Source organism: Pelecanus crispus, chromosome 2, assembly GCF_030463565.1.
Source record: "Pelecanus crispus isolate bPelCri1 chromosome 2, bPelCri1.pri, whole genome shotgun sequence".
Classification (NCBI taxonomy): Eukaryota; Metazoa; Chordata; class Aves; order Pelecaniformes; family Pelecanidae; genus Pelecanus; species Pelecanus crispus.
In genome coordinates this window covers 16,942,924-17,015,012 of record NC_134644.1, presented here as the reverse complement: position 1 = coordinate 17,015,012, position 72,089 = coordinate 16,942,924, and the positions used below count along the sequence as shown (strand labels likewise).

General features: G+C 40.0%; 1 protein-coding gene across 3 annotated transcripts; it reads right to left on the bottom strand.

Moving 5' to 3' along the window:
* Positions 1 to 13,645: 13,645 nt before the first annotated feature.
* Positions 13,646 to 52,230, bottom strand: KIF5B (kinesin family member 5B). Of its 3 annotated transcripts, XM_075704721.1 has the most exons (26): positions 52,075 to 52,230; positions 43,341 to 43,428; positions 41,580 to 41,653; positions 41,009 to 41,113; positions 40,554 to 40,602; positions 40,158 to 40,213; positions 39,961 to 40,048; positions 37,952 to 38,076; positions 36,156 to 36,260; positions 35,579 to 35,724; positions 33,706 to 33,854; positions 32,417 to 32,610; positions 31,547 to 31,615; positions 28,370 to 28,576; positions 26,312 to 26,455; positions 25,489 to 25,677; positions 24,516 to 24,633; positions 24,107 to 24,168; positions 23,909 to 24,018; positions 23,624 to 23,725; positions 21,343 to 21,403; positions 21,120 to 21,191; positions 20,839 to 20,943; positions 20,098 to 20,314; positions 18,156 to 18,288; positions 13,646 to 15,588 (listed from the first exon to the last, which is right to left on the bottom strand). In XM_075704721.1, exons 1-26 carry the CDS (start codon positions 52,198 to 52,200, stop codon positions 15,582 to 15,584), a joined length of 2,901 nt encoding a protein of 966 aa, XP_075560836.1. In that variant the 5' UTR covers positions 52,201 to 52,230; the 3' UTR covers positions 13,646 to 15,581. The 3 variants fall into 3 exon arrangements, with proteins under 3 accessions (XP_075560836.1, XP_075560837.1, XP_075560838.1); XM_075704722.1 differs by lacking the exons at positions 41,580 to 41,653; positions 52,075 to 52,230 and having other exon boundaries at positions 43,341 to 43,414; XM_075704723.1 differs by lacking the exons at positions 13,646 to 15,588; positions 18,156 to 18,288; positions 20,098 to 20,314; positions 20,839 to 20,943 and having other exon boundaries at positions 21,185 to 21,218.
* Positions 52,231 to 72,089: the final 19,859 nt, after the last annotated feature.

Sequence of the window (72,089 nt, the reverse complement as noted above, 5' to 3'; positions counted from 1 at the left end):
CAACAGCCTTTCCTGGGGTTTGGAGGCTGGGGTTTTTTTTCTTTTAAATTCCCTTTCCCGTGGGCAAAGGCCTGTCCTCCTTTGCAAGGGAAGGTAAGGAGGGCTGGTTCACAGCTCAGCTAGCACAGCTGAATCATACAGGCGGAGGCAAGACGCTGTGTAAATCTGTTTCAGAGCAGTTTAAGAAGCAGACTAAGAGCAAGGTGCTTTAGTCTGAACACAGCCCCACCCCCTCCATCAGCAACTTAGTTATTAACATTAATTATTTAATGCCTAATTAATAACAGATATTCTACCTCTGCTACTAACATACTATGAGACTTTCAGAAAATCATTCTGTACCCCCATGTGCAACCTTTACACCAAAAAGAAGTCTGACCTCTGTGAAGTGTTTCATAAACTAAGAGCAACAAAAACGGTTTTCCCCCAGCAGCTGTTTTCCCTGTCTGAAGCAAGACTTTCCCAATATTTGTTTGTCTGCTTTTCATTTTTCAAGATAGTTTAAAATGTTTAGCATTAAGAAGTGTCATTACAGAAACAAACTACAGAGTCTCCAATGTGTGACACTCTGGGGTAATCTCAGTGACAGTATTGCACATGCCTTAGCACACACATCAAATGAAAACAACCTTTTAGAGGGCAACATATTCCACATCACTCCCCCACAAGAATATTTTAGAGGGTAAGAGAGACCTGCAGCTGTTTGGAAAGTATTAGTCTTGTTGCAGAGTGAGTCAATATTTAGTGACATATCTTTTTCCAAGTAAATCAGAGTACAGGACAACATCTTCCACTTTACTGATGCTCTGGGGATGCGTGTGCAGAAAGAGAGGTGGCAGCAAGCAGCTTCCTACCACCATCGCCCCCGGTGCAGAGGTGGCAGCAGCCACCCGATGCTCCCCGATGGCGAGGTGCCTGAATTGCCGGCTGCCCTCTCGGCCTGCCCCAGCACGAGCAGCCGGTGCGTTGCTGCCACCAGCAATGGCGGCACGACCAGCCACGGCGTTAGGATGACACGCTGCATTTTCAGGGCACTGTGTGCTCCTTAGCGAACACTCACTGCGCTCCGTGGAGCGGGCAGCGAGTTTGCAGCAGGCAGCCCACAACACAGGACTGTTGCCAACTCAGGCTCTGCCTTGGAAGTGGCCATATTAAATAAAACGCAAGCGTTGCTGGTACTTGGCACCAGGCCCAATTTGCACTGAGTTGATTTATGCACCTCATGCCCTCCGGGGGTGAGGGATGCACTGCCACAACTGCTCTGCTCCCTGGAGTGGGGGGAGCTCCAGCCGCAGCCTCCCCGGGCACTGGTGTGGCTGCGGGTGACTTCAGGCTGCGTGGGCTGGGGCTGCATGCACAGCGGGGGACGGCCCTGCCTAACCCCACACTCACAGCATAAACTGAATTAGGTCATTTCAACCAGAGAGCATCTGCAAGGCTGTCTCTGTATCAAAGGATCAGCAGAACAGAACTGTCTTGAGGAATAAGAAATCCAAACATACATATGCATGCATGCATTCACACACATGTATGTGCACTTACATATGTATTTTTTTATATATATATATATACCTGAATAAATACCGCATACATTGTGTAATGCTGTGAGTAGCTTGAGGTATTTGGTATATTAGACAGCAGTCAGCTTCTATCTAACTTCAATGAATATTTGTTAATGCATGTGTATTAAATGAACACTGACAGAGTCAAATACAAATTATCATATCAGTAACATACGTAGAAGATAAACCCAACTCCTCTGCTAAATGCATTGCCCTGCTCTCCTTCTCTATCTGACATTTTCAGGCTCCAAGCCTAGAAAACAATCTGCTACAATCATCACACACAACTAGCTACAAACACAGACTCGAGTCACAGGGATGATTTAGGCTGCAGTAGCACCCTGTCATATTTAAATTTTTGGCTAGCATTCATAACATCCCAATTACACAGTGGACATGGAAGAGGCAGGTACCTACCCGCAAGATGAAAAGCCAGTGCAGGGAGCACAGCGTGTCCCAGGCAGCAGCTGGAATAGCTGCCGGGGAGGGTAGAGCCCAGCCCGACTCCCCATAAGGGCTTAAACAGTTCTTTCCAAATATTCTTTCTAATTCCATCTTTAAAAAAAAGGAAGGGGAGGTTTTTCAGCTCTTTGAACTTATATAGGAAGTGGGAGTAGGGAATCCTCTCTGTAGAACCATACATGAATCATGACTTTCTGTTTTGGTTCATTTAGGTGCTGGGTTTGGTTTGCATTGCTGCTACTTTCACTCACTGGTTTAGTGGTTAAAACAGTCGGCCAAGATGTGGGAAACCCTGGTCCAGCCCCTCCCTCCAAGGGCAGTTGCAGGCTCTTGCTGCCCTCTCAGCTCCACCTGCTGAAGCTCTCCCTTTTTTTTACGGAGTCCAGAGATATTTATTGGGTCAAGTCAGCGTGAGTCTCACTGGTCTAGAGGTCACCACTCATCAGCAGAGGTGGAAAAGCCCTTTCCTGTCCTCGCTGCTATAATTACTGAATACCAAATACTGAAATGTTCCCTGCAGCACGTTCCCTGCCACCAAGATTTCCCAATCTGTGTGTATGAGGGGTCAGCACCTTCCTTTGCCCCAGCTGTGAGGCAACCTGTCAGATCTGCCCCTGCACCGCAACATCCATCAGGGCACAGGCTGCGGGGAGGCACCAGGCTTTGCCCGTGAGTGCTGGGGAGCTATGCACTTCTACAGCGACAGACAAGTAGGGACTTTGATGACTTTGGGTGTAGAAAAGCATGAGGTAACAGAACTAGATCTTTACATGATTAGGGCAGGTTGCTGTGAGTACACCTAAATGTTGGGTTATGAAGTTGTCTCAGGCTCGTCTTAGCTGTGTGCAGTGATGTGTAATCTGCACTGCTGTCGAGAGACAACAGGAATTAAAATAAAAGGTGGTCTCATTCATCTTTTCTAAAATATCCGAGGTCTGTACGAGTCCAAAACTTCCCTGTGGACACTGGATTTTGTGTTGATCCTGCCAGTGACGCTGCGCATTGCTAGTAACAGCAGCAGGCAAACTCTTGCAGCTCTGCTCTGTTAAAGGCCCTAAGCTATGCTAATACAATAAAATATTTGCTTAACATGAAAGGCTTTTCCTGGGATAGCATTCAGGAAATGTGGGGACAGGAAAAGAAATTAAATTGAGGAAAGAAAAGCTCTATAAACCTTTATTCATTTCCAGCCCAACACAACACCCACTTCTCTGAAGTCCCCTTGACCTTCCCCCAACCACATGAGCCATTTTGTTTTTGAACTTCTCTCCAGCCACATTGGTTTTGTCTACTCCTATGGACATACTTTACTCTTCCATTTCTGCTCTCACCATATAAAACTGCAAACCTCTCACATCGACACACTCAACTGGCTGAACTTGAAGGAGGGCATCACAAAACCCATCCTTAACCCTGCGGCAGGCTGGTCCTTCCCGCTGACATTGTACCCACCACCTCGCCACACCAAATTTCTAAGCATTAAAGCAGCGAGGGACCTGCCCTGGCAGGGAGGTGCGCTTCAACCAGCAGAAACCGATAAGGGCAGAAGTATTTTGCTGCGTCAAATCCCTGGCAGCGCCGCAGCTACATATTTTCCTGATTGTTATCTCCTTCCCCAGGGTGCTCTGTGGGTGCAGCACAGGGGAAACATGTTTCACCAAGTCAGCACCAACACGCGCCAACACACCCTTTTATACAGCAGCAACAAGGTCTTAGCATCTCTTCCGGCACCTCTTCCAGCGATCAGCCCTTGGTATTACCCAGAACAAAACGGAGATACAATTCACCCTCTGCCACTGTCTGGGATGGGGTGGTGTGTCTTTCCTCTCCCCTCCCTGTGCCTTGCGTTCCGACTTTCCCCCAGGCTCTGGAGGAACAATCCTCGCCTTGTTCCCGCTCAGTGACCTGGTGCTGAGATTAACACACATGAGCGGCTGCACCATCTGCACAGGGAAAAAAATGCTGGGGCTGCGGTTGGGCATAAGTAGCCAGGGCAAAGGCAGATGCCAGGCTACTCATGCCTGGCCACAGCCATCCGCTGGGATGGATGGAGATTTAACATAACCCAGGAAAGACACTGGGGAAAAAAACCCCAAACCCAACCCACCCTGGTTTTTGAGCAGAATGAAAAGAAGAGGCTGATCCATGGGGTTTCTTGGGTGGAAAGCATATCTGCAGGGAAAGCCTTGTGCTGCATTGCTGGTGGGGCTGCGGGGAGGAGGACTGCACAGGAAGTGGGGGTCAAACAGGTGACATTTAGAGAGGCAGAGCCCCCGGATGACTTGCGAGCTTGATTTCAATAATAATAATAAATATCAGCCCTTTGTGGGATGCTGCCAAGAACCTCAGCCCTGCCCCAGGCTGTGCACCTCAGGGAGATCTCCCACACTAGGAGTGGGACTTGGGGAATGCAAGCACCAACTGGGGGAACACGTCAAGGCCACTGAAGTGTTTTGCACTGATCACCAACCGGGGGGGAGCTGATGGGAACAGTTTCCAGCACCTACCTGGGGAGTGGTGGGGACACCCTGGGAAGGAGCCTGCCCTTTGCCCTCTGCAATTTTCTCAGGGCTGTGCTCTCCAGCACTTCCAATGTGCTATTTTTTTCAGCTGCTGAAAAGATGATGTCAAGGGTTGAATCTCTAGAAATTTTTTAGAAATACCATTTATACCCATATGTAGTTTATTACAGACCTGAAAAAGGCAGGCAGCTGCAGCTGGTTCTGACTTTCTGCTCTGGCTGGAAGCTGAGGGCAGTTCTCCGCTTGCCTTGCTGGAAAGCCCTAAGGGAAAGCAAGGGAGGCAACAGCATCCACCCACTGCTTCATTTGACTGTCACAGCATCACCATTTTCAAGTGCTAGCAGGATGCCGCTATTAGGCAGGATGAAGAAACACGGCTCCAAATGCTCTCAGAGCCAAACATCGGAGCTGGAAGCTGAGAGAAGAGCCATCCTGCACCACAGGCCAGGTTACCTGCAGGTCCTCTGGTTCAGAGGTGACTTGTGCCTGAGTAGACATGCCTGAGAAAATCTCTGGTAAGAACAACTTGGTGGTGCCGACCTCACAGGGGTCTTTAGGCATCAGAGTGCACTTACAGAAAGTTATAATTTCAGTCTATATCATTTCACCTTAACCCTTAGGCATATTTTGGGAGCGCCTCTCGCCCCTGAGAGCTGGAGCAAGCCCTGCTGCTGTGGGCAGTGTTTGAGACCCCTGCCTGGCTGGGTAGCGGAGGGAGGGCTGCGAATACGTGCTCCGTGGTGCTGCTTCTCCAGGGTCCATGCCCTCAGCCTGCCTGTGACGCCTGCAGCCCAGCGGAGGACGGCAGCAACACACGACCAGCAAAAAGGACTCTTGAGACACCATGTGCATCCATGTTATTCTCTTTCATGAGCTTCGACAGCAGATGCAGCTGTCAAAAGATTTTGTTCCTATCCATTATTTACTGTAGAAAACTCAGAATTGGTTACAGAAAAAAGAGTTATTAGCTGCTCAGTAATTTAAATGATCTGCTCCCCCTTATTCTGCTTTTTGTGGAGTTATGTTGACGTTTGAAAAAAAAAGTTGTTGCTATAGCTACCAAGATGAGCTTCCAGCCATGAGATTATGATCAATAAAACATGCCAGATGTGGCTCCAAGAGCTTTCATTAATAAAAAAAACAAGCATGATGAGAATCTGTAGAATAATTCTAGGGGACACGAATGAGATGTTTTTAAATAACTAACCTCATGAAAAGAAAAAAGCAACTAGCACCCATAAGATTTTATCCCAAGCACTAACTGAAGCATTGCTCTCACTGAGAATACATGCATCAAAATAGCCTTTCAGAAACACACAGCACGTACAGCTGAGCGCAAGTGAAAGGGGAACCCTCTGTTCTAAGAGGCTGCCACCGGTCCTTCCCCTCCTGCAGAACTGCTGATGTGCAGAAGAAAACCCTGGGGCAAGTCATAATAATGAAGGCTGAATTCCCTGTCCTTGCAAAATCTCTCCTTCTTTGCAAGTTGTCTCAAGATCTCAGTATCTTGTTCCCTTTAGAGTATCTACCCATATGCATTATAAATTCAAAAGAAAAATGCATTCACTGTTGGGCCTAATGAAGGCCCACCAGCTATGCATCCAGTGGGAGAAGACAAAAGCAGCAGAGGAGAAGCAGCGAGAGGAGCCTCAGCTCCTCTGAGGGCCTGCAGCTCCCTTCCCAGCAGCGTGGCAGGGTGCTGAAGGGCTTGGGTCACCCTTCAGGCTTCAACAGCCCTTAGAGTCGCTCTCCTGTGGATACCTGCTCTTGTCTGTTGGAGCTCCTTCATGCAACAGTTTCCAAACACCTCTGGGTCTGGTTCTCTACAGCCTTGCCTTACCCTAGGTTGCCAAACTCTGATCAAAGAACATGATAGAGCCAAACTCCACCGTTCGCCAGGCTGGCAGCCCGATCTCTACCAGCTTCATCAACCAAGCATATGAACCAAGGATCCTCCTCTTCATCTCCACGCATATTTACGCTCCTGCACTCGGATGTGGACACAGTTTTCCTCTCCTGACAGCTCCTGCACAGGTGCTGGTTAGAGCTGGATGAAAAGTAGAAGGAAAATGGGTATTAAAACTGACCATGTTTAATACCTATTTTTATGCGCTTTGGCTCTTTTTTTATGCACATTCTCTCATTTCCTGGTTCCCAGCTCATTTTCACCAGTGTGTCTCCAGGTTAATAAACTCACTCCAAGCTACGCGGATGCTTTGAGTCCAATTTGAACACTCTGCATCTCTGATTAGCCCATAACAGGAGAGGTACTTGTTTGCTGCCATATTGTCATTGAATTACCCTTTGCTGGAACTGGATGCCACTGTTTGTCACCATGGGAATGAAACATTAATTTAATGCTATCTGCATTTATTAGAGAGCAAGCCCATTGTACGGGCTGCCAAGGGAAACTGACAGTCCTCTACAATAATGAGCGTGGGGGGGAAAAAAATCCATTTCTCATCAGGAATGACTCTTCCCGCCTCTCCCGTGCTGCTCATGTGTCTGTGGATCAATGGAGACAAGTCAGCTGGAAATGAGAGAAAAATACAAAAATGTCTCAAAGCTTCACCTATGAGTGGATTTGATAATGATTCACTCACTGCACAGGTCTGACTTTCTGCATCTTATATCGCTGTTTTGCAGTTCAAATAAAGATACCAAATTCTGTGACATTTCCAAGTTATCTTCCTGCAAAAAAAATTGTTTACATAAAGAGTGGAAAACGCCTAGGAGAATATTCTGGTACTTATACAGAAACATGATATGCAGCTTTTCACAATATTTTAATGTCAAGATTCAATTGTATGCAGCTCTGTGGAAGAGTTTTACAGTCACTGCTTTACATATCGTGATATAGAAAGACACACAGAGGATCTGCTCCCACTGCATTTCTTTGTGACAAATGGCCCTTGTTCTGCATGACAGCAGTAAAGATGGTTGGGTATTTAGCATAAGTACGAATTCTGCAGGTTTTAGGTAAGTGACTTCCCAACGGTCATGCATCAGAGGAGTCCGCAGCAATACTGCACCTGAAAAAAGTCCATAGGGTTTATCCTCGCAGGTAGGTGGGTGCGTTGGGAAGGGCTGCGAACCAAGTGGCTGAGCAGCAGCCCCGCGGCAAAGGCTGTCGGGGTTCTGGGGGAGACGAGGCCCTGTGTGAGCCAACAACGCGCGGAAAAGGCACACGGCCCGCTGGGCTACATCGCGAAAGCCGGGGCCCGCAGACAGGAGGAGTTCGCCTTCTTGTGTACTCAGCGCCGAGGAGGCCAAAGACAGATTTTCTGTTACCTGGCGAGGTGCCCCCTCTGAAATCAGAGATGGGGAAGAGGTTTGTGGGATGGGAGGGACCCGCACAAAATATAAAGGCGTTTAAAGGAAGGAGAACACCCGGCAGCTTGGAGAAAGCCAGCGAAGCTTCGGCCCTCTGGCAGGACAGCCGCACTGCAAGCCTGTGCGAGAGAACGCAGCTTTCTGGGGGGGGGGAGGGAGGGGGGGCGCGGAAAGGCAGGCGGGCAGGCAGGGGCGCGCGAGAAGGCACGCGGCGCGAGCGGCCGTTGGCGGTCACCAACGGCCGGCGGCAGAACCCAACGGCTGCCGCCGCGCGCCGCGCCCCCCAGCGGCGGAGGGACGCTGCGCCCGGCGCCCCGCGGCAGCCTCGGCTTCCAGCGGGCCGAGGGGCCCGGCTGCCCGCCGCGGCCGCGGGTGGAGGGCGCGGGGGAGGCCCAGGACCGGGGGGAGAGCAGGGATTTGCTACCCCCCAGCTCCAGCAGCCCCATCCCGGCACCAGCGGTTCCCAGTGCGCAAGAGCCCTCTCCCCCCAGCGCAGCCCTCGCCTTTCTCACATCCGCGCCGTCTCGGGTTAATGAGGTACCCGCGGAAGGGGTTCACAAGGGGTAGGTTAGTTTGTGGTTGTTAATGTCTAGCTACGCGTAGCTGAAATTTTCACCCTAGCTGGGCAATTCTGTTTTTACTACCCCAAGCAGTGGCATGCCAAGCGTGGCTCACCCTTCCTCATCATCTTGCAGGCTCATTGACAAACTAGTCCTTTCCTGAGCGGCTAGAAAGACATCAGCAATGGCAGAGGAAAAACTCTTTGCTTTTTATCGTAAGCTGAATTTCAGACCTAGAAAGTGCCACACACCAGACTTGAATCTTTTATTACTCCACAGCCCGGTCTGCATCACTTCCATGTGCGGAACGGCGTTTCAGCTCCTCTCCTGCCACATTGGCCCTGTGGGCACGTGGCCTCACAGAGAAGAAAACAGAGACCTGTAGGAGCAGGAATACAAATTTCTTCCAGGACAAGCAGGCAGCTCCTTCCTTCCTGCAGCACAGTGACAAGTCGCTCGTGCGACTTGCCTTACCCTAGGTTGCCAAACTCTGATCAAAGAACATGACAAAGCCAAACTCCACCGTTCGCCAGGCTGGCAGCCTGATCTCTACCAGCTTCATCAACCAAGCATATGAACCAAGGATCCTCCTCTCCCAAGGTGGGCGGGGGAAGCCCTCCAGTCTCAAGGGGAAAGGCGGTGGGGGCCAAGGCTGGCGGCGGAAGCCCTCCAGTCTCAAGGGGAAAGGCGGTGGGGGCCAAGGCTGGCGGCGGCAGGACCAGGACTCCTGTCTGACCACTTGCGAGCAAAGGGAGCCACGCTGCCTCTACAAAATAACCCACCAGTATGTGGAAACCCGACAAGGCACAGCTCTGAGCCCGTATGAGAGGGTACCCTCTCCCAGAGGGGCTTCCCTCTTCCATCAGCAGCGGGAAGGGGGTCAGTCTGCGGCAGCCCCCACTGCAGCCGGGCCCCGGAGAGCACGGACGGTCACCAGGCTGCTGCACGTGGCTGGCACTAAAACCAGAAAGGCCTTGCAGTAAGCGGTGCTTGAAATGAGCTTTCTTGGGCAGCAGACTAAGATCTGTCATGGCTTCTGATGAAGGATATTTCTTGCAGTAAAAGCTTTTAAAGAATCATTTACACCCTCTGGATAGGGGTGATAAGCAGATCGGATAACACCGACATTTACACTTTGCTAAGCTAATTTACTTTTTAACACACTTCTTAATGGTGCTGCTGACAAAAGCCAAATCAAACATCCACTGGAGCAGCAAGTGGCTTCACAGGTATCTCCAGTACGGTGGTATCAGCTGTGAAGTGTATTCATCTCCAGTGGCAGGAGACAATTTGAGCTGAATTTTGGAACAGGACACAGGCTCGCAGGTATTGTTACTCACAACAGTCGCTGTGGAAGTAGCTCTCTGAAACATACACCTGAGGGCACCTCCGAGCCATTTCCACACCTAGTTTTGTGGGTTTAGGAATGTGTAGAACATGGCTTATGCTGCTCTCCTTGCTTGCTGGAGGTACGTATCAAAACTTCCCTTGGTGCCTTAGGTGGAGGAGACAGACAGTTGATGAATCCATCAGCAATGCTGGTATGCCCACGCTGTGTAGAGCACAACAGACCCCGTAGTGAGTATTCTGCTGAAACGCACACCTGCAGGGCATCCGGGTGCAGATATGCCACACCATGCTATGCAACACGCTTTTCTTTCCCCTTTATAGTCATTAGCCTCTTATTTTCCTTTTCAAAGGTAAATAGGCCAAACATGCTCTATTACAATAGTCTCATTTGCATGTATTTTTCTTCTTTTCTTTTGCATTATATTTTTCTTCTTCAGGTAACTCTCTCCCCATTACACTGGATAGCCTAGCTAACTGATACCTCTGCACCTTCAACTTTCATAATGAAACACTAAAAGTAGTTAGCAGCTCAAATTACTCTCCCTGCCCAGTCCCACTTCACTTGTCATTCCCACCAGCAAGCACTAGATAAAGATAAAATGATGAACAGTCCTGTAGGGAGTTCAGGAAGATTCATCAGCTCAAAACTTTACAGGCAAAAATTCTGATGTACCCATCAGTCTTCAGTAATCATCTTCCAGATGTGTTTTCTGTGTCATTTAGCGATGTTATGTACTTAAGTGACTTGAGACAGTTCTGCACATAGTGCATGTTAAATATAGTGATGCATTTTGACACTTCCTAAATGGGTGTTACAACTTCATGGTCCATTCAAGAAGGAAGCCGCCCCAAGCCAGCCAACAGAACAAACTTGTTCTGTCAGTGAATTCCTTAGCAGTTCGTGGGCTATGAGTGCAGGTAACTGCAGTTGTTCCTTGTCAGAGATGTAGTATTTTTTTCTTAATTTCAGAAGTAATTTCAGGTCACGCCATTGCTTGTAAGAAACTTCAGAGTGAAAGGATGTTTACTTTCCTTTTTGAGCATCCCTTAGTCCTTGTCTGTAATTAACAGGGTTTGAGTTGGTCATCCCCTAATAGAGGCAGGGATCTATTCAAATGCAAGCACTTTCACTGGTATGGCTGAGCCATCTTCTATTAACAGGATTCACTATGAAATATTTTATAGTATCAGATTAGCTCATTATTGAGCAGTTTTACAGAAGCAATTTCTTCCTCCCGAGATCTTTTCTTTTACATAACTGTACTGGCAGACCTCCTTTATGCTTTTTATATATATATTTATATATCAAAGCTCTATAAATTTAGCTAAATCTTTTTCTGAGAAAATTATCCAGATGATTGCAACCTCACATAACTAGATTGCTCTATAAAAAACATCAGTTCGATAGCACTCACAAAAAGCAGAATCAACTGTTACAGATTACTGGGAAAGGAAAGTGCAGGAGGGGGAAAGAGAGACAGGAGGTCTACAAAAGTGCAGGGAGCACAGAAATGTTGGAAAGGGATTAATCTCTCTGAAACAAGAACAAAGAGTCACCAAATCAGCAGAAGCCACATTCAAAAAACAAGAGAGGTTCATGAAGCAAGTGGTAACTCATGGGAATTCCTTTCCAACTGAAACTAAGACAAGTCTACAGAGATTCCAAAGACCGTCCAAGCCTGCGGATAAAAGGAGAACTTTGAGCATCACCATACAACCAACTCACACCATGCCCAGGAAAGCCCCTGAGGTGACTTATCTAAAGACTATGGAGAGGAATCTTTACATTTGACTGATTTTCTGGGCAACCCGTAGATCCGGCACGTCTGGAGACAGATTTAGGTAGGTGAGCTTTTGGTCTGAACCAAACCATCCATTTATTTGTTCTGTCAGACTGGCAGAACAGATCTCCATTTCACTTCCCTCCTTCAATGGCTAGCCAGGAGTACATAAAGCACAAGCAGCTACAGCTCAAGCTGAAAATACAGAAGGCATCAGGTGCTACAGATGAATTGGCAGTTTTCAGAATTTGTAATCTGCAGGCTGAACCGCTGCAAGCAGGCACCCATTGCTTTGTGCCTCCCAAAACAATTAAAACGCATTGTCATCTTAAAAAGTCTTTAAAATAGGACTCTAAGTTGCTCAGGAACTAAATCAACGCACATCATGTGCCCAAACCCTTGATTAGCTTCTATGCTGCTTCATTTCAAAGTTTCATTTTAAAGAATAAGTGTGGAATATAAGTGCTTCCTTCTATGGTTCCTTGATTGCCAGTAGGCCTGAATTAAGGCAATCTCCTCTAGTTCTTAAATTTCCTTCTGCTCCTGGAAAGAAGAAAGTATAGTAACCTGGCTTCAACTTACTCTAGAAAGCAACCATTTAAAAAAAAAAAAAATCCCTTGATGAATAGGATGTAGCAATAATCTTACATAGCTAACTCCCGATTACAGCTAAGAAATAACTACATGTAGACACAGCTTAAGGAGAGGAGAGTTGGGTTTGTTGGTGAGGGTTTGGTGGTTTGTTTTTCAGGTCTGCTTTTGAAAAGCAGCTGAATACTAAGACAGGCATTGGAAACAAAACAGCTGCTTTGAGCAAAAGAGGAAATCTCTCCTTTGAGAGAAAGAATGCCCACATCTATGCCCTATGCTAAGGGAGAATTCTTTCAAGTGTGTCACTGTATCCAAGATAGATAGGATGGAAGTTGATTTTTTTAAAAAAACAAAAAAAACCCCAAACAACCCAAACACACAAAACCCAAAAAACCAACCACCAAAACCCATACAGAACCCAGAGAAGCCATTAAAATAGATATTAAGTTGGCATGTTTATGAACTACGTAGTGTGTGCCTTTGGGAGAGATCAAAGTAATCCCAGATTGAAGGGGTTCAAATCCTGATATACTGTGGCTGTAATCAATTTCTGAACATTTCCACAAGCAACAACTGTTGCAGGGTTTTTTTTCTTCTTTGGTTTAGTTTGGGGTTTTTTTGTTTGTGTGTTTTTTCTATCATGAACAGTCTTTTGAAGACTAAGACTTAAATATTCATATTGGTGTGGGAGAAAGCTTACTTGTATTAACAAACACTGGAATAAGAGGTTAGAGATATCACATGATCGTGATTTACATAGAGACAAGTGGTCATGAAATCTATCAAGTGAAAAATATTATTTGGAGACAATTTAACACACATGTGTAGAGACTGAATAAATGCACAGAATTCAAAGATTTTTCTTCTCTTTATTTAAACACAAATACATTTACAGCATGCAAGTAAGTTAGAACTATATGGCGTCTTCCCCAAACCAATCATTTTAATGCATCTTAAGTGTACTGAAGTTAAATCATATTCCACAGGTAGACTTGTCCTCTCATGTCAAATTTAGAGTTACACACAGTAGTGAGTCAACATTTAAGTTATGTAAATAATTTAGTTGTTCACCAGAAATAAATATTATTTCACCAAGTTCCTACCCTAAACCATCTTTTAAAAAAATATGATCTAGAGGAACATAAAAATAAGAACCATTCAAATACTGCAAGCTGAAACAGCAGTGTTGAACATTCCCCATATAGACTGAATATTTTAATTTACAAAAAACAGTAATTGTCTTGTCTGGCTGACCTATGACAGCCAAACCAGAAAAAGTTTTTTTTTTTCTTTTCTTTTTTTCTTTTTTTTTTTTACATTTTTAAGAGGCAGTTCTTGGTAAACTTCATAAGAGGTTTAAAATAAAAAAAAAGTTTAAATATAAAAAGGTGATGTACACTGAGCTACAGGCTAGTAACTTTTTTCTTTTTTTTTTCCTTTTTTTTCTTCTTTTTTTTTTTTTTTTTTAAAACACAGCAATTTTCAGCACCAAAACCCATGATAATTACCTACAGGAATGAAACCCCCATTCACAGGCATGAGAAAAAATCCTGCTTCATTTGAATGTACTTAAAGAAAGTGGGTTTTTTTGTTTTTATGATTGCATATTAACAAATGAAGGTCTGAAAACCTGTAGATAACATTAAGATAACGGATAGTGCTGTTTCCATTATGAGAAATTTCATTCAAAATAGCTTTCTGTTCCTTTATTTTTCTGTCCTCAGCGTGCTGTCTTTAATCGTGCTCTAAAACTGCAAATTTGGAGTGTTTAGCAGCCTTAATGAACAAAACAGTCTTAAAAGCTGAAAACTCCAAAATGGTGAGATTTCCGACTGATACACTCAACCTTTAAAAATCAAACTATTAAAAATTCAGACTACTGCAGATATAGAAAAAAGTGGTTCAAGGTCTAAAATCTGACTACACTCCATCCTAATATAAATATTTTATCTATTTATAATATAAAAGTTGAAAATTATTTGCTGTCTGAACAGTCATAGAGTCTCTACTGATTCCACAATAACTGATGAATACCCAGCAAAAAATTCAAGCCAGCACACAAAGTGGTACCAACTGGGCCTGGAAAGCTAAACCAATTCTTTCAGTAATGTGAAGTTCCTTCTTTCTCAAAGACCTGGTAACTAGTTTCTATCCAGAAGAAGGCTGTTCTAAAAATTATAGTGGCTAAACCCTATGAATAAGTTAGGAAAATTATACTATAAAATTTTAAAACCCAGATTCAGCTCAGTGGGAGTATTGGAACTCAAAAACAACAACAACAAAAAAACCATTTCATTTTGTTAGCCGCTTTACAGGACTTTATTGCAAAGAGAAGGAAAATATTCAAGAACTACTACTTCGGACATTTCATATACCTACTTACAAATGGATTACAAATACAATTCAGGGTAGCACTTTAGTATTTTTTTTAACCACGCCTCTGGGATTTCCAGATACATCAGTTTTAAAAAGTTGCCTCCTTTATTAGCATATATGAATTCATTGGCCAGTTGCTGAATTTTTAGCCAAAAATTCCAGTACTATGTATGTAGTGGAATATCAAGTTAAATTTTAGATGGTGCTCATTTCACTATTGTAAAAGAGCAAAAGTGAACCGTCACAGATACAGACAAATGGATAGACAGGCTCATCAGAATGAAGCAGAATGTTTTCACTCCACCAGACTGTACTGTGTGTAGAATCAAGAACAGGACAGATGGGATAATCCATTGCCAAAGTCTTTTTTGTAAACTGAGGTTTACTCTTATTACTGTACAATATTTAATTCTAAATTACCCGATAAACGGGCATTTAATCAGATAACAGTTAAAACAGCCTTGTTCATATTGAACTCTTTAGCTCTGTGGTGCAGCAATCGCAGTGCCTTATGGCAGTTGTCGTAAGCACACTTCAGTATTCTTACACTGTACAAATAAATTTAGTTCCAATGCTCTATGTAGCATTCCAAAAGAAAACTGTAATGTAGAGTGCCGCTCTAAATCAGTGGGACACATAGTGTTATGTGAAGTGATAAAAATGAAAGCATACTTAAACACTGTTGCACATTCCCTAAGACGATAAGATGTACACAAATTAGGCTAGAAAATTTGAACTAAGATTTTCTCAATGTACATTCAGCTTGGCACAGTGCAGACTAAATTTAAGACATGAAAGACAAACTGTGTAATGAGCAGAGCTACACTTTAAGTAACATGTCATTTTTCAAGATGCCAAAATTGCACTCTAGTTTTTTTTTGGGAATCAGTTAGCAGAATTGGTAGAAGGGGGAAGAGCTGTACAGACCAGGTATAATTTATACATTTTCAAAAAATAATCCTACAGTCCCCAAAGGGAGAGATTATTGTCATGGAATGACTCCCTCTACACGATATCCAATCCTCCTCATGCTGCACTTACTTTTCAGCAACTGTAAATGAGAAAAGTAACAGAGTTAAGTGCTTGTACCTCATAAGACAAAAAAGCTAAGTTATTTACACTTACAGTAGACCATACTCACTATTTACGTAGCCTTTAAGAGCCCAATTCTTAGACCACTCAGGTAAGTGCTAATAAAACATCTGCTTTAGAATAAGAAATGACTCAATGCAAAGCATTTAAGCAATGCTGTCTGTTACCAACAAATTTACAGCATGATGAACTGACTGGGTATCCAATCTTGATTGCCTTAACGGAGTAAACATTACAACACAAACCAATTATAACCCAGCTCCATTTCCCATGACTGTTGCTACTTTTCCAGGCCAGTAAGAACTGTCTGGATACCACCAACCAGCTGCTGCAATGTTTTGACTTTGCTGTTTTGGGAAGATGAAATGGGAATGAAGAGATCATTTGGCATTAATCATCCTAAATAAGTTTGATTTGCACAGGGAAATAACAGTTTACCATCTCTGTATTTCTTTAATGTTTCCAGAATAGTTTGTTAAACGGTGGTGTCCAAATGTAAAACAGTACATTATGTTCCTACTGTACCAAAAGTTCTTCTCTAACCATAAGTTCGGGTGCTTAGTATCGGTATTAATCCTCAGAAAAAGTGTAACAGACATTTTTCTCTGTAGTAATGATACTGGCTACCTGAGTATTCACAAGCTCAGAACAAATTTGTATTTAATAGTAAAATAAAATTCAAGAAAAAGTTTTCTTCCTTTACTACCATAAGGGACAGGTTCTTCCAAGAACAAGATAGGAAAGTTGGAACAGATTACAACCGCTCTCCTGCCTTTAAAGTGCTAAACTCTGCTTGGTTCTACAGCAATAGGTAACATGCTGACATTAGAAATATATATATGAAAGCTTTACAACTGCTTAAGGGATTCTGTAAGCATATTATGTGGGAGTTTTGTGGTTTGTTTGTTAAATAGGGGTTCTAGCCAATACTTAACAATTTTCTACTCCTTCATGATTTATCTACAAACAGTCCAAAAGTCAAAGTGCTAAGTCCCCTATTTAGATTCCCCAGGACCAACAGCTCTTCTCCAAAGCAAGATGCAGGCTCAGAATTTAGTTATTTATTGCTGATTATATCAACTATTATAAGTACTCTTAAAGAAGTATAAGACTAAACAGGCTCTCCTCTGTTTGAATTCTAGGCAACATCAGAACATGTGCAAATTCATGCTAAAGTAGGCATCTAAAGTAAATTGGGTCAATCATACTTTGAAATGTCTCTACATTGGACAGCTGAGATAGATTGCCTTTGTAGTCCAAGTAGCTATCTGAAGATTAATTTCACCATATCAACATAATTAAGACTCCATGAATTGCCAGCTCCTTGGTCATTCAAGGTAAACGTTATTCAAGGTTAAAGTACATATCACTTCAACCTGTTATATATTAAGACACTCTACTGAACATAACCAGGTACCCTAACTAGTACTACAGTCTGATTTTCTCTAAATTGGAAAGAAAGCTTTGAAAAGTCAGTCAGCTAATAAAAAGAAATAAATGGAAACGAGATTAACATAAGCTGCTCTGGAGCCCTTCAAAAGAAGCACCCAGGATTCAAGCACCACACAATCATTTTCGGAGTATTTTCAAACTGAATATGCAGATAACCTTAACTAAGGGAAAGCCTAGAAGGCATTTATACGAACACTCAAAAGTGAAGATGATGACAGAGAATGCAGCAAAGCATTACTGTTAGGTGACCAACAGGCCAACTATAATGCAGACATTAATTAAAAAGAGATGTGATTCGGTGAGCAGCTTAAGCATATTAAGTACCAGGCTACGTATAATTACTTAGGAGGTTAGAGACATTTTTCAAATAAGTGCACATATTAATTTCAATTACTCTAACTGTATCGTAACTAGGCTAACATTTTAAATTTACCAGATGAAGACATTAATTTTTCTGTTAAATACTGCCAAATTACTTACACATGTAACAGTGTGCAATTGTAGTAAGAACAGCAAATAAAAAATGACCTTATTCTTACATGCTGTTTATTTCATAGCTGAATGTTTTCTGAAGAAAACCATATTTAAAAAGATACTAGCAAGCCAAAAGAATTTAAACTGTCCACCCCCTTCCCAAACAGTAGCTATTGGCTATGACTGGTAACTATCTCCAATTGACTGTTTTCACATTTTGTTCTACTCCAGCAGAACAACTGCAGATCTACCGTTTTACAACAAACACCAGTTTTATAACAAAAGCAGCGGCAGCATTACTCAGATGTACATAGAATCATAGAATGCTTTAGGTTGGAAGGGACCTTGAGAGATCATCGAGCCCGACCCCCCTGCAGTAAGCAGGGATTGAACCTGTGAACTTGGCGTTATTAGCACCATGCTCTAACCAACTGAGCTAACCCAGCTGGTCAATGTATACTGTTCCTCCAACTATGAAATTCTGTAAAAAAAGAAGTTAATCTGATTATTCAAGTTATTTTATGCCACAGAATGAACTGTAATAAAGTTAATATGAAGTGGTTTAATCATACATTTAAAAATCCTACAAGACAAACTTACACTTTGTCTTGCCGTCCTCCACCTCCACGCAGTGCAACTGGCTGGCTGTTTTGAGTGAACGCACCTCCACCACGAATTGCACTTGGATGAGTTGGAGAAGCTGCTGGATGCTGACCAGGACGGATAGGCTTAGCTGCATGAAAAGAAACATGACTTAAAAACATATACATGACAATTTTACCTTTGATTATTCAAATTTACTAATGCTTTATTTTACAGTATCCCAAATGTAATAATCAAAATTGAACACACTTTGAATAAGAAAGCATGCTTAGGAGATGGTGTTCTGAGAACCTAACAGACTAGTATCAACTATAACAAGCCTTGAAAAATAGACAAGGTTTTGCTTTTATTGTCCCTAATAGAATTAAAGCTAGCAAAGCTTTTGATAATTATCTTCACATGTATTATCTGCCCCACTTAATGCATTTCCATGTAACAGTCCTATTTCTTGGCAATAAGAACTCAAATAAGACACATCGCTAGGCAAAGTTTCATGAGGGTTATGTTCCTGTAAGGAATCATTATACCTTGCTGTATTTCCCACATCTACTTGATCGATAAGCCACTAGCTACTCTGCTCTGCAAGTGGTCCTGTGTACCGATTACTCCACAGGTAACATTGCTTCATCAACTCCTTGCCACCATATAAAAATAAAACTTCCTGTTACTGAATTCAAAAACAGTAGTTTTGACAGGTAATTCACAAGCTGCATACACTTTGATAAACAAACTATATTTTCAATGAATTTTGCGCTAGCTCTTAACAGGACATGCACAACAGTATGACTTTACAAAGTTCTGTAATATTGAACAGAAGCATTTAAAGTTGCAGCAGGTAGCAGTGGATATAAAGTACCTACAGGTAGCAACTGCATCAGAGAAAAACTTCTCAGTTTCTGCCTTATAGGAAGCTGATCTCCAGTAAGACATGCCTAGTCCAACTAGACATTTAAGAACAAGAGGCTTTATATTTGTGGTAAGCTCACTAGAGAATTCTGTTTGTCTTCTTGGAGATCACTCAAGAGAAAGATAAGACAGGAAAGCACCTGTCTTCAAGCCACCACTTGAAGTGACCAAGAAAAAAATTAAAGCTTTATTCTGCAACAGCTCTTTGCAGACCTACAGAATACGAGCAAAATTTAACTGCAATGCTCATTTCAGTTGCATTAACATTTAAGAGAAGTGTATTGATTACTGAAGTCCTGACACAGGACAACAAAAAGGCTAGAACACATAGTTACTTCTATGACAATAATGTAATAGGCACAGTTAAGGTCTCCACAGGTCACACGCTCTCGGCCCTCAGCACTTTACAGCATAATGGCACGTGGAGAACCAAGGGAATATGACTGCCTTTCCACCACACAGTAAGAAACACTACTAGCTGCTACAGATTTCTGCTTTTTCCATTCTCTTCCCCTAAGGAAGGCTATGGGATACTATGTGTTTTGGAACAAAGAACCCAAAAGGCAATTAGGGATCTTAGGATGTTAGTTGGGGGTTTCTGCCTGTCCCACTCCCACAAGATCAGGAGACCGGAAGAGTGTTTTGTTGTTGTTGTTTAAGGCGACGGCTTAATCTCTCTCCTTACTTTGGAATACCTACATAGTCTTAGAAATTCTTATGGAATCATGTCAAAGACCTAAGACTCACATTGAGTGTATTGTTTTGTTCCAGGAAAGCCTTTCATAGCATGTGTAAAAATTCAGCTACCAGGAAGAGACTAATTTAAAAAAAATAAAAAAAAAAAACAGCCAACCATACACCACCACTCCCACACACTTACAGTCTATTAACCAAAATATAACTCATGGTAGAAAATACACCATATTCACACATGCAGTTCCAACTAGGGCTGAAAGATGCATACGTGCACAAAGAGAAAAAAAAAAATCAGGAGACAGATGAAGCTTTACGGGGCAAGGGATTCTTTACTAACCAATTTGTGCAGAATGTCCTCTTCTAGCCATATTCTTGGATCTTACAGCTTCCTTTATACGATCTACTTCTTGCTGATACCGTTTGCGATCACGAGAAGCATTCTCTTTGGCTTCCTTCAGTGCAGACTCCAAAGCTTTAACTCGTTCAGCTGTAGCTCTAAGTCGCTTCTCCAGTTTAGGAAGTTCACAGCGAAGATCTGCATTATCACGTACCAGCTACAAAACCAGAATCAATTATTTTCTTGGTATTTCTTTTCATGGAGAGAGCCAACCAAACGTCCTCCCGCCCCAACCAGGCAAAGCAGCAGGGCTACTACATTATCTTTACTTAAGCTTTTAGTAAATCTAATAATCCATCAGTAAAACTGTCATTTGAATATCAGTTACTGTGGAAGAACATGCTACCCAACATTGGCACTTAAAGTCTACATTTTTTCAGTCACAGAGAGACAGGCAAGCATCCCCCAGACTGATATACTAACTCTAAACACTAACGTGGATGTTCTTCAATTTAAATGCAGCTATGTTGTTACATACCCACATGCACTTAAAATAGCTATTAATTTACTTTATAGGAAAACTTTAGTCTACTGTTTTGTACCAAGAGACACACTTAAAATATAGAAGTATTTAATTATAAAACAGTTACTATATGACCAATACGCATTCAGTCACTTCTATAATAATGCACCTTAAGTAGTTTGGTTTTAATTAAAACTTGAAATTAAACCTCATTGTACCTGCTTGTGAACCTTTGTAAGCTGTTCAAGGTTATTCTCAAGGAAGGAAATCTTCTGTTTTTGTGCAGCACTGCCTCCTGTATCATCCGAGTCAATCTCAGCACTCTGCAGTAACGAAGGCACGGGGAAGGAGAGAGGAGGCTGAGTACAAATCTGAACTTGCATATTAAGATCAAGCCAGAAAAGTTATACCACATAAAGATCAATTCCTGATTTAGTTCTAAACTGAAATTTATGCAGCATTCTCAGAAACTCAAAGTTTCACTACAGCACCACATTACCTTTTTCACTCTAGTAGCCAGATCTTGAACAAACAGCTTCCGAAGATTGTGGAGAGTCTGAAGTTCTTTTGCCTACAGTTAAGGACAAGGAATTAAAAACTAAAAAAACAAAAAGTATTAAAAAAGTAACTCTGAATGGCGGGGGGGGGGGGGGGGGGGGGGGGGGGGGGGCGGGGAAGGCAAGCATTAACATTTGTTTTGGAACATATTCTGACTATCTTACCACAGTCTCTTCCAAACCCTTTAAATCTTGCCTCGCTTGTTCCCGTCTGTCCTGCATAACCCTAAAAGAGAGTAAATGCATCCTGAAACATCCGAGCAAAATTGGAAATGTTAATGTTTTAGGAGACTAGAGTGGTAAATACTATATGGTACAAAAGAAAAATGTTTTTCAGTTGAAGTCCTCAATTAATGATGTAACCAACAGATGACAACACACAGAAATCCATATGGGGTGGGATGGGAGTGGGGGAGCTGCAGGAGGAAAAGAGGGAAGCACATTTAATATTGAAGGAATACAAACAAGTACATTCAGATGCATAAATTATAAAGTTTCTAGAATAGAACTATAGAATCATTTAGGTTGGAAAAGACCTTTAAGATCATAAAGTCCAACCATTAACCTAGCACTTCCAAGTCTACCACTAAACCATGTCCCTAAAGAAAGACTCTGAGTGAGGTTCAGGGTGAATACTTGGGGAGATCTTACCCTAGAAGTGTTCTTAGCTCTGACCAGCTGAGATGACAAGTATCTCGTGACAGATTAAGGATTTTTTTTCTTTGTTGTTTATGATGCTAGCTTTGGCAAATGTGTTGGGGGTGAGGGGGTAAAACAAAACAATCTCAGTTTACAGGAATATAACCTAATGATTATCACTTTACAGAGCTTGTGTCTTCCTATTTAATGTGAAAGCATTTACTGCATGCTAATGTTATCTCTCAATTATAAGGCAGTGCAATTACTAAGATGACAGGATACAGGAAAGGAATTTGGACTTTCCTTTTTAATAAGTCCAGGTTGGAATAGGAAGGCCAGGGACTGCATGAAAATGAAGTGTTCCTAGTAAGTAGCCAAAAAGTTTCTCTTCGTCTTGAAATTTCTTCTCACTCTGCCAGTTCCGCTACTAGTTCACAGCTAAATGATTAAACATTTGAGGTAACAAAATATTCTAAAGAACATCTCAGCATCCTATCCATTTTCCAGCCCTCACTGGAAAAGTAGTTCCAGGCATCTTATACAACATCAAGTTTAAAAAAAAAAAGGGGGGGGGGGGGGGTTTTGTGAATAATCTGTATTGTTTCTGGCCTGTCATTTGCCATGAACATTTATGACATACAATGAAAAGTAACTGGATTCAAGAAGGCTGGGGGAGGACACAGAATATCAAACTAATTTTTAATGTTTCTTTGCAAGTCTTCTGAAGAGGAAAGCTTCTAATATAGCAAGTGCCTTTAAGGGATCAATGCGATATATACTTTAGCCTGCAAATTGAAATAAGCAGCAATAATGTGGTATGTATATCAAATCTTACAAGACAAGAACAGCTATTGTAACTAATGTAACTTTTGTAATCATTGTGGCATATAAATAAATCAGAATAAGATGGATTCACAAGACCAGAGTAGTGTTAAAATTTTAGTCAGTTAAACCAACACTGTATTTCACAGTAAGGCTAAAAGAAAAAAAGAAAAATGAAAAAGAAATGTAAGTGTTGCTTATTGGTTACCAGTACAGACCAGTCAGGTCCCTCTGATTATTTAAAATTTTATGATAAAAACCCTGAAAGCCACTGTGTGTTTTTAAACATGGCCAAAAAGCATGCAATTTCGAAAAAAAATTTAAGTGTAATGTAGTTTTAACTTCTGTAAAGATAAATTCATATATGCCAGAAAGGGGTCGCTACTGATACTCTAGAAACATTTCCAGGAGATTATGGTCAGATTTCTAGAAGCTGAGAACTGGTTTTCAGCTTGACCCTTGGATACTTACCTGCAAGCAGAATTCAATTCTAATTTTTACATTAACTTTTCAGTCTCTAATTCACTAATACACTGTATTTAATTACTCAATGAAGTATGCAGCTGTTTAATCTCAAGAACAAGCCAGTTAAAACCACCTAACTAGTTAAATTACACAAGAACAACAACAAAAAAAGAGTAAGGGAACTCAAGAACCCAAAAAAAAAAAAAAAGGGAACTGTTACAAGCCTCTTCCAGTCTTAGAGCATGCAATACTTAGCTGCAGACTGAAAAGTTAATTACTCCAACCTATAGCATAATAACAAAGAAAAAGTTGTGGCCTTCTTTTCTTTCATCATTTTTCTTCCAATTTTAAATATTAAGGCAGTGCAAAGGTTTTAAAGAATGTAAGTTCAAGATGGCTCTGGAGCCTCTCTCTAATAAGCTTATCATACAGTGAGAGCCCCTTCCATCATATTAGGTCACTAGTTTTTAAAACGTAAGTGTTCCCACACACATTTGTTTTATGCATGATTATCACTTACGTAAGTTCATGAAGTTTTCTACTTTTTTCCTGATCAGTTGCTTTCAACTTCTCGTGCTCAACTCTAAGACGTTCCTGTTCAAGCATCATCTTCTGGTTTTGGCTGAACACAGAAAGTAAATATTACATCAACTGAACCTGTCAGACACGACATTCAGTAAAGCAACACAAGTTAGAAAGACACTGCTTGAGGAAACCCTTGCCACTTCCTTCCCACCATACTGTGCTTGTGTACTCACACAGTCCAGAGACATTTGGCTCTAACAAAATAATGACAGTTACTTACTCTTGAAGTTCAGTGATAAGTTTCTCCTTTGCATCAACTTCATCTCTTAGGCTACTGATTTGTTTCTGATGCGTCTCACGATGACTCTGAATTTGCTGTTCCACAGCTTGCTATTAGAAAAACCAGTATGTATTACATGCTTTAAGAAGGTGCCATACCTCACTTCGTTTAAAAAAAAAAAAAAAAAAATTAACTTACCTTGACTTCATTTGCCGTTTGAACCTTATTTAAGTGCTCTTTCTCCATCTCATGGACTTTTTCTAGTATGGATAGAGAAGAGAAAACACACTTCAGCCAGGTAACTAGGCAACCACAGGGAAGATGGTGTTAGATTCCCCTTCCCTCCCCAACACCTTAAAATTTGGAAAAAGTCCCTTCTCACCACAAAGATCAATTAAATCAGTTAACATCTTTAACTTAATCCTATCCATAGCAGTTCTTTCAAACAGCAAACATGCGTTCCCATTGACTAATTCTATATGTTCAGCACCAAAAAACCATTCTATAGCTGCCCTTCAATCTAAATAGAACAGAACAATTTCCTATTTATCACTATATACTTAAAAAGGTGGTGGTGGTGGGTGGGGTGCAGGGAGGCAATTCCTACCCTGTGCTCGGAGTTGGACTAATTCTTCATTAAGGGAATCCACAGACTCTTCCAGCTGCCTTTTTTTCTGTTCCACATTCTGAAGATATTCAGTCAATGACTTGATCTTTGCTTCATGCTTGTAGAATGGAAAGATTCATTTACTTTGGAACTAGGTATCACAGAATTACATCTGCATAAACAGTTTATACTTATTTTTAAACAAGTAACCTGTTCTCAAAACAAGAACGGTGCCGATTAAACTCTAAGACGACTACGACTACTCAAGTAGATCTGTAATGTAACCTGTTAAGACAATGTCTTTAGACTGGAATGAAATACATTTTTGGCTAGGAGAAGAGATGTTTTGAATGTTAAATACTATCAGAGGCAAGAAAGTCCCACTGTATTTAGAAGACTGCACTGAAATATGCATGTCCTGATTTAGAAAAAAGATGACCATCTGTATGTAAAATGAAATACAGAAAAATTAAATTGCATATGTAGTTCACAACTTTCAGAGTTTTAGAAGTCACATTACTGATCTTTTCTGACAACCGCATTAAAATAGCTTTTCTCACATTAGAAGTAAATTTAACCTGCTATGCAAGCCTACTGTAATCTTATTGCGCTATTGCTACCTCTCCCACTTCCACTGGCTGCATTAGTAGGCAGAGTGCTCACTACTCACTGCTTCTGCAAGACGTATTTGTAAAAGATCCTATGACAGAGAACATATGGACCCTAGTATTTAATACAAATGCCACAAAAGCATTATCAGGCTACAGACATACTGCAGAAATTCTGACATCCTGTCACACAATTACTCAGAAGCATCCAAACTGAAGAGAGTATTGAGGATTCAGATGAGTCTTGTGGCTGTTCAGTGTACTTTGTTAGGTGTCAAGAAGAAATTGCAACATTCCCCCCCGCCCCCAGCAAATTAATGGATTCAAAAGAACATTTAAGAGGTACAGCGTAAAGAAACATTTACCTGTGAGATACGGAGCTGGCAGGCAGCCAACTCCTTTTCATTTTCTTCCATTTTCTTATTGCTTTCTGCTTGTGTGCTTTCTAACTGTTTGCAACGTTTTACCATTGTTTTTACTTCTGATTTCATTTTACTAATGTACAGTCTTGCAACTGTAAATTCTTCATCTATCATGCCAGTTCCCTCAGGCTGCTGAAAAATGTGGAATGACACATTTAGAAAGCTCAGACAAGGAAACAGAATTAAAGATGAGCTGGAGCAACTTAGCACCCAGCACACATCCCCTGCCTCGACTGGTAATCACAGCATTTACACACTAAAATGTAACTTCTAAGTTTTCTGATTATTTAGAAGTTTGCACAAAGGTAATGAGTCGCTTTAAGAGGGAAATACAGTTCACTGCAGATTTCTAACACTGCTTACATTCTTGTCCTACACTGATCTTCTAGATTTATCTTTTATTTCAGTTCCTCATTCCATTTTTAATAAGTAACATCTAGATTGCTGCTGTAGATCAGCATTAGATTTCCAAGACAATGCTGCTGATAACGACCATTTCTTACGGCAGTTTAACAGTATGAACAAAAACACTACTTCAGAAAAAAAGCAAAATCATACCTGCTCTTCCTTGTCTTTGCATAATCAAATTCTGTTTGGGACCTGATAAGTCACAGCGTAAGCAAGGGATAAGATTATGCCCAAATTATTAATTTACATGAGGCTTCCTATGGTGGTTATCTTTACCATACTAAGAAAACTGACCCCACCTATCCACAATGTATGCGCGTAATACACAGCATTAAAAATTGCACTGACTAATTCTTACCTTGACATCATTATTTCCTACTGCGATTCCTATCTCTGCAAGATCTTTTAGTAAGGAGGCCATCATCTCTGTTGCTCGCTTCTTCTGATGGTTGGTCATTTCTTTAAGCTTCTGAAGCTCCGCATCTATACTGGCTAGAGTGACCTACAGTAAAAGTTACACTTTAAAACACACTCTTATTTTTAGAACTAGTTTCATATATTTATTTAAATACAGCAACATGTGGCTGCCTAATATTTTTATGTCTAAAACCAGATTGGTATCAACCTATGTGAATACACCATATAGTAAACATTTAGAAGTCCTAGAGTGATGGTATTTCTTCTGAAAGAAATGTAAAATACTGGGGACAGAGGCCTTCAGCTCACAAAATATAATTTTACAACCCTGCAACAAAATTCATATCAATATTGTTAAACAGCAGTTATGTATGGTTAAATATTGCAGAAGATTGCATTTGTAGGAAAAAGGTACATGGACAACAAGCTGAATGCTTTCCACCGTATTTTGGCAAAGGAAGATCATTTCATCTTTACCTGCAGAGCTCTTAAGTCTTTCCTACTTGCAAATCAAAAAATGGCACCCAGTTCCAAGAGTTCCTAAGCACTACACTTTAGACCAGTTTTTCAGCTAGTTTGAGCTGCTGTGATTGTAATGGCTGCAGCTCAGCAGCTTATGCACTCAGAAGTTGTCTGCTTTTGCTCTCCAGTTTTAAAAAAGGTGCCAAAAGTTTTACAACAGGAAAGTTTCAGCCAGGGATGCCAAAGGATGGTCACTGCATAGGTTAGCTGTGACAGACTGAGAACACTGAAATGTCTTAATTTTACTATGTCTCAGAACAGTCATTGCTTTCTCATTGAAGTTATTCACGACACTCAACGCATGTTAGTTACAACATCTAGAATTACTTGATTATCTATAAACTAATTAAAAACAACAACAAAGCAAACAAAAAACCTCCCAAAACCAAACCACACACTTCAGAATCACACACACATACAGCTAGCCTATTCCACCAAATTTTAAATGCCGCTCATCGTAGGAAGACCAGAGCTGACTTTCAGCTGACCTTAAAGTGATACACATTACCAATAAAAATTACTCAGCTCAGAATACTTTAAAGTTACTTTAAAGTTTAAAGGGAGGTTTCATGATCTTGCGAATATCAATTTTAATGCCAGTGTTCCACCTAGTCAAATCTTACTAACTGAAAATTGAAAGCCACGTTCACTAGAAGACCCAGACCCACTCAATTTTCATCTTCAAGAACAGAGAATAACGAGACTTGCACCATCACATATTCTGTCTGCAATGCCAACAAACAAGTTGATCCTTTCCAGTACTCAGAATTTTAGGATAGTGGGTAGACTATTAACTGTTTAAAACTGACTGAAGTCTGCCACATAACTGGCTACCAAAACTGTCAGTCAATTCACAAACTATGTAGGTATGTGAGGAGGCATACGGTATTCATCCTGTGGGACTGATTCTGCATCTGTATTTTAACCAGGGCGATCTTTTGGAATATGTCCCCAGTGTTCTGGACGACTACTTTCACAAAGTAAAATCAACTGCCTATTTTTGAAGGCATCAAGATAAGTTATATTTTACGTGCCATAAATACAGCATGCAAATACACATTCCTTTCAAGAAAAGCTGCAGCATGCTCACTGCAATTTCAAGATTGGAAGGAGCAGATTCCTAAGTGAGGATTACCCCAACTGCACCAGAAAGAGGAACAAAACTGAGTCAGATCACCAGCATGTAATGGAATTGTTAACTTCTGACATCTCGGATTTCTCTGAATACTCTCCAGGTAGTAAAATGCCGTAAGTACTAAAAAGATGAGAGCTATCAAGGTCAATATTCACTGTGCATTTTTCTGAAGATTACTCGTTTTAGAAAAATCATCCTTTGCTAAAACTAAAAAAAAGTTTTACACTTAAGTTCCCATCTTCCCTTGTGAAAAACCTTTGAATGACCTCAAGCAAGAAATACAGTTAAGGCAAGAAAAGTTACACTGAAGACTGTCAGTAATTTCTTATCCCAATTTCATACCGATTTTTGATTGAGTTCATCACTAAGCAGTTCGTATTCCTTTGCCTTATCTTCTACTTCCTGAGACTTCTGATCATAATTGACAGCTAATTCTTCAAGGGCTTGCAGCACCTCTTTCACTTCCTCTTTAGAGGCATCATTTTCAGCCTGAAGGCGATTCAACTCTGCTTGCAGGTTGTCTTGGTCCCGTCTGGTTGATGCTAGAAGCTGCAACATTTAAAGATTTATTTAAAATTACAACAACAAATAATCATCAAGAAAATTCCATGTATAAGCTGAATCTTATTAAAGCTTTTAGCTACTACAATAGCTTATATCTACATTTTTAGTGTCTAGCATCACGCAATAAGGATGCCGTGGACGGGTACAGTGAGAATATAATGAACAATTAAATTTATCATCTATATGCATAGTCCTTTAGCTTTTAAAGTATTTTCTATAAATGCATTTTCTATAAGTACAATATAAATACAATGTTTCTATAAATACATTAGCAACAAAAGGAGGGCTAAGGAGAATCTCCATCCTTTACTGGATGTGGGGGAAAACATAGCGAAAGAGGATGAAGAAAAGGCTGAGGTACTTAATGCCTTCTTTGCCTCTCTCTAATAGTAAGACCAATTGTTCTCTGGGTACCCAGCCCCCTGAGCTGGAAGACAGGGATGGCGAGCAGAATGAAGCCCCCATAATCCAAGAGGAAATGGTTAGTGACCTGCTACACCACTTGGACACACACAAGGTTATGGGGCTGGATGGGATCCACCCAAGGGTGCTGAGGGAGCTGGTGGACCTGCTCACCAAGCCACTTTCCATCCTTTATCAGCAGTCCTGATTAACCAGGGAGATCCCAGTTGAATGGAAGTTAGCAAATGTGACACCCATCTACAAGAAGGGCTGGAAAGAGGATCCAGGGAACTACAGACCTGTCAGTCTGACCTCGGTGCCAGGGAAGGTTACGGAACAGATCATCTTGAGTGCCACCACATGGCATGTACAGGACAACCAGGTGATCAGGCCCAGTCAGGGTGGGTTTATGAACAGCAGGTCCTGCTTGACTAACCTGATCTCCTTCTATGACAATGTGACCTGCTTAGCAGATGAGGGAGAGGCTGTGGACACTGTCTACCTATACTTTAGTAAAGCCTTTGGCACAGTTTCCCACAGCATTCTCCTGGAGAAACTGGCTGCCCATGGCTTGGATGGGCATACTCTTCATTGGGTAAAAAACTGGCTGGATGGCTGGGCCCAAAGAGTTGTGGTGACTGGAGTTAAATCTAGTTGGCAGTCGGTCACAAGTGGTGTTCCCCAGGGCTCAGTACTGGGGCTGGTTCTGTTTAATATCTTTATCAACGATCTGGACAAGGGGACTGAGTGCACCCTCACTAAGTTTGCAGACAACACAAAGTTGGGCGGGAGTGTTGATCTGCTTGAGGGTAGGAAGGCTCTACAGAGGGATCTGGACAGGTTGGATCGATGGGCTGAGGCCAGCTGGATGAGGTTCCACAAGGCTAAGTGCTGGGTCCTGCACTTGGGTCACAACAACCCCATGCAATACACCAGGCTTGGGGAAGAGTGGCTGGAAAACTGCCTGGCTGAAAAGGACCTGGGGGTGTTGGTCACCAGCCAGCTGAACATGAGCCAGCAGTGTGCCCAGGTGGCCAAGGCAGCCAACAGCTTCCTGGCTTGTATCAGGAATAGTGTGGCCAGCAGGAGCAGGGAGGTGATTGTGCCCCTGTACTCGGCGCTGGTGAGGCCGCACCTGGAATACTGCATCCAGTTTTGGGCCCCTCACTACAAGACAGACATTGAGGTGCTGGAGTGTGTCTAAAGAAGGGCAACGAAGCTGGTGAAGGGTCTAGAGCACAAGTCTTACAAGGCATGGCTAAGGGAACTAGGGTTGTTTAGCCCGGAGAAATGGAGGCTTGGGGGAGACCTTATTGCTCTCTACAACTACCTGAAAGGAGGTTGTAGCAAGGTTGGTGTTGGTCTCGTTTCCCAGCTAACAAGCAATAGGACAAGAGGAAATGGCTTCAAGTTGCGCCAGGGGAGGTTTAGATTGGACACTAGGAAAAATTTCTTTACCAAAAGGGTTGTCAAGCATTGGAACAGGCTGCACAGGGCAGTGGTTGAGTCCCCACTCCTAGAGGTATTTAAAAGATGTGTACATGTGGCACTTGGGGGCATGGTTTAGTGGTGGATTTGGCAATGCTAGGTTAATGGCTGGACTTGATGATCTTAAAGGTCTTTTCCAACCTAAACAATTCTATGATTCTATGATTCAAAATGGAAGCGATTACAAATCAAGACACATAAGGACAGCAACTGGAAATGGACGTGGAATATTGCAAGTTCTCAAAAAAGCCACTGAACGCTAGTCGTGAGTCTGAAATTGCCAAAAGGCTAGGGACTAATCTTCCAGCATTTTAACATTGTCTAGTTATTCTTCAGTGGCTAACAAAGTGAGCAGTTGCTAGAGAGGCAGATTTATTTATTTGAATAAGATTAAACAGTAGCTCCAGCTTCCTGAGTCCTCAACCCATTTCCTTCTTGCCATGTACACAAAGTGTTTTTTTTTTTTTTAAATCTTTGTGCTATATAGAATTATTTTATCTAATATCTTGGCTAAATTAAGTTAACAATTTCATTATTAATAGCTATTTTCCCCATTTAATTAAGTTACATCACTGGCAACATGTGCGTACAAATTGTTTGAATATTCTAGCAAGTATGGTCTGAAGCAACACATAGATACTTACTTTTTCATTATGGGCCACTACATTTCCCTCCTCCCCCTTCTCTCTGTACAGCAACTGACCAAAAGTAAACCTTAAAACAGCTTTCTTACAGTAAATCAAGGTATCTGCAGTTTTGACAAACTGCTGACTTTGCACAGGGAAAACAACTGCCAATGTCTTTGCATAAAATATTTGAATTCCTTCAATCTTCATGCATACTTACGGTTCAAGTAAACTGGTTTAAGTTTAGCCATTACCGCAGTGTAAGTGGGGGGAATGAATAGACAGAGCATTTAGATAAGGAATGAAAAGAGAACCACTGTACAGCAGCAAGCCACCATTCTACTCCCTGGTCATAAACTGCGACCTATTCAGAACATCTCAGATTTCTTTAAAGGAAAGACAAACAAAAATAGAATAAAGACGCAAAAGCAAAACTCACCTCTTCCTGATCCAACATTTGTGTTTTCAGTTTTTCTACTAGTTGGCTCTGCTGATTGATTTCCTCATCCTGCAGTTGAGGTAAGACTGTGTTCAATAAACTGACAAATACCACTCAGGAAAAATAATCTAAGAGACAGTAGATGTTAGGCATCTAACTTTTCCATGTTCCGAGACAATTATACAACTGAAAGCAATAAAAGTAAAAAAATAAGCCTTCTGATTTCACTGGCTGATCCATTAGGCTCTTAACCTGGCATGTATGTGTAAAACACCACACTTCAAAGACAAAACTCTCATACCTGTGCTTTTGCAAGACTTCTCCAACTAGTTCTAACTTCCAAGAAACAATTAAGATACTTTTTTTCTCTCCAAATGTAGTACTACTGCTTAAATTTAAAATTATGTTCAAATAAAATATACATAACATGGGAGGAAAAAAACCTGCAGTTTTCAAATTACTCATTTTCCTGCTTTCTCATTATTTTCCTTCTTCTGGTACAGTATTATTCCAAATGAAGAGCTAGGAATGTTCTACACCCAGAAAGCAGAAATACCGTTGAAGATTATCATTAACTTTTCCTTCCTAACTTTCATTTCTGTCTCGTTTTCTACGTACCAATACTTTAGTTCTGAGGACATTTTTCAGTAGTTTCAGCAAAGGGAAGTGAGCATCCATTCTTAGTCGCTCTCTTAGCACCAGATAAGGCAATTTTGATTTCTCTTAATCAGAGCTTCAGAATCAGAGTAGACATTCCCAGCAAATATTTAATAAGCTGTACTAACAAGTGAAGACTAGCAAATTAAATATTATATAATATAGTTCAAGATGTATTTCCAAGAGGTCTTACATTAAATAAGAATGGCATACCTTGTCATCCAGTTGTTTGTATAGTTTGGCAATTTCTTCCTCACATTTTCTTCTCTCAGCATCAGTGAAATTGCCAGTTACTCCAATTGTGGTAGCTGGTTTATCATTAATAACAGTAATATCCTTGTCCACTGCAAAAGCTTCTAAGTTGGCCTTCTCCTTGTCAAACTGTTCATCAACTGGTACAGTCTCCCCTTAAAGAAAAGATTATACTTAGTTTTAGTACAGTCAGCCATGAAATATCTTCCACAAACTTAGCCTTGAGAAGTACTGCATACTCCCTATTAACAGTACTGCTCCATGGTTAATAAGCAATCAAGTTCACATGACTATGTGGCAAAAAAAAAAAAAAAAAAGACCACCAGATCATCCAAACTATCTCCTGCTTACCACAGAACATGTTTCATGCAGTTACTCTGCTATGAGCTCCAAATCTCACATCAAACTATCTTCTAGAAAAGCACCTAACTTGCCCTGAAGACAGAAAATCCTTCCTTTTCCCTTGGCAGTCTGTTTTGCTAGGTAGCCATATTTACTTTTAAATTCCTTTGCTTCTAATTTAAAATACTTGTTCAATTACACTTTTATCCTTTTATGTTCATTAAGCCTTTTCTGATGAGAACACTTCACTAACTTCACACACAAAACATACCACACACACTAATCAAGGCACTTCTCTGGTAAATTAAACCAAATTCCTTAGCACCTTATTACAAAACATTTTATGCAGTCCTTGAATGGTATGGGCTCTTTCCAACACTCCAGTATCTTGTGTCAATATTCTGGAAGAACTACACTTAACACTTCAGGTGTGGCCTAATACCAGCTCTATAAAAGACTTTTTGGGTGGGTTTTTTGCCTATTAGCATGTTTAAGTTTTAAACAAAGACAGTATCTTGTGATACTGATTTGAGTTAGAAAACCAAAACAGGAAATTTTACTCAGTTTCTGCATTTACAATTAATATCATTTTTTTCCCTCCGCTCCAAACTTTTTAGAATGTATGTAACTCTAGTTCTGTAGTAAACTAAGTGTTGAAGAACCTAATACCAGTATACTTCCAGACATTTTTGCCATTATGTGATTATCAGAAGTTGTTCCAGTTGCAATACAGTGAAAAATATGAAGTTCCAATGTCAACTGACTATCCTAGCTATTATAGTGGGAATATTAATATTCCCACTACTGCCTTGCATAGTGCTCTTAGTTATTTTTGGTATCCTGAATACCAATTCGGCGTCTATCGTCTTGCCTAAAGTTTGCAGAACAAGAATATAATTGCTTCTCACCATTCCGCCATCTGTTGAGTTCATTTTCTAGCCACTGTATGGTGTTACGCAGAGTCTTGTTTTTCTCTTTTTCCTTCTCATACTTCTTCTTCCATTGTTCTGCAGTGAGCTCCACATTGACGCAGACTGTGTTCTTAATGGTCTTTGCTCTGCATAGAAAGAGCAAAAAGCTCTGAAACTTTTTTTTTTAAAAAGAAAACAATTAAAGGCTCTTCAATAAAATTTCTACATATCATTGGTGAAAGAGTAAACAATTCCCACCTCTTCCAAAAGCTTATTTCTACTCCCTGCCAACTTACTATTCTTTCAATTGGATTGATACAACTGTTAATGGACAGAGCAATAGCATAAACTTTGGGAAGGCTGAAAAATCTCAGGTTGTTTGAGTTGGAAAAATTCAGCTGCATACTCTCACCTGAAAGAATTCAAGTCAGGACAGTGCACAGCTTTGAACAAAGGGTAGCATTCACCACACCTAGCAAACGTTTCTCCAATGGAAAGCGTAATACTTTGAGGGTGTAAACCATCAAGCTTATTTAAGAAACAGCCCATTTCAACATAAAAATCCAGTTGTTAGATCTCCATTAACCAAAAAGGTATACAAGCTATCAAGTTCAGATTGATTGTCTACACAATGGTAAGTAGAAATTCCCCCTACCCCCATATTATAACTCCTATAAGCATCTTTCTGCAAAGTCTTATTGGGACTGATGACTACCAAAAGGCACATGATTTCCAACTAATTTATGTGATATTTATCTAGCCTTCAGTTAATACAGCTGAGGGTTTCAGCTTAAATTTAACACCTCTAGAAGGCTGAATTAATATACCAGACTATGGTAGCTGAGACAGAAGTGTACTCTAACTCCTGAAGAAGTCAAGACCATGAGGCAGTGAAACTACAGAGCTACAGCTGGAAGACACTTCCCAATAGCTCATTCAAGAAATACTAAGAGGAAAGGAAAGGACCTCCTAGATTCTAAAGAAAGACCAAAAAAAAACCTCCACTGTTGCAGAATGCAGTCATTACTCCACCTCCACTAACTACCCATATTCTGCCAGGCTTTAAAGAAGTTCTGAAGTCATCTAGTCTACTTTCCATAATAAAAGTCTTCTCTGAAGATTTTCTTTTCAGATTCTCTGAAAAGACCTGTAGAAAACTATCTTGTTGAACTAAAGTGGAAGAGGTACGCTAACATAGAAGACCAGATAAACTAAGTGAAATGCTGACAGCTTTTGTAATGTGCTCCAGTAAATGAAGTGATTAAATCTAGCAATCGGGAACTGAAATATTACAATGAAGCATTAATAATAGAGTGGCAAAGAAGAGATACCTAACAAAATACCAAATCTGAAATGGGTACTTATAAATTCAATTACAAATGATACAGGAATTTAGAAGCATTAACTCAAATGTTACTGGAAGGCTAGATACAGGAAACAGACCAGAAGATGTAATTTAGCACGCTATCAAAAGAAAGGCTAGCAGAGGACAGGCTGTCCCAGCACATAAAGAAAATTCATTCCTCCCTCCCTCCACAAAAAAAAGAGGAAAAAGAAAAAGAGGGGAAAAAAGAAAAAAGAGAAAAAAAGAAAAAAGAAAAAAAGAGTATTAATTACCCTCCAAGACTATACATTAAACTGCATTTTGAACCAAACTATACACTGTCTTCTTCAGGATCCTGTCCAGTTTAAGGATTTTTATATAGATAAGATAGATCACAACACTTAGCCACGTGTGCACTGAAGACTTACAGAAAGTAAATATTCTAATTAGTTTAGTTCAGGAATCTTAATGGAGTAACTCATTTATTTCTCATTCTGCATTTATTTCTGAGCATAGTAAGAGAAAAATATTAAGCCATTTACTCACCTTTGGCCAAACAGAAGAGTAGATTTAGTTTCAGATTCATTGTATGAAGATGGAGAACAGCAAATAACAATAGTGGTTCTGCAATTACCCCCTAGTGAATCTTGAAGGATTCTGGTCATTTTGCTATCACGATATGGAACATAAGTCTACCAAGAAAATGTTTAAACGAATCAGTCATGGTTTTTCAGACACATTATTTAATTTGTTTAAATAAGAGCTAAGCTTTTGCTAGGTATAACTTAATTAGAAAAACATTAAATTCTACTTTAACTCATAAAACGTAAGACTGAACACACATGGGATGACATAAAATCATAATTCCGTGTTTGGTAACTTCTAGAATACAAGAAAACTGTCAATATGATGCTTAGGTCCCTCAACATTAAATGTAACTTTATTATTCAGTATCAATACAGTACAAGAATAACGGCCATTTACAATGCATTGATGCAACTGGATTATTTTTAAAAGACTCCATGCGTATCACCGAGATCAGTAAAGAATTTCTGCATAATACCATGTTCAGAGATGCAAGCCTTTAACCCTGAAGTTTAAAAATACAAAAGAGAACACTTACACTGCTTTCAGCCAAAGCCGAGATGACGTTTCCAAGAGCAGACAAAGACTTGTTGATGTTCTTAGCCTCATCCAGCACAGCACCTTCTGCTCCAGTTTTACTAACCTATACAATATTTCAGTAAATTACTAAATACATCTTCAAAAAACACCTTCCACACTTAAAACAAAACTTGAGTAATTTTCCCACTTTTAAGTCAGTCTCCCTGACTGTGAGGTACTCACAAGCACCTTGGATTACAATAAGCAAACTCTTCCTCAGACTCTTTCCCTGACTCACCATCAGTTTTTCATTCAAAACACAGTGTCTGAAGATGTTTCCAATTCTTTAAACTGAAGTTAATATTTTCCCTGCAAAGTACGCCCTTTCATAGAAGACAAATGTATAGTTAAAAACTTCTATCAAATAAACAACTTCAAAAGTTGCTTGAAGTTTGTCAAAAAGTTTGAATTCCTTCAAGTAAAAGGAAACAAGCATTATGAATAATTTACAATATCAAAGCAACCAAGAATTAGAACTCTGTCTTAATAAGAAGGTCTATATAGTTTGTCCAGAGGTCATCCTTAAAAAAACCCAATAAAACAAAAAAAAAACCCAAAAAACAAAGAAAACCCCACAACAACCAAAAAAATCAAACCCCAAACAAACCACACCACCATTCTCCCACCACCCCACCCCCCCCCGAAAATACAGCAGAGTCTATATCAGCAACAATTTGTGAGAACAGATTTTAAAGACTGAATGTGGCCTACGTGCGTGCTCTAGAAATTTAAGCAGATATCAGTAGAAATATGAAAAAAGTCCTACCCTGACACCATTCTATTTACCTTAGCTCTTCCGTCTCAAGGGCTGAATTTGACTTCTAGTTTTATAACCCTCCCTTTACTATTCTCACCAAACTGTGATCATGACTACAACTAAGCAATTCCATTTGCCTATGTTTAAACCAAATGAAGACAAGGAATCAAAAAGCCTCATGTACTTCAAAAAGACTGGGAGAAGCACAAAAGCAGAGTTTGAAATAAACAGTGAAAGGAATAAAACTACAGAGAAAGGAGACCTGCAACCCAGCCCTTTCCTTTAACTTTGTTCTCACTTTAATGCTTCATTTCATTCTCATAAAAAAAAAAAAAAAAAAGGAAAAAAGACCACTACTAAGAAACACATTTCAGAATAAACACAGGATCAGAGACAACAATAAGGCCATAGAACAATGACACAGGAAAGACAACAGCAAGCAGAAAGGACTGAAAACGATGGGGATCACCCCAGAAGCAAAGATGAAAAGAACATAAATCCAGCTCTTAAAAGGCTAAATTACAGTCTATAAGTGATAGAGAATAAGCAAAACGGTACATATTTCCTCCCTGCTTTAAGCCACTGACACAGGAAAGCAAGCTGTCATTTTAAACAGTGTTAACCAGAATTTCAAATTAAGAAACTTGGCACCACTAAATAAGAAAATTCAGGTATTTCACATCCATGAAGATCTTTTTATCCCAGTAGCTGGCTACCCAAGACACCTGTACACTTTTTTGCTCTCACAGATATCAAGACTGAACTCTAGCCTACTTCCCCACCCTATTCCATATTTACAAACCCTTACTGCAGAAACACAGATCAGCTTAAAGAGGTAGCATCTAATAGCCAACCCAGAGTAGGATTCAGAAACACATTATAAAGTCAAAATTAAAACACTTCAGAAGGGACAAGTGAACAATCAGTATTAATGTAAAATATTTGATTGTAAAGAAGAACTGGAGTTTTTCAGAGCAGAAAAAGAAATTCAGAATTACCTTTTCACTACCTGCCAAGTCCACAAGGTAAAGTTTTCCACTTAGTTTCTGTTCTGTTTGAGTATTCTCTTGTTTCACATTAATAAGAAAAATACTATGACTTCGGGAGCTGTGTTCATTCATATCTATAATGCGAAATGTATAAGTTGTCAAAAATATCTGTACAACCAAACTAACTTAACAAAACAGTATCTTCCCACAGCGAAGCAACAAATCTAAAGCTAATGAAACTGTATAGAGTAATCTCTCAATGACAAAACTAGAGGCAGCAAAACCAATAGTATCATCTAATTGAGTAACAAAGAGCCTCCCTTGGGCTTCTATTATACCACATAAGCTTGCTGATAAGATTTGCTAGTCAACTATGGATTTCACACATTTAATTTACTTTATTAGAACAGAAAGCACATTTACATTCTGACACCAGAACATATTCTTTTTTTTTTTTTTTTTTTGTAGATTTACAATGTATCACATTTTATCCTTTTGTGAAAACTTGAACTAGATGGTCATAATCTTTGACCCCTTTCTGGTTTAAATACCTACTGCTCCCTCTGCTGTGAAACATGCAGAGTAAACAAGACTTACTGAATTTAAAGAATGATTTTAATTCATTAATAAAATCTAAGCTGACTGCAATCTGAAGGAGAACATCTACCTGAAAGAAGGTTGTAGTGAGGGGGGTGTTGGTCTCTTCTCCCAAGTAGTTAGCGATAGGACAAGAGGAAATGGGCTCAAGCTGTGCCAGGGGAGGTTTAGATTGGATATTAGGAAAAATTTCTTCACGGAAAGGGTAGTCAAGCATTGGAACAGGCTGTCCAGAGAGGTGATGGAGTCACCATCCCTGGAAGCATTCAAAAAATGGGTAGACGTGGCACTTCGGGACATGGTTTAGCCTACCCTTGATTAGTTTAGTGTGGACTTGGTAATGTTAGGTTAATGGTTGGACTGGATGATCTTAAAGGTCTTCTCCAACCTAAACGATTCTAGGATTCAATGATCTACCTACTACTTCTTCCTTTTAACCAAAAATCCTCACAGGCCTAAAAGGACCAGCTTATTGATGCCACAGAAGCAGCTCAACATAGAATAATATCCTTCTATCCAAATTTCTGTTATTTCTCTGTTACTTAGTCAGGTCCGCACTTCAGAACCTTACTACCTAGGAACAATGAAGTGGAAGTGCAGGACTGAGTCATTCCTTAAAAGGAATGTCATATTTTTATTTTTGATCCTTAACCAAAGAAATTAGAAGAAAAATATTTTATTTTATTAATTACTGTATATTCTTTCTTTTCCTGAATAAAGAACTAGACACAGGAAGATTGTGAAACCCACCCTCAAACTGGCTGTCAAAGATTTCTGATAGTCACTTCAGTTGCTAAGAACTGAAGTATTATTTTGCATGCACCTCATCTTTCCTTGTTTTGGGGGGTTTTTTGTTTGTTTTGGGGGGGTTGGTGGTTGTGGTTTTTTAAACCCTCTATCATTTCCTAATCCTGCTTCTTGTGCGAATTCAGAGACCTATGACATGGCTCCTTGCAACTCAGTTGCATGCCACAGGTCAAAGAGCTTGGGACATTGGGATGCTGCTTAAATCTGCAGCATGTCTGAATATATAATCTGACCAGCTTTTCTTAGAATACGCAATAGAATGGCCAAACTGTAGACAAGCCACAGTGCCTTACTCACAGATTCATAGGTTAATTGAAATAAATGTCACAAACTAGGATTGTGCACAATTACTAACGCAGAACTACACCTTTTTCTCCAATGATTCAGGGCTCCTCACTGATCACTTACTCTCTCCTTTCAATCCAAGTCTAAGTAACAACATCTAACAAGAAATTATTTTCAATACTTGTTTCTGAAAGAGATGCTGAAACTGCTTATGCTAGACCTTTTCAAAAGTTTGAATTATTTAGCTCACTTTTTGACTTCCTTACTTCTTAAGGCATACCAGAAGCAAATTGATAAAGCACTAAAAGGAGACAAAAGATAATACTTACTTGTAACTGCTACATGTCGGTTTGATTTTCCTTCATCTATAGTATCCATAACTTCTTCTGGACTACATACAAAACGCTCTGTGCAACCCTTTAAAAAAAAAAAAAAAAAAGGGAAAAAACCACCACATCAACAAACCAGAAGTAAATGACCTACACTAGAAGAGTGAAAGATGAAAAGATATCAGATTGATGCTCACCTTTACATAGGGAACTCTATTTTTGTCCTCATGAACAGAGAGATTGGTCTTTGAAACTGGAAGAGAAAAAGTTCTAAAGCTAAGAGATATATGATTTCTTTGCAAAATGAATGAGCTGTGTACAACACATGTCCAAGTCACAGATGTTATTTCTCAGGAACACTTTATATATAAAAAACTTAATATACATGAAACAACCACTACTGCACCTTTAGTAGTATTATATAGATTAGCTCCATGCTTTCTTATTTTGATGTACCCTTATCATTTACAGGTTATTAGCATAGTGCATACCTATCTTAGTATCATGAGGAGGTTTTGGGTTTGGTTTTTTTTTTTTTTTATCTCTCTCCAGAACAATTTATTTTCAATGTTCCATATAAATAAAATGCTTACCGTCCAAAAGGTCCCTTATTTTATCCAAGTATATTTCAAAATATGACACCTAGAAGTGGGAAGGGGAATAAAGATACAGCATCAGAAAGCAAAAATGCTTTGCTTTGTGATCAGAAGGATCCAGCATGATTATTATGACCTCCCACATAATACCACATCTAGCTCAAGTCCTTAAGGCTGAGCTAAAATACACCTTTAAGAAGAAACTATTTTGATCAAAAGCTTCAAGCACTATCAGCACTGCCATAGATTATCAGAGTAGCTACCATCAATGTTTAATGGAAACAAGATTAAAGTGTTAACATAATTCTTCTTAAGAGTCAGTTACTTCAGAAATAACTCACGTTTAGATTTTCCAAGTTACGGGCATTTGAAACAGATAAAGAACATCCATTAAGCATAGACTACTTCCAGTTTTAAAATAGATTAAATAAGTAACAATGAAGAAAGTTTACCTTAATATGAAACTCAAGATTCTCATCCATAGAGTAAATATAATTAAAAATATCTTGCACTATTCTTGGAATAATACCCATTCCATCCGGGTCATGAAGCTTCCCCTTATTAGAAAAAGATACAATAAAACGAAACATACATACTGAATCCAACATCACAAACAGTATCCAGAAGCAAAACAAACAGTTAACAGACAAATTAGTTTTAAAATGCTGACAGGTATGATGCACTTATTTTATCTATAAAGGAAAGTCTTGACCAGCCATTTAGGCCCAGCATTTGGCAGGAGTGAAAGAACAATCTTAGAAGTCTCCCAAACTACTAAGAGCGAAAATGTACTATTAACATTATTCTTGTGTTTCTCATCCTACTACTGAGGGCTGTAAAAATACCGTAACTGTCATTCTCAGTACTAAGAAAACATTTTGGGTATCAAAACATTCCAGTGGAAAGAAAATTAAAATGGCAAGATGAAAACAAGCAGATATCTTATTTCTAGAAAGATAACACTATTGTGATGAAGAGAAATGACAGTGACATTAAGAGGAAAATTATTTTAAGATTTCTTACTTCCATAGTGTGTGTCTTTCCAGATGATGTTTGCCCATAAGCAAATATTGTACCATTGTATCCCTCAAGTACATCTAAAGGGAAAGAGTATTTTCATTAGGGTTCATTTCCTTCTTCTAAAGGAAAGTCAAATGAAATAGAATGCAAGCAGGCAGTTCCTAAAGTGTTCAGCAAGTTAAATCACTCAGAGTTTGGGAACTCTGTGGTAGAGTAGGGGGGAGAGAGAGTGTTCCTCCCTACCCCTTTTAATGCATTAAATCATCATTGACTGCGTTTTAGAAGTTTACTGTATTAGAAGCATCTGTTCCTTCAACCAGAAAAATCAGGACTTCAAAGTCAGGAACAAAAAGGAAATCGATACAACTGCCAGGTTGAACAAATAGTCTTTGATAACTCAGAAGAAACCACCATACATGAGAATGCTATAATATTTTCTGCCTTCAAGGAAGTTTAGTTGTCCAATTGTGAAGAGAATGGGCTATGCTGTAAGTTTCAAGCATTTTACTCTTTGACCATAAGCTTATATTCCAAATTATGAATGAACCAACCCGAGTTTTAGATTGAGGGGTATGGGGCTCGTGGGTTGGTTTGTTTACAAGTCAGTTACTGTAGAATCACATCCTGCAAGCAAACTTTTATTTTAAAAAAAAGCATGAGATACTCCAAATATGGAAGTCTTTGCCACCCCATCATACCCATAATCCATTTGTACCACCACGAGAGCTCACTTGCCCCATGATGTCGCACAGCCTAGAAAGTCTCTGTTCTGCACAGAGACTCAGAGATCAGACTTTTACACAGAGGAAAGGGGCAGCATTACAATTCTTAGTTAACTCCAATTTTTAAGGAGCAAACTTCTGATCTAATCCTGATTACTATTTAACTCATTAAAGGGTTAAATACTTGCAGCAGCATGGATTTTCCACAGCAATTCACTCTTCTAATGATCAAAAAACACCTACATTTACCCAACCTTCTTTTGTCACGAATAGTTGGCATTTCAGGGGAAGGCTTTGTTAAAGTTGTTTTGAAAGTTGTGTCAATTAGAACTTGTATCTCCTCAAGAAATTAATCAATTTTATTTTTAGGATACTAGCTAATTGCTTACTACAACAATTTACTGTGGGTATAACCTTCTTTGTGATAAGGCTTGATTTTATGAAGGTACTAGGCCAATTCAAGTTTGGAGAAACTGTACACCCTGACATCCACAGCAATATCTCACATTTAAACTTTTAATTGTGAAGCTAAAAATCACATTAAAAAAATCCCTGTTAAACTGTGCATTAAATAAACAAGCTTAGAAAAGATCTATAGCATACACATGATTTCACAAGCTTCCTTTCCTCTTATGTTCCCCCAAACAAACAAAAGCAATTGTGGGATGTTTTCACCAATAAATTTTGAAAGGAAAAAAAAAAAACCACCACCCAAAAAAACCCCACGAAACTACTCATAAGAGTTACTTTGATTAATTTCTGACAAATTGTTTTAAATAATCTTTTGCAGAAAACTGAAAAAAAAAAACCCAGAACATGACAGGTAAATGTTATCAAACATAGCAATCAACTGAAACAGCAGGTTAAGCACTGACATAAATTATCAGCTCACCTACAGGATGATTTTACACTGCTATGATCCATGTTGGCTTTTATTAAACATTTAGAAGGTAAAAGGGAGCAATAGAAGTATCAGTTTTCAACACTGAAATCCACATGAATGAGACTTTTCCTTATGGTTAAAGTTGCTGTTCCACCTTACCTTTGACAATTTTTTTAGCACAATCATTGTATACTTGTTCCTGTGATGTGTTTGACTGGAATACACGGTCAAATATATATGGCTTGGACTGCAGGGGGGGGGAAAAAAAAAAAAAGACACAGAAGATCTGTTAAAAAAACCCAGATACTGGAAGTAGAACCAAAAGGCATTTGTTTATATATTTTAGAAGCAGTCTATACTGTCTCAGCCCAAACTTTTGTTTTATTTTAAGCTCTTGAAGACTGTAGCAAGGAAATCAGCTTATATAGTGTTGCCTAAATCTTCACATGCTTCCCTAAAAGTAAGGCCTTGAATTAAATATATTTGGTTTCGAAGTGCGATCTTAATAGTTCTCCAAAATTACTCTGCCACATGACCTCAATTTACTTGATTTACAAGGTAAACCAATGCCTAGAGTCCGTACTTCTGAGAACCCCTTATTCTCGTCTACTCTGGTAGCAGGTGTACTCTGGTAAACCCAAATTATAAAGAACAGCTTGTGCCACATCACACAGAATATCTGTCTTGGCAATATTTCTTAAAAACCTCAAACCAAAAAGAAACATTCAGATCACCTACAGTCAACACAAGAACTATCTCCCCATACACAACACCCTTAAAATAAAGCTCCATCAGCAGAAGGAAAAAGCCACTTTAGAGGAAGGGAACCTTTCACAGAAGACTCATTTTGGAAGACACCTAAAGAGGAAGCTCCGAGACAGCTTTTTGGAAGGAATGTTGGATTCTGCTTTGTTTTAAAGAAGAGATTTTCATAACACAGTTCTAAGCAGCTGTCAGTCCATTAGGATATGAACTATTATGCTCATCTTATGACGTTCAAATTTCTGTAGCGTTTTCAGAGCTTGATTTAGTAGGTACCCAAGCAAATAGGCAAGGTATACAAGGGACCTAGGTCAGTTACCATTGCTAAACTCACTGCAACTGTTAAGTGCTCCATTTTGCCGAAATTTAATTCATCATTATCCTCCCCCAAGGATATTCTGGAATTGCCTCCCTGGCAAAGAAACAAACATAGCTTCCATCTTTCACCCACCCACCACATTCCCTTCCCCAGCCTGACCTTCCATTTGTCTTTTAATAACATCTAGCAAAACACTAAAGAAAGCTTTTTAGATTCAACACATATCTATCTGCTGAGAGGGCTTGAATTCACGTGGATGAGTTCCCTCTTGGAAAAAATAATTACAGCATTCACTGCGTAAATACGCTCACGAAACCACAAGACTCAGTACGCAGAAGCTATCCCTAAGGTGCTGAAGTTTGCCACAACACTTGTTTCACAGCAGGGAAATCACAAGCCTTCTCGATTACTCATTTTAGCTTCAAATACACCTCAAATTCATATGTTCTACAGGTAGAATTGAGGCCATTACGTACACCGAAGACAAACAACTAACAAGTTCAAGTAACCCTGAGGTAAGGAAATGAAGACTGAGAACACGTTACATAAAAGGTAAGTCGCTGTAGAAAAGATAACACTAGCTATACATTTTCTTTCTCACTAGCAGCTGTAGTTTCAAAAAGCCTCCAACTTCACAAATATCAATCAGCTGCACTACACACTGCAAGTCATCTACATCACAAAACATTAATCAGATCCGTTTCATGCTCAAGCTCTTCTGCGTATTTGTATTCACTGAAATAACACCATTTTGGAGGATCGTATTTACCATTACACATTGGAAAAAATATAGCAAGAAAAGTGATTGCGTCCAACGTCACTGCAAGCCATCTGTGCAGCATTAGTAATTCGTATGTTTGTACTTGTAAGATTTAAACTCTTCTCCAAATTATTGCTCCAGAAAATATATAGATGACAATTATTCCAATTCAATTGATTTTAGAAGAATTAGGGAAAGTTCCTGGATACGATCTTCTGACAGTCTATGCAGCAACTGTTAACAATACTCGCTATTTCTCACAGATCTCAACATATCTGATCTTTGCTGTTCCCAAAAGCACATAACAACTATGAGAACACAAAAGTACATTAGAAAGCAAACATTATTTTGCATAGTATATGTGTTTGCATATATATACATGGCAGATTTTTTTTTTTTACTTCAAAGAAATTCACCTTAAGGGAAAAAAAAAGAAATCTAGCCTAGTTTCTGGTACAGGAAGATACCTTGTTTAGAAAGAACTGTAGGCACAGCCTGCACTAGTCTGCAACCATCCTGCAATCTACAGGTATTTGCAGCAGGTTCTGAAAAAGCTTTCCTTCTCTGAATTTTTAAACAGCGTTTAGAGGGTTTCTGGTGGTTGGGTTTTTGGGGGTTGTTGTTTTTTTTTTTTTTTAAAGTTCTTCTGCCAGGCAAAGGTTGACTGAATTGAACTATTCTTCTTCATCTGTGTTAAAGGAAAATCATTTTAATTAATTTGAGAGTAATCTGTAGACACAATACTTTTAGACTATCTACTCTCCAATTGTCATTCAAATGCCTTTGTAAGAGAACAGAGCCAAATTACAGTATCTCCTATAATTACAGTCTCTTTTGCTTTACAAAATGTTAATATAAAGAATAGCACATATGATGAATGCCATGAACTAGTAAGAACAGAAAACCAAGCTGCAAGGACTTCACTCCGATAGTAAGGCCTTTAATTGACCTTGTTTATTTATAGTGAAAGCTGCTAGGCACACGACAAATTCCAATTTCCCTCAAGTTAACAACTGCTACCAACATACCCACAAAATTTAGTAATTCTCACCAAAAAAGTCTTCACAAGGGGTTCTGTTTGTACCACTTGTCACTTCCCCAGCCCTTGCAGGTGGAAAGTGAAATATTTGTTTACGTGTCCTCAGTATTACATGTTCCTAGATGAAGCCACAATACAACTTCAAAGCACTCAAAAATCCAATTCCATACTTCCTTTCTCTCCCAGGTCACAGTACATTTATCACACCTATGCAAACCCACATTAGAGGCATGCCCCTGTTCCACCATTACTGAACCAATATCTAACCAAGTAGGTTTAGCCAAGCAGGCTCCAGGATAATTATGTTTTAAGAATACAAGTTACTCCTGCTCATATGGTTTCACATCTTTGACATCTGCAATGCTATGTCTTGTCACTTCTCTTTACATCCTACTTTCTGCTGTAAACAAAGCTAAAACAGTATTACACAGATTACCCTGCCCTAGAAAGCCTCCTCATTACCTTTAAGAGATTAATCAAGAAAGATTAAAGTGTCAGATATTTTTTCTATACCAGATGCCTTTTCATTCTCAAGTAGTAAACAATTAGATATTATGATGGAACTGGAAACACAAAATGTCCAAGTAAACATTATCCCATGGTGTCCATAACAGTGGCAGTAGCAGTGTCACTACCATGATATGATGCTGCTTTGACACACTCCAGACACTTTCAGCAAATGTTCTAAATTTTTATCAGGATTTGAGTAACATACAACCATAAGCAACACAAAATATCAAGCAAACAAGCAGAGATTCTGACTTCCTCTCTCCAAATAGACAGAATTCAACACTTGCATTCACTCCTTGCCTAGCATTTGTTCTGTCAGTAATTAACTACACGACAACTTCAGCTCCTGCAGTTGCTTGTGCTGAAGGAATGTGGTCCCACAGCAAAAACTTTGCAAGCACTCTCACAGCCCTCGAAAACGTACATCTGCCAACATGATTTAGCAGTAATTAAACTGAATCTCAGTAAAGGGTTTAAGTACACAGTTCTGCAGTTAACTAACTGGTTACCAGTTATCCTTATATAAAAGGATGCTCAGCCTATCTAAAGTATACAAGATTTGGAGCACACATGAGAGTTCGTTCTTCAGAAAAGTTAGTTTTTTGCCGTACCTTCAACGAGGACTACACAAAAACCTGTGATCACTACCTGATTGAAATCTTAACCTTAAGTATTTCTAGGACTTTTAAGGTATCTCCATAGAAAGAATTTACACTATCTTTCATTTTCTCACTGTAACTTTCTGTAAACTACAGAACTGGTTACTCCCACCACCACCTTAGTTCACCTTGTTTTCTGTGCATTAGTATCTGAAGCAATGTCAACAGTGAAAATTTACTTGAAAATTGGCAGCATATTTTTCTACCACAACATATTCAGATGCCTTTGACTGCTAGAGCAATATTATATCCACCCATGGTTAGCTTATTCTTGGCAAGAGGTTGAAGCAATAAGTAACAGGCTTACCTCCCCTTTAAGTTTCACACTTTTAATAAAAAGCATTCTTTCCATCAGCACAAAATATGGTAAAAGAAAAATCCTGCACGGAACAATTTCTGGAAAGTACAATGTCAAACACCTGACTCAGTTCTTCCTATTACTAAGCTAAGGTATTGCTGCTTTGACACACCTAACAGAGTCCAACATTGCAAATGAGTGAAAAGGCACTGTTCCAAATTAGTATTTCATTCTTAGTATAAGGTAAAAGGATTTTCTTGTCCCAGCTCTATGCATACAAAAATGCAGCCAACATAAGAACAGTCAGTGGATCTCAGCTCTTTCTGCCCTATCTTCCTAATTTCTGTGCAAATACTACAACTCAAGTATCAACTTTTACAGCAGTTATTTATTGTTGTTACAGAAGGACTAAACCATGTAATTTTGTTTTTAAAAAATTGTGACTGGAAACTAAATTTCCAGCATCAAAACAGAGAGAAATTTTGGAATAAGAGTTTCAGCCAAGCTTTGCTTTAGTAAAGAGTTTCTTCTAAAGAGAAAAGTAAGCACTGCTGGCATAAAAACAGTCATTGAATTTCAGAACAACCACTAAGTATGAGTGAGGCATTTCTAAGCAATTGGTACAGCAGCCAGGGAGTATAGCTCTCCCTTTACACATTACTGTAAGCTAGAATATTTGCTTTCTGTTAAATCATCATACCAGTATAATTTGAAAAACTTTTCTATTATCCACCATGTCATGGAATGAAATTAAAAAAAAACAAACAAAAAAATTAGAGAGTAACACTGAAAGAATATTATTGTTTCAGCTACAGATTGCAATTTCTAATTTCAGTTGCACTGTAAACATTAACCATTTTTATTCGTGTGTTTCTAATTAAACGGTGTTTTCCTTCACATCAGCAAAATAATTTTTTAAAAGGTTGTTTTAAGAATGGACCTTGTTTCCTGCATTTATATGGTCTGGCACAGCCTTTCCTCAGCAACACACATGAATTACATTTTCCTTTTGAATAAAGTGCTGCCAAAAGCTGCAGCAATAGCAAGTGATCTTCATTAATCTAACATAACTTAAACCTAGCTTTGCTCTCATTTACTATCCAATACTAGTTTAAAAGGTACAGATAAAGAAAGCTAAATGTCTCGAGCTCTTCCCAGGATCACATGGGTCACATCTTACGTACAAAGAAATAGTACTCTAAAAAACCATGAAAATACAGGCAGGTAGCCACGATTCACTCTTAAAAGCCATAGAAATAAGGAATATACTTATTGATATATAATGATCATTACTAGAAACATTTGGACAACAGAGGGATACTGCCCATTTCTGTGAACGCCCATAACACCTCGCCAGTTCAGTCACTTGGCAGTACTGTTTTCAGCCTAGGCTTCAGCCTGAAATACTCAAGCGTCACTATAGTCAATAACCTATCTTATCTTTTGGAAAGTTGTAAGATGAGCAAGACTAGGTATAGAAATGTTTTTAAAAAAGAAGTACAGATATGTATGCAGAACTATAAAGCTACTCAGTTGCAAGAAGTTTTACATTTGAAAAAATAAAGTACGTAATATTTATACAAGCTTGCTATTCCTCCCTGTTTCATATTACTCAAAAGCCTGAAATCCATGAGCAAATTGCTATCAATTTTTGTATATAGGCATATTTATGATGTTTAACATAAAAGCCATATACTCCTAACAAGTCACCTTATTATCTGCTTTAACAAAACCCTTATATTTACTTAACAGGAAGAGCCATTAGAAAAAAAAATAAAATAAAGAAGCCCCCTTTAATTAATAATTTAAAAGCTCTTTACTAGTTAAGAAAGTTTCATCCTGTGGAAGAACAACACTTTTTCAAAGTCTGCTCTTTAAAACAGACCAACACAGTAAGTCCCCTCAAATTGCTGTTACACACTAGCTACAATTAGAACAAGTATTTTATCTAACACAAATCAAAACAACTCACTTGTCCAGAAAGACAACCATGCCAGTAATTACATAGGAGCTAGGAAGAGAAGGGAGGTTAGATAGCTCAGAGATGACAGGGGTGTCAAGGAAGGAGGAGGATTTGGTTATAGTCACCAATTTCCCTCCCCACCCTCCTCCACAGAGGAGTCAAATCTGCAGCCTGGTATAAGCTCTGCTTCCACCATCTCCTAGTTTTCATCTCCTATCTACCATGACAGGCAACTCCCAAGTATTATTAAAGAAGCCTTCACTGTTTCAGCACAGACCCAGGTGCACACAGAAGGTGCAAGTCCTTTGGGCAGCTGAGGAAAGCAGCTATTAAAAAAAAAAAGAGTGGCTCAATTACTGTTCATCAGGCAGCCAATATGACGTGTAGCAATAAAGACAGAAATCAAACAGCTGAAAGTAACCAAACATACAGCTTACTGAGGAATGTTTTTAGAAACTGTTTCATGAGAAGGACTGTTTCTGTTACCATCCTCCCTTGGGCAACTCTACAACACACACAAAAGAGATGACTGGCTACAGCCTCAAGTAACTTTGTAAAAACTTGTTAAAAAAAAAAGAATCAAAACACAAGTTAAAGTCATTATCTCAACAGTTTTAGAGAATCAAGTCATAAGTGTGAGAACATCAATGTTGTCATATATCCACCATTACAGAAACAAAATCACAGAATATCAATCCTTTATTAAGATTTTCTGAAACAGAACTCAAATACTGTCACTGCTACCCAATCTAATAATTTTGGGGGGCATTTTTCCCCAAAGTCATACACAGCAAGCCCTGGACCGAGGACCACTGAAGGATTTTTTGTTGTAATTTTTACCAATGCAGAAAATACCAAAGTACAGCTGTAACACTAAATATTAACCCCAAGCAGAAAGTCCCATATAATCCCTCAGGAGCATGCCATCAGACTGTTCTATTCAGATATAGCACCACCTCAGCCCAATTTATAATTTGGAAATTTTTAAAGCATACTTGAAGAGTATTTAAACAATGTTAAGTTTTCTGTTATCTTTAGACTAGAACTACTGAAACAATACGTGGAAATTTTATTTTTAAAAAGTCAGAAAACATCAAGGTTTCCAAACTTAACCATGGATTTTAAACAGAATATGTAGTGTCACAATGAATGGGTAGTCACTGATGGAAGCGAGATCATTTGTTCTCATTAAATTTTCCATTTTCCAGGCTTAGGTCCTTACTCCAAGGAGTTTACCTGTAACACCTCAGGAAGTAGAGATGCACTCCAAGATACTAACTTGCCAGCTGAAATAAACCCAGATTACCTCATTTCACAAGTATGCTATCGTTCCTGTAGCTGCAGACTCATGGAATTCCACATTTTATTGACAAATTCACTTGAATTTTAACAGACTAGAGCACCAGTATTTAGTAAGTCATACTAAAAAAGTATTTTATTAAATTGCCTCCTTCAACTTCAGATACTGTACAAAAAAGCTACTATTGGTAGCCTCAAGAAGCAGAATATAAAAAACCCAAAATTTGAAAACAGGCAATAACTGACATCTAAGTTATTTTCAGCAATGCAGGAGCAGTACTGTCTCTAGAGAGAAAAGTATTTGTATGAAAACACCAATTAAAAGTTAGCAAAAATAAAACAAACATTGGGCATAGAGTGTGCTTGCACAATACCAACCAAACCAGGCAATAAACTACCGTACTTGAATTTTGTATTCCAGTTCCACTTAGTAGCTAAATATGACACACTGAACAAAAAGGATTATCTTTTACCCTGTAACATGAGGGCAAAAAGATTATTTTATAACAGGACTCATACTTTGCAAGGTGACTTCAGTTAACACGTTTACAAAGATGTAATAAGTCAAATGGTCTGTTTATTCCGATTTAAAAAAAAAAAACAAAACCAAAACAAAACGCTATCAGCCGAAGGCTGGTTTGCAGATCACAAGCACCAATGAACTGGAGCCTGCACTGTTGCTCTGCATTTTCTTCCCAAAAAACTCTCTGTAGGCAATTGCTCCAATGGTAGCTCCAACGCATGCATTCTGAGCGCGTATTTAGCCCTCAGACTCCTCGCGGTCGCCAAAAGCTGGGCCAGCCTAGCCGGGGGACACACTGCAGGACTCGCCCGTTACTCTCCACCTCGTGATTCACGCGTTTTTCGTGGACACACTGAAGCGTGCCCTGTGGCTCGGGCTCGGCAGCGAAACCTCCCGCTGCGCCCCGAGTTGCAAGCCTTTCGCCAGAGCCTTTGCCAAAGGCTTCCTGAGCTGCTGCCACCGGCGCGCCCCTACAGCCCAACGCCCACTGCTCGGGACCTCTGCCCCCACCAGCTCCCTGCCCTTTGCCCGGCCGTGCCCACATCCAGACTAGCCGGCCCCGACCACAGCCCTGCCCGCCCTCCTCCCCTTCCTTCCCCCCACCCACCCCCCAAAAGGCCGCCCCCCTTCCCGAGGCGTCCCCGCCCGCCTCAGCCCTGCCCTCTCGCCTCACACCGCGCCCATCCCCGCGGTATCCGACCCCGCCGACCCCTGACACCCCCTCCCTTCCCCCGCCTTTCCCGCCCGGGGCGGCCCCTCACCGCGATGACGACCGTGTCTTCGCCCTGAAACTTGGCGATGTATTTGTCGCCACGGGACACTTCGGACTCGTTGAGGGGCCTGAAGCGACACATCACTTTGATGTTACACTCCGCCGGGTCCGCCATCTTAGGCCAACGCCGCCTCCGGGGCGCTCAGCTCCGCCGCCGCCACCCGCTGCTGCCTCTACGCCGCCCGCTCCGGGGATCTCGCAAGCCGCCGTTGCCGCCGCCGCCGCCGGGAAGCCTGTGTCCGCCCAAGCAGAAGGGAAAAGGGAAGGGCTCCTTCCTGGCCGCCGCCGCCGCCTCCCGCTCTCACTTCCTCCCCAATATGGCAGCCATGGCGGCGCCTGCAGCCGGCAAAGCCCCGGCCCTCCCTCGGCGGGCGGGGGCGGTGCCGGCGGCAGGGCAGGCAGGTGACGTCACCCCCGCAGCGCCCGGCCCCGCCCCCTCGGCTGGGCCCTGCTGCGCAGGCGCGCGGGTGCGCGGGCGGCCGGGCCCGGCTCCACAGGCGCTTTGCGGCGCAGGCGCGGGGCGGCCGCTGAGGGGGCGGGGCCGGGGGGCGGAGCTATCCGGGTGGGCGGGGCCGGGAGGGGGCGGGGCTGTGCTGGGGGCGGGGCGGGGGGCGCGCCGTGGAGCCGTCGGGGCCGCCTGCCGCCGCCTGCCGCCCCCTGCCCGCCCCGGCCGCCTCGGCGCAGCCCCCCCGCTCCCCCACGCGTGGCGCGGAGCGGGCTTGCGGCCGCACAGCCGCGGGTAACTCGGCCGAGGTGCTGCGAGGAGAGGTGGAGACCTCGGCCGGCCGCCTGGGCGGGGAGCGGTCGGGCACGGCGTTCCCCGCGGCGGGGCGGGGGCGGCGGCGGCGGCGGCGGCGGCGGGGTCCGGCCGTGCTGGCCTGAGGGGCGTCGCGGCGGGGCCCTCTCGGCAGCTGCACGCCCGGGCAGGGCAGCTCCGGCAGGGCCGGGTTTTGTAAGGGCGCCTGAAGACTGAGAGTCCGGGTGTGAAGCAAAGGCTTAAAGCAGGCAGCTGGGGTAGAAACCCCCGATACGGCTTTTTGGCTTTTCGTCTTCGTTGCTCGGAGAGCTAAAAGAGGGGGAAAACCCCACTTCCATGAGGTGTTGGCGGATGCCAGGGAAGTGTCGGGATTTTCTGAAGTGCCCGTGAGCCTCGTTGCCTGCGTGTCGTCCGCAGCTGCGAAGCCGAGCGGGTTCCTTGGGCGAGCGGGGATCAGCGCAGCGCCCGGCTTTGGTGTCACCTCCAGCGGCGGAGCCTCTCCCCACCTCTTCGTCCCAATTTAAAAAAAAAAAAGGGTCTTTTTTAAGCTCGGTTTATTCCAAGTTTTATTTATTTATTACAGGGAGCTCTAATTCTAGTGAATTGAAACTTACAGACTCTGTCTAGAGTGCAAGCATTGTCAGGTGAACCGTTCCGATCGGAGAGCCTCAAGAGTGCCACGCGTTTACAGCTGTACCTCTTACAGCCCGGCATGGACGTTTGAACCGGGACAAAGTACAAACTCGCAGCTTGGCTAAGTTAGGTCTGCTTCCTGACAGAAATCTCGAGTTGTACTGGAAATCTTTCAAATAGCCTTGGAAGTTAATAACAATTAAAAAAAGAGGGAGCCTTTCTCTTAAATTAGTAAATTTTAGTAGGCCAGAATGACTCAGAATAGAATCATAGAATCATAGAATGCTTTAGCAATGTCCTTCCCTTAAAGGTACTCTCTTTTTTATTAAAAAAGGGGAAAAAATTGTGAATTTTAACAGGGACCCTCTGAAATTGGGCATCCTCTGTTTTCAAGACCCTTCTCAGTTTAGGGATTTCGGTGGCGAATTTTCATTTAGAATAGGTGCGCAAGGTGAACGCTGCTTCAAAACTACTCCACGTGACAGAAGAACTACCTAATAATGTAATTTCATCTACAGCTTCTTTTCACACAGCAATACAAAAAGTATTTTTGTGCCTAGTTTATCTTATGAGGTAAGCTGAGTCTTCTAAATTGAGTTCATGTTGCAACAAGTTTATTTTTCCACTGTGGTTAAAAATTCTGCAGGACTGTGCTGTCTTACCCAGAGCAGAAACAATTACACCTCCCCACCTATCAGTGCATGTGGAAAGAGTTGTCTGGTAAAGCCAAGATGTACACTCAGTCTTCAGAAGGTGCAGCGCTGCTCCACAGCATCTAGCATATGATATATATAGACATCTGCCTACAGTTCTGTTTGTCTGTGTTTTCAATAAAATGTGTTAAACATCATTATTATTAGCCTTTAAGTGTCAGGAAGCCTATTTTTGTTGATTGCTATTTTAGAAATTATGAATTTATATCGCAGTCAGCAAGATACATTCGTGCATCTAACTCAACTATTTCTGGGATTATTCACATGCTTATGGCTGGGGATGTTCTTATGCCGCTGCTGGATTTAGATCCTCACAGATTTCGTATGATAGAAGGTTATTACTTTTATGAAAGGTGTGTGAGTAATTTACTACTTTTTTGATTAATTTGCTTTCATACACGAGGAAGAAGAAATGTTAGCTGCAAAATGAACAACTTCATGATTATTACTCCCAGAAGTAAGTGTTTCAGCTGCTGAGACATCCTTTACCCCAATCTATTTAAGAAACTTCTAGTTCTTGTTATCCATCAGCAAAGGGGATGTATCATCAGCTACACTTGCTGACATATAGTACCCAATGTAAGAACATCTCAGTAAAGGAAGAAACCTCATAATGACATGATTCTCAAGAAAATAGATGCTTGGGCTTGCTTACTTTTTCAATGTTTCAAACAGCAGACACTCCACAAAGACAACATAGACAGATGCACAGGTAATTACTAGAAATTTCAACTATGTTGAAATGAAAAAATGTCAGCATGTGTGAGCTATGTAGAAGAAACTGCCTGCTTCTAAGCTGTTGGTTCTGTGCAAACTCATAGGAGAACTGACTGATGGGATCTCTCCTACTGGCTGTGGAAGCCCTTACTAAAGGAGCTCTGCTGAACTGAACATGCGTGGTCTCATATCCGTCTCAGGGATTCTGTCACGAAGTTTCTCTTCTCTGATCTGCTGTTCAAAATACTCAGCAACCGTTCTTTCACATGACCTACTTAAAGTCTGACACAACGATGCGGTGTACTCAACCAGGGCAGTATGTTACCTCTGTTGGCACTAATATATGTCAAAACAGCAGTCTTGAGGACTGGTGTTTAAGGATGCCATGTCATTTTCTTGAAAACAGGGCAGAGACCAAACATCCTGGTAAGTTTCCCATTTTGTCACAGCTACAGAATAGTCCTTCTTGGCATTGGAAATATATTTACTGTCTTCTATATTGTTATGTAACATCTGTAGCATACATTTTTTTGTCATTTGGGGTAAAAGACTCTGTTTAAAAGTAATCTATTGTAATGAGAAAAAAATCCTATATCGGTTGTCATAAAAAGCGAATCTTTCTGTTTGGTGTTTAAGCCTAGTATGACCATATAAATCAAGTAAGTTTTCTTTATCTGACAAGTAAGTTTGGTAAAGTTTCTCAGTGAAGACCAATGTGTTTTATTAAAAGTAATTTATCTAACAAATTTGTGTTTGTTAGTTCACTAACCACGTTTCTTCCCATTTATGATCTGTGCAATAAACCTCTAGAAATTCTTTCATGATTTATAGCTCTTTTAGATCTCCAGTCTTTCCCAGCAATAAAAGCATGTTAAGCAAAGGGAATTGGCAAACCTGAGCCTTACAGTGAAGCTATAGCTGGATAATGATGTAATTAACCATCAAAATTATTCCAGCAGAGTGAAAGTGATCTTGATTTGGTCTTAAAAGAATATTACATATTTAAATAAATCTTTAAACCAGGTGTTTGTGGAGAAGCAAATTAAAGCTGCTTCCTCCTGCCCTTTAAAGAACTAAATTCTGCGATTTATCAGTTGACAGTACTTGTTGACATTCAATGTTCCTAATGCAAACACAAGTGCTCTTCTCATTTTAATTTGCAATGTGCTGGGAAAATATAGCACACGACTTCTGAGAATTTAAGGTGCATTCCAGGTCAAATTTATTCCAGTTTTGCAAGTCAATTTGTAGGACAAAAGAGTGATTAATCTGCCAGATATGGTGTACCTCAAACAAAATTCTTTGTTGTTTTTAACACACGATGTAAATAAAGGCTATTAAGATTTATGAAGTCTAGCATCATTGCCTGACACTGGAAAAGCATAATTAAAAGTAAGAAAATTTTATGGTTCAGACAGCTTATTCAAATATATTTTAAAGTCTCTTTACCAACAGACTGTGGCTGGTCAACTCAGCTTGAGGAACTCAACAACTAAGTAAATTATTGAGATTAGCAGGTTGGCAGATGAAGTTTAGTGGCCTAAGATGCTATTGGAGTCCAACTAGATTATCTGAAGCTCTCATTCAGTTACAAAATTCTAAAGCTTCTTTTCACTCTAGCAAACAATATGATGTGGAATGTATCTCCTGTCTCTATCAAGTTTAGGCTTTTATGTGAACTAGAAGGATGAAACATACTTTGAGGATGCATCTGCTGATACACATTAACTTCTTCTTGACAAAAATATGAGTAATTCTAAAAATCAGTTTTATTTTTACTTTTTAACTGGAAATGCATAAAACCCTGAAAAACCTCCAGTTTGTTCCCAGTCACCAAGATTGTATTTAATTATGTCTAATAGTATTAGACTAATTAAAATCAAAAGCAAGCCCTGGGAATAATATCACATTTCAGATGTTTATTTCAGCTAATTTGTGCAAATTCATGCAAACATTTTGTCAGCTCGCTACCTAAAGCATTGACTCTGAATTCTCTTTGAAGAAGGAACACACTTTTGGACCTCATTTATATTTTTAACCATTAAAAATATCTGGCATCTGTTGTCTGAAACATCCCATTATAAATCCCTATTCTCAGTTGCTTTTCATTGTTTATAACCCTTACTAAACTCACCACTGGATTGTATCTTAGCTTGCTGAGTGCCTGCCTGAAGCAATTTTTTTATAGTTGTGGCAAAAATGGTTTAGCTGTTTTGAAGAGGGAGATTAGACATGCATCGTTTGCCATTGTTGCTAAAGGAAAACTCTTAGAACCATTTCATGTGGGAGTTATAGTAGAGAACCTAAGGATCAAAATTTGGTGGGGAAACCCATGTCAGGGCTCTGCTTTTGATTATCTAAACCTACTCAAGACTGACCTTGGGGGAAAAAAAAACTCATATGCACAAATTCTTTAGAGTCCTGCTGAAGCTTTTACTAGAGGTAAAACCTCCATCCCATCGCAGCTGCTGTCTGTGACGAACGTATGTATACGAATCACCGAACAAATGAACTTGCTACATGTCTAGGCAACAGGGGTTTAGCAGGCTTTCCTTTTGCTTTCCAGCTGGTTGATCTGGGAGCTGGAGCTGAAGGCAAGGGAGCATGACTTTCTTGAATTCAAGAAGAAGGAAGATGCTTTATTCACAGAAGGAATTGAGAAAAGTAGTTGGGATAGAAGGGGCAAAGCAGAATAGCCAAGTTTGGGGACATAAAGGAACCAGGCAGAAAAGTCTGTGATTGCTGCAGGAGCTCCTTCAGTATCAAAAATGGGATCTAAGATCCCTCACTTTCTACTGTCAGCAACCAGATGTGGAACCCTTCAGCAAAGCAGGTGAAGGTTTGCACACACAGAGGGACACCACCCTATAGCTACCATATGCTTTGTTAGTGAAAGGGGCAGGGGCAATGGACCTAAAGTGCAATCGTGAGAGTGTCTGTGTGCTAACTGAGGTACTCCAGGAAAGAGTTGGCTCAGGTGCTGCAGAACAAAATTGATGCCAGTATGGTGTAACAGAGAAATTTCCAGGCTTTTTAAAAGACAAATTATGCACCAGACAAGCTTTGCAAAAATTAGCATCTAAATGTTTAAAAAGGACACAAAATTGTTCTTGGCTGATCCAACCATAAAGGTACGGTATTGACAGGAGTGGTGGTCTCACAAGAGCCTGATTTCAAAACATTGATGGCTATGAGCATCATTACTTTGCATCTCAGGTTGCATCCAGAAATTACAAGAAATCCCACTGAGATGATCATTCTGCCACGTACTTAGCTGGTGGTGAAACTAGCATTTCATAGGAAGCAGAGACTAGATCCTTACCTGAAGTGCAAAATGAAAGTCAGCCTTAACTAGTGTTAAGGCTGAATGCAACATTTTTCTTTGTCTCCATTTTAGAGTTTCTTCCTCCCACCACCCCATTTGGTTTCAGTTTTGTTTTCTTTTCATCTTCACAGCAGGATTGCTCTTCTGAAGGAGCATATCCCAGTAACCTTGCCTGGAAGTAGCAAAATTGTGGATAAAAGATTTACATTGGAAAATATAGCCCTGCTTATTTCTTCACTTGTAAATGGAAAAAAAAAAAAAAAAAATAATTAAGGGACACAAGTTACATTGTGAACTTTACAATCAACAATAGATCCAAAGATTGTGTATCCTTTAAAGTGTCAGTCACAGCTCCTCATTGATATGGTGTATAGATCACCTTGCTTTATTAATCTAAGTGCTTTTATGTGCCAAAAAGCACCACTCTAATATAATCCAAGTTAGGTCATAGCTAATGCGTCTTCCTTCAGACCTCAGATTCAGAGAATGGAGGGAACGGAAAGTAGGTTGAATGATAAGGAAATGTCAAGCTATGTATTACGATCATATAGCTACATGATATGGATTATCTATCAAAATATATTAGTGTCATATATCTTGTGTACTTTAAAGCACATCACAGTGTCTTCAGTGGTCTCATATAGCTGGCTATAAGGGTGTCAAAAATCATATGCAATGTCCCATCTTGAGTGTGGAGGAACAAATCCCTGGGTCTTTTTGTTTTGAGTGCTTCTGTCTATCTTGAGATTGTGCAGGTGATTCAGCAAGATCTTATTTTCAGTGATTCAAAAAAACTTTTGATGGAGCTTATGAAGTCTTCTCTGACACTTTTGCCTCCAATGTGATTAAGAGTAGTTCGTCAGGCACTTGCAAAAGAAAAAGTCTAACTTCATGTGGGTTTCTGAATTTGAATTTACAGGTATCGAAGGAATAAAAAAAAAAAAATCCCCTAAATGTAGCAGTTCAAACCCCATCTTTTCATATGTTTCTTCAAAATCTAAAGCTCAAAAGATATTAGTATTTGGGAAGGTCTGGTTGATTTCTTAGGCTTAAAGACCTAAAAAAGCTTAGGCTTAGACCTAAAAAGCTTGCTTGAGCAGAGCTAGCATCTTGCCTTTCTTCTTGTTTATTAACTCCTGTGGCTAACTGGCGAAGCTTGTCACGCTTCTATCAGCCAATGAAAATTAAAGACAGAATCAGTTTAAGATGCATGGGGTTTGCCTCCCACTGATACTGTTACAAAAAAGTATGCATGTCTAGATCTTTTTGTACAGTTCATGCATCAAAAAACATCAGGGTCTATGACTGTTGAAGGAAACGGTGTTTTTCACAGTCACTACACACACACACGCATATACACAACTTGACTGCAAAATGCATATTTATTTTTTAAGCATCATTCTGTTTAGAAAGTTGCCCATACACAGCTTTTTAGTCAGCAAATTTGAAACATGCTTATACTCAAAATCATGTCTGAAATATATTGACAAAAATATATTTTATGAATCTATACTTCATAAGCTCTGCAGAAATAATGTGGGAGGAGAGGAATCCAACCCTTTTTCTAGTTCTTTTATCAACAGAATTATCTCAATTCTGGCATTTATTGTTGGTGACAGCACATGAGATATGCAGAAGAGAGCTGACTTTCAGAGTCCAGTTTGAAATTACTAGGCTGAAAGTGCTTTTTCAAGTTGTATGCTGAAGAAATTTCTCTGGCAATGGTAAACAAACTATTCATGGCGGGGTGAGAGGGTGGGACAACTGTGCTTCAAAATCAACCTTTTATATTAAGTTCCTGCTGACCTCACACAGACTCACCATCCTGACTTCTAATCTTCCCATAAATGGATGTGTGCCTTGCATGCAGAAAAGTTAAAGAGTCTTCATTAGCTGGAGAGCTGCCCTGAGTGAAGGGAGTGGTGTGTGTGTGCGTGCATGCACATGTATTTGTCGTAGTGCAATTCATACCATTTTCTCCGTCGTCTCAGAGTCATATTTTCATCAGGCTCATTTACCATGCTGTCCACAGGATGCAGTAGAGAGGTTTCATCAGCTTTTCAAGATGTTTCGTAGAAGTCTTTCTTCTTTTTTTTTTTAATCTGGACGTCTGCCAGATCTTACAACATGGAGTTACTATGTGGGAAAGCAGCAGTTCTTGGTGGTTATTCAGAAGCTTTGGTGCTAAAGTGCTGATTTAGCACACCAAGGAGTGGCTGAGTAAAGAAAAGAAAATCAGGTAATGAATGAGGCAGGTACTAATCATTTTCTGGCAACATCTAAAGAGCTTTTGTCATCCTAAGTAAACTTCCATCGCATCCATATTTCATTCACGTAGGTGGTCAGTTTTTGGTTTTTATATAGCCGTACCCTGTCTATCCAACCCTGTAATGGTTTTCCCTGACACATTTGTTGCTTTCCCAATGTCTAGCAGGCATCTCATGCAGTTCAAAAAAAGTACAGCTACTAATAAATTTTTTCTTGCCCCTTGCTTTAATTATATTTAATTCTCTCTCCCTTAAGTACCTTCACAGCATTAAAGATCATTGTTTTTGCATTCCATGACTTTGCCACTGTTTGTTTATCTGTCCTTGCCTCTGCTCATGGCTTTGCTGTCCTCTTTCCTCTGGTAGTGATGACAGGATACAGTTTTTCTCTTTCTCCCAGAGTTGCCACAATGCTTTCTACTGCATCACTCCAGCTATCAAATTGTCTGGAAGAATCACTTCTGTCATTATGCCTACCAAAATGGTGAATAATATGGGCAAAGACAAAAGAACAGTGAGAACAATTTATGAAACCCCTTTTATTTCTGATATTAAGAAAATATGGATTCATCTTTGAAGCTATTCATCCTTTTGACCATGGTACTTCTAAGTTCTTCTTCTTCTTCACTAGACATCAACAATCTCGTTGTTTTCCTAATTGTTTGGAGAACATTTTAAAGCATTGCCAGAAATAAAGAGAAAAAATGTAATAGTGAAACTGAAATCACCTTTGTGATTCCCACATCTCTCACATAATTGTATTCTGATTTGTCCATATGCACCTCTTTCAGAAACAATAGTATCATCATTCCTGGCAAAGAATGCTTCCTTCCTTGGTTACAGCTGTGAAGACAGGGTTTGTACTTAGGTGGAAAAATAAGGAAATGGATTCCTCACTTGGTATAGTCTCCATTTTTGGAATCCCCCAAAAGCATTAGACTTGCCACCAACTAAAAGGGAAGGAAACATAATAAAGTTTTCAATAAGGTTTATGTCCTTAAAAATGGGAAACAGTGCCCCTTGCAATAGCTGGAACTTACATAGCATAACTTGAGCAAAATTAGAATTTTCTATACGCCCTCTGCGCTGGCCAAGCATTTAACAGGCAGCACACATGGATGATAGATCTCTCCATTCCTCTGAATACAGTTCAATGATGTCAGATTAAAGGTTTACCTTGAAGAGTATGTGAGGATTAGGATAGAAGAGGGTTGGGAGCTGAGAGGGAGGAAGCTGAAACACATGGTTCTTTGGCCATTGCAACTTGGCAGATCAGCCTATAAAAGGTTATTAAAGCTGCTGTAGATTTGAAGCTTTGTGTGGCCTTTAGTTCCTCTTACCTCATCCACCAGACCTCTACCAGGTCATGGCTCAGCAGGATAGCTAGTCTGCATGGACCTTGTGCTGTCACACTGAGATCACTAGAGGTGTCCAAGCTAGCTACTGTTCACATACTTGAGGTATATATATATATATGCGTACTCAGAATACGCAGCGTAGCACAGATGAGCGCTGGTTTTGTAGCCTGTTCAGAAATTAAATCCTTACAGTAAGAATTTCACTTGCAGAAGGATTATCATGGTTTTTTTTCCTTCCAGTACTGATATCTTGGGTTGATATTAGCTCACAAAGGGATGGAGGAGTGTCTTGATATGGGCAAATTTAAAATGTTTGAAAAAACTTAAATGAAACTTTGATGGGAAATACTTTCACTCATCATAATCAGTGAAACACTTTTAGAATAACTTGTAAAATAGTTTTATAGGTAGACTTTAATGTTCTTCAGAATATTTTCTAAAGTGAAGATGTGTTTGAAATTAATTGAGTTAATGTCAAACTTCTAGTATGAGACATCAACAGTCCTTGTATGCTGTAGGCCCAGTTTACATTGTTCTTAACAGTGGTCAGAGTTAGCAGCCTTGTAACAAATACCTGTATGGATATCAGGGTCCTTTTTCAAGTGTTTTCCCTGGAACAGACCCTTCTATATTTCTATTATAAATTTCCGTCTTTGTTTACCTGTTAATTCTAAGCCTCATCAACATAATCCTCGTTTTTACTTCCAAGTCAATAAAGTTGGTGTTTTCCATTTTCAACAGTTTAATTCCTCCTATTTTCAGATATATCAACAGCATTAACAATATGCTGAAGTAATTTTAGTACAGAAAATTTCCACTTCTATTGTTATGTGCATTTGTCATTATTCAAAAGTAAATAATTTGTATTTATTTACTTTGTAAATATGCTAGCAGTATTTTATGTGTGATATTCAAATCATATATATATTTCCCATTGTTAATAAAATTAAGTACTGATGACCGAGTATCCAGAGCAGATATAATTCCCTGAATGCATCTAAAAATGGGGGAGGAAAGAATACTTCTCTAATCTCATCACAGTTTCTGGAAATCTTCCCTCTCTAACATTATCAGCATCTCATGGTTCACAGTGGCATAGGTGAGTACCAGACCTAGTATGCTTTGAAAAAAATTATGCATATATGTGTTTTGCATTTAATCTAGGATTTGCTACGTTAATTATATCAGTCTTTTATGCATTAATTGACTGTCTGGAGCAGCTGTCCTTTCTGTGTAAGGATTACAGGTTACACTGATTACAGATACATCAGTCCTACTTCCACTGCTGAAAGGTACAGCCTGGTCTACAGGAAGCAGCACAGGTTGCTATTATTTTAGACATATAATATTTAGCAGAACAATGCAAGGGTGAATGCACAAGTTCATGTTGTTTTAATAGAAAAAATGCATTAGATTCCTGTTGTATTCCCCACGACTAGATTTCCCTGGGAAAAGATAGACAGCAATGGTACATTGTTACAAGAAACTCAAAGTGTTTTAAGATGGATGTTGATAAGTTTATGGATGGGGATCACAAAACAAGGTAAGAGGGACTCTGCAGTTGGAATTAAAGCTTGAGATAACTGTTCTTTTGTATCCAATTTATTAGTAGGGCTGGAACCCAAATGCATGTTAGAGAGGAGATTCTGTATGTTTGCAATGTTTTAGCCTCCCATTACTGTTGCTTAGCTGTGGGAGTCAGGTAGGGGGTGTTGGGCTTAGTGCTTGGTGAGATCCACTGCTGCTGCTTCTGGTGTTAGAAGATCTTGGAACATCTTAGGACCTTTTGGTCAATTTACTTCCAATTCTTACTGCTGTAAGGGTGTTGGGAAATGATCACTCCTGCTTTAGTACACCAGAGGTACAGCTTTTGTTGCTTTTCTCTGTGTCTCAGGTCTACAGGCAATCAGGAACAGTGTGCCCTCTGAGGTATGGGATTGTTCATGGAGTAGTTGTATGGCTCTTTTAAGACTAAATATCTGTTGCAGTGGTTCTTGGATTGCCTGGGACATCGTTCAGTGACATAACTCATCTTTTTCAGTCCTCTGTTGGTGTGTTCTATGTGCTAAGATCTGAATCCAGAGAATGAGAAGCAGTGCTTGTAAGCTTGGAAGGCTGGCTCTTTGTAACTCTGAACTGCTTAGGACTCTTCTTTCTTGGCCAAATAAAAGATTTCTTGAGAAATCCCAACTGAGAATTTTGTGGGTGTTGAATGTGTAACAAGAGCTCGTTTTTGCTCTGAGTACGAAGTACATTTTTGTTTTCTCCTATTTGCATGTCGGTGTAGGAAGTGGCACAGCTCTTTCCCTGGGAGGCAGGCATTCCCTTTCTTGTACCTCACAGCTCAACAGCATGACTTGGTCTTTAAAAAAGGCAAGTACTAGCATGCTGGTTGCATCCCTTCAGAATTAACTAAAAAATCCAATGTGGTATAAAGCTTTATTAAGATCACTGAAGGATTTATGAGATACACAAGATTGTAGAGGAAACCTTTTAGAAAATCTCATATGTATTAATGACACTATAGCAGAGCCCTCACACCAGTGTGTTCTGATGCATAGAAGTTTTTTACTTTAAATAGCATTTCTGTTCTGAGAAAAAAAGTTATATGAACATGACATATTTTTACTTAGCAAATCCATTTCTTTGTCTGTAAGGATTTTATCTGCACACACAAGTGACAAAAGTAATTTTGCTTTATTTTTGTGTTCCTGTTAGACATGGTAATTATGTATTAGGTAATAAGCTGCATTCTGTTCCTTTCTATACATGGTCAACAGAATTTACTGCATTGCTAGCTAGTACATTTATGTAACTTAATGAGCACACTGAAAAGGGGGCAAAGGTTTGGTTTGCTTCAGACAGGCTTCCCATGAGATTACTGGTGTTCATGACTTTGGTCTCTCCTCAAGATTCAACATTAAAATAAACAAAATCATATAAACAAGACTTTGAAGTTGCTGTCAGCTGGTTAATTGATTATTAATTTTTCCAGATTACTTTGCTCCCACAAAGAAAAAAGAGCCAAACCAGCCATCTTTTATCTGTGGGAACAATGTTCTTCTGCTAATAACCTTTTTTTTTGAGAAATATCAAGAGAAAACAGGTTGTCTAAGGAAACATCATATACCATTATATATAGGAACCTTGGTATTCATGGTCTGTAGTCTGGCTGGCAGCCAGGAGAGTCTCTTCAGCATTTTGACTGGGGAAAGCTGAAGTTCGGTCTGCCAGAGAGGTGTTACATTCTTTTTTTGACCTTGCCTGGGGCAGGAGCCTTCTTAGAGTGTTAAACAACCAGAACAGTCAAAACCTAGAGCAGATTTCGCCTAGCCTATCATAAGCACCTAGAATCTAGTCTAGCAGCTAGTCTAGCCTTCCTAGTCTCCTCTTATAGTCTCTGGACAAAATTAAATACCCCAGAAGGTAATTTATGTCATTGTGAGGTAGGTCAGATAAATCGTTGTTTGGAGAGGCCCATGTACCTTCTGTTGACTCTAAAAGAGCCCAAGTAAACTAACGTAGGTTTGGACAGCCAATTCCTAGATGCCTACAGCTTAGGTAGGATGAATACTGAGTTGGATTCCTAAGTAGGGAAATTTTATTCAGATGCTTAAATTTACTCATGGAGCTCTTAAATGTAAATTTGAATCCACTTTAAGGAGATTTCCAGCAAACTGCCTATAGCAGCAATGCATCAGTCTCAGAACATCCTTTTTAATTACATGATAGTCTCAGATGTGCTGCACATATTTAGTACACTTTTTAGAACAGTTTTTTCCAAAGCAGAGGCTGTATTTGGCACTTATTTGAAGGAAAGTGTTCGAATGATGTAGAATCAGATTGGGTCTCTGTCTGTATTTTGCAAAGATCAAATAAAAGCCATTAAAATGTTATTGATTCAAACTTTGTGCTGAAGTGCTCTCTGTAAGAGCTCTGTCATTAGCCCTCTGAAAGGGCCGATTAAACTCTGACATGAGTTGTGAGCGTATAGACGCTACCAAATGGTATTTCTGTACGTAGTGAAAGGCATAGGACATTAGCAGGTGGGGTAGGACTAGATGATCTCCAGAGCTCGCTTCCAACCTTACCTGGTCTGTGATTCTGTGATAACTGCACTTCTGGCAAGCACATGCGTACATCCCCTTCCCTCCTCCCCCTGTGCCATGACTTCTCAATTGTTCTGTCTGCCCTATTATTGCACTTTCTCTATTAAAAAAAACCCCAAACTGAAACTGGCTTTTAAAATGTTTTAAAGAATTATTTTACTTTTATGTCAAAGAGACAAATGTGGCAAATGGCTGTGGTATATTTGAAAGAAAAGTAAGGAACAGTCAGCTTCAAAATGGAATCCTTTACAGACTGACTAAACAGCCTGCCAGTAAGGGACTACTATGAGTTTTTCCCACCAGGTGGGAACAGAAACATTATTGTCAATGAATGCATGTCAAATTGAATGAAAACAAACCCTAAGAACAGAATTGTGTAGTGAAGTTATCTACCCACACAGGGTTAAAAAATTTGATCTACTGGTGTATTGTATGTATTTAATTGACACTTTGCAATGAGCGAGATCAGATATTCCACTGGCAGAGCACAGCATACAATTTTTCTTTTAATTTATATATTGTTTTATGTGGGTATCAGAGTGACCATCTTTTTTGGAGGGGACAATAAAGACAGTCGCATGAAAAATAAGCTACCATATGTTATGTTAGGGGATATTTTTGCTATTTTCTTTTTGTCTGTGAATACACAGTTCATTTTCATAAGCACCAACTTATGAAATGGTCCTTATTGTCATTTAATGTATTTCAATAATTTAGAATCAAATCATAAAACTCTCAGCATGTGCAATCAAAATTAAATTTAAATAGAAGAGCAATATCAACATTCTGAAAATTTCTGCAGTCTTTTCAAGTTCATTTTTCCAAGTAAGAGAATGTTTTCACTGTTGCAACTGAGTTATAAGTGAAAATAATGAATTCCACATCATTCAAGATGTAGGATTTGAAGATAGAAAATGGTTTAGTATTCTAATACCAGACTCCTGAAACAAATGCTCGCAGACTGATTCATCTATATGCAATAGTCCTCATTCAAACATTCTCTGTGAGGTTTTTTTTGTCCAGTTTTAACCCTGCAGTAATGCTTATGACTTCCAAAAGAATCAGAGAAAGTTAATGAATAAGACTATGGAAGTTTTATTTGCTGAAAACAAAATATGAAAGAATTATTTTCATTGAATGAATTTCCTGTTGATTTTTTTCTGCTTTGCCATATTGTGTTTTTAGATAAGTCAAATTCATGACCAAAGAATAAGTATCATCTCTTAACGTTACATGCATATGATGACACACTGCCAAAACTCAAACTCTTTGACTGCATTACACTTGCTTATATTTTCAAATACTGTTAATGGAGCTTCAGGGCTGTCACAGAGATAATCAGCCAGATGACAGATGATTTGCCTTTCAACGCTACAAATGAATGCAATGGATGTCTGTCATAAATGTTTTGGTATTTCTGAGGTTGCCACAATAAAATATCCTTTTCAACAGAATGCTTAATTATTTTGTCAGAGGAACAAATATATCATTGACAAAACTTGAAACATTTGCCCTAACAAGCTATATAATTTTAAATCACAAACATTAGCTCTGTACAACTGACTGTATTATATTGTTTTCACAATATGCTGATTGCCTGCTGTCTGACAATCTACCATGAGCAATTCTGCATAAACTACTGTGAGTCTGTGCAGAAAACTTCTTCATTCATTTTGAAAAGTACAAACTGTTTTCTTAGGGCATATATTTTTGTTTTCAATGTGAAATTATCATTGTCGTCTATAATCTTGCAATTCAGGTTGGGAATGTAACCAGGTGATATTGCAGAAAGAATATGCAGACTCGGCCAAACTCATAATCGTTATGTTTGCTCTGCATCCACTGTATTTTGTACCAACAGGCTCCAAGTATTGGCTTTTTACAGCTAGCAGTTAGCTTGGGATGCAGGTAAAAAAAAACTTTCAATAGCAAAATGTTAATTAACAGGCTAATTCTAGCTGCAGATCAGTCTGAGCTATTTTGCAGGTGCATTTTAATCTTACCTTGTATGCCTGTATAAAGTTTGTAAAGCAATATAGGGTCCTTCAGTGTTGAGGCTGCTTGGGTATTCACCAGGTCTTTATAAAAGTATTCCCAGTGCCCATACAAGGCAATGACTGCTATTTACATAGGCATTAATGAGCCTTTCCAGCACTTTTCTCCCTTGCATGCCATTTCTCTGCCTGGGTTACAAGTGCAAAGACAAAGTCCCAATGGCACAACTGGCAAAAAATCAAATGCAGAGCCTTATCCCTGATCTCTAGTTCAAGACGCAGATCATCTTATTTTAATCCATTTATTGAGGTCTCACACTTTTACAAATGAGGAATTTCTTCATTTTTCCACTTCTCAGTGATTTTCTGCTCAGTGAGATAATATCCAGACCCATAAGCTTTTCAGAAACAGTTGCAAACATTTCTGCTTTATTTGATCTGCAAATACAAGCCATTAGGCCTAGAGTTGGTTGGGGATTTTTTACATTTTGTTTTACTTTGTCTTTTCTGCCTTATACTTTGGAGAGCAAAACATCTGTATTACCTAAACAAGTGATGAATCGAAAGAACATCACACACTGTCAGTACGTATTTAGAGGGCATAGCAGGTCAGCTGCATGTGAAACACACATGGCAGTTCTTTATTGTTATTCATTTATTTTGATTTACACTATTTCATGGTTTTTTATCAGATGTGTTGAACAGGAACCAGCTTTTGTTTTTACATTATAAGGCCAAGATTAGGCTCCCCATTCAGTAATTGGAACAAAAATAGCAGAGGTTTGAGCCGTTTCCTTTCATGCTTAAATAGTACAAAAAACCACTTCCAAATTTCTAAAATGCCCAGGTGCTTTGCAATGGGAAGCATAACCTTATGCTTCTAACAAACAGTTCAGGTCAAGTGTCCCATCAGCAGCAGCATATTACTGCCAGATATTTGCTTGGTGTCCTGCAAGGAGCAATAGGCCAGTTCCCAGCACAGAGGTGTCCTCAGCACCCAGACTACCATTTTTGTGACACATGTAAGCAATCTGGGCAGCAGCGAGTGATGGATGAACAGAAGAGTGGCAGAATTTTCTCATCCTACCAGTGGTCTTTTCAAGTTAGGACTGAGATACATTAGCAGTGGGAGAAAACTTCTGCTGCTGCTCCCTTCACTCACACAATTGCAGCTACAATTGCAAGGAGTGCAGAAGGCCCACACAGAGTATTATTAAATTTCCCTGAGGTCTTAGTCTGGGCATTGTGGGACTGAAAAGAATGTAATTTAACTACATGCCTCGCAGCACAGTACAGCGCCAGTCTAGGGAACGGTGCTTTGCAATTGTCCTCTGAAAACAATGCTCTCCTCCTGACCACAACCCATGGTAAAGTGCGTTACCATCTTGGATGGGATTTTTCAGCTGACAAGCAGAATGGAACACTGGAAATTCTCATCATATTTCGTTTTTTCCCTGTCCTGTCTTCATCCAAATTACATCCAGAGATTTCACTAGCACAGACAAAAAGAAGTTACTATCCTGCTCTCTGTAAAGAACCCAGCATTGCTATTCTGAACTAGACCAAAGTAATTTGGGGAACTAGTCAAAGCTAGAACTAATTTTTAATTGGAAGAAGAAAACAATTACTGCTTCCTTGGTGATAGGCCTATTCCTCCTTTATAATGCTGAAATGGATTTCAAGCAAAATGCATCTTCAGATAGATTATGGGAGCCATAAAGATGTTTGACTTTGCTGACAGCAGGACCACAAGAAAAAAGAAGTAAAAATATCCTGAGCAGCCTGTGTGGTAATTATAAACACACACAGTGTAGGCTTCTCATCACTGTCAGTCCTGCTCTTGCCAACTGACCCATCTGGTCACCATGAAGGTCCTCTCATGTGATTTCTGTACGAAGTGTTGAGGTGTTTTCTGAATATTGACAACGGTCTCTTTGTATGCTGAGCAGAGCAGAGTATACTCTCAGTCAGTCAGCTGACAGGGGTAACAAAGAGAAATTCTTCTAAAGTTTTTTCTGTGTTGAAAGTTGGAGGAAAGGTTATTGTTAGAATTTTATAAATTTTTTTTTTCCTGTTCAATATAAGAAAGGAAAATTAATCATAAAATCAGTAAGTGACATTTGAAGTTAAGTAGATATATTCTAGCCCCTGCAAAATTTCCTGAAGTATACTTTAATTCATTAAAAGATAGTTCTTCCAGCAGTATCATGTGCTTTTCCTCTTTCCAGAAAAAGGAACTTCATTTGCTTTCTCTAGTGAACCCAATCTAATTTTTCTCTAGGAGTGCACAGGGGCTATGAATTCAAATGGACCAAGGAGGCCGAAGAGTGTTTTGGTATCCCTTACCTCTCTAGGAGTGAAGAAATGAGAGAGACTGCCAAAAAGAAAAGGGTATAAGGACTCTCACTGACCGGTAGAGGTGCCTCTTCACAGAGTCCACAAGCTCTTTAGTAATGAAGTCTGGGTACTGCAATAATCCTGCATCCCCCATCTCCAGGGAGAGAGTGCAATCAGCATGGTGAGGGTAGGGACAGATGCCAAGCCCTCCCGCATCCGTCCTGACTACTTCGCAAACAGCCAAAGTTAGCTGGGGACAAATGCTGCTCTTGCCCACAGCATGTCTCTTATCCCCACCCGCTGAAAGGAATCCTGCGCTTGGCACCAGATTGCTGGGATCACAGGATCGCTCCCCTCTGCTTGTTCCTCAGCCTGGTGTAGTGCCAGCCAGGGCAGGTCAGCCTATGGAATTCAGATTTTGAAAACTAAGCAGCAGTAATTCAGCATGTTGCCTCCACCCTCCAGAAAATAGGTCTTTCTAAAGCATGGGGGTTTTATGTTAATTTTGCCTTAGTGTCTGGTTAGCAGAAGACGTCATCTGTTCAAGATCTCAGGAACTCTTTTTGACCTCAATTAATGCTTTAAGGAACTAAGCTAATAAGCGCTTGAGACATTACTTTACCATCACAGGAATATATATATATTAGAAACATGTGCTTTGCTAAAATGGTCTTGGAACAGTTTCTGCATGCCTCTGTGTCCCCTTGGATCATTACTACCATTCTTTCTGTGCTGGCATTCCAGAGCTGCTGATTCACAGCCTACATCTGGTTCTGTAGCGTTTTTGCCAAATCAAAGCCTGATGCACTATTTGGACACTTAACTTGCTCGAGTCATTCTCCCTATCTAACCACCACTGACTTCTTTGTTTTAAAATCCTGTGTGTTATAAATACATTTCTGCAGGGCCTTTCCTCACTACGTTTGATTAGACTATTTGCTTTATCAGAAATGAAGTATTTTCTTTGCTTCTTTCTTTCCTTGGGCTCAGCGTTGCAGTTGAGGCTAAGACGACAGTTGCTGATGTACATATGGAGGCCCGCTGACTTCAGAAAGGCATGGGGTAGGTGAGGAAATCTGCTTAGGAAGAGTGACCGGGCCCAGGATCGGGATCCAGATCTATAAGCTGTCACTGGTGAGAGCAAAAACTGAGCTTTCTAGACCTGTTACTGTGGACAGTCAGTTGGGATTTCTGAAACTTAACATTAAGATGTTTGTCGACTGACATATACCCCAATTGTTTTATGTTGACTTGTATCTGTGTTAATTAATTTATAATTGTTAATGAGGTTGAATTCTTCAGTCATGTAATACAACTTGGGCATCAAAGAGAACATGTGAGATCAGGTAGCAGTTGAGGTTTCTGCCTAATTTGTCAGCTGTAAAGAGGCTGCAAAGAGTAGAACAGTGACTATGCTTCACTACATACATGTTAGGAAAGATGCCCTTCTTCAAATTCCTGCACTAAACCATATGAAAAATTAAATGACTTGCCATCCTATGGAGTTCATCTCCTCTCCATCAAAAGTGGCCAAGATCCCATCCTATTGAAATCAATGAAAATTTACAAGTCATTTCAGTGGATCTAAGATTACTTCCAATAAACATATATCCCTTGCCTTAACCAACGCTGGTTTTCCCTCTCCAGCAATTTTGGTGAGAGTTGCTGCTTAGGCCATGAGTGACTTTTATAGAGTGAGGATTCCTCCACCGAAATGTTTAATACAGGTAGTAGCTGTGCAGCCCTCTTCATCAATGCATGTCGGAACTCTTATTTCCAGCTTTGCTAGGCAGA

What these genes read in the sequence shown, in the direction of transcription:
- KIF5B (XM_075704721.1), bottom strand. Translation starts at nt 52,200, where the DNA reads ATGGCGGACCCGGCGGAGTGTAACATCAAAGTGATGTGTCGCTTCAGG. An exon ending in ATAGAGTTCCCTATGTAAAG is followed by an intron (nt 40,049 to 40,157) that starts GTGAGCATCAAT and finishes TTTTTTTTAAAG; the next exon opens with GGTTGCACAGAGCGTTTTGT. An exon ending in ACAAACAACTGGATGACAAG is followed by an intron (nt 31,616 to 32,416) that starts GTATGCCATTCT and finishes CCTCAACTGCAG; the next exon opens with GATGAGGAAATCAATCAGCA.